General features: G+C 39.4%; 2 protein-coding genes across 4 annotated transcripts; one reads left to right on the top strand and one right to left on the bottom strand.

Moving 5' to 3' along the window:
• Window positions 1–951: 951 nt before the first annotated feature.
• On the top strand, window positions 952–30,516 carry CFAP97 (cilia and flagella associated protein 97). 3 transcript variants are annotated; one of them, XM_071432208.1, is made up of 6 exons: window positions 952–1,092; window positions 9,627–10,499; window positions 10,588–10,659; window positions 19,552–19,814; window positions 27,773–27,923; window positions 28,611–30,516. In XM_071432208.1, exons 2-6 carry the CDS (start codon window positions 9,647–9,649, stop codon window positions 28,736–28,738), a joined length of 1,467 nt encoding a protein of 488 aa, XP_071288309.1. In that variant the 5' UTR covers window positions 952–1,092; window positions 9,627–9,646; the 3' UTR covers window positions 28,739–30,516. The 3 variants fall into 3 exon arrangements, with proteins under 3 accessions (XP_071288309.1, XP_071288310.1, XP_071288311.1); XM_071432209.1 differs by lacking the exon at window positions 952–1,092 and adding an exon at window positions 1,150–1,322; XM_071432210.1 differs by lacking the exon at window positions 952–1,092 and adding an exon at window positions 2,568–2,659.
• A 2,101-nt stretch (window positions 30,517–32,617) lies between these two features.
• SLC25A4 (solute carrier family 25 member 4) lies at window positions 32,618–35,178 on the bottom strand. The gene is made up of 4 exons (XM_071432211.1): window positions 34,974–35,178; window positions 34,242–34,728; window positions 33,809–33,949; window positions 32,618–33,462 (listed from the first exon to the last, which is right to left on the bottom strand). Exons 1-4 carry the CDS (start codon window positions 35,082–35,084, stop codon window positions 33,305–33,307), a joined length of 897 nt encoding a protein of 298 aa, XP_071288312.1. The 5' UTR covers window positions 35,085–35,178; the 3' UTR covers window positions 32,618–33,304.
• Between the last annotated feature and the right edge of the window lie 26,159 nt (window positions 35,179–61,337).

Below are 61,337 nucleotides of genomic sequence, written 5' to 3'. Positions count from 1 at the left end.
GGGGACCCACTGCATCTCAGTCTGGAGACCATGACTTAACGAGGAGCACCATCACCTTGGGGGCCTATTGCTTCCACTCAGCATACCATTGTCTCAACCCAGAGCCCCACTGCCTCAGCTTGAGGCACAATCACCTGAAGCACACAGATCCATCACCCCAGCCTGAAGCAACTTTGCTGCAACCTGGGGACCATCACCCCAACTTGGGGCACAGTCACCTCATCTTGGGGCCTCATGGCCTTAGTAAGAGTCCCAGCTCTCTGCCCCATTCTCAGAGAGCAAATAAGGGCAGGAGGGGACTGACGTCTGTATCAGAGATATCTGATACAGACATCCTGGCCAGCAGGACTAGGAAAGGAATTCTTCCCCTGTGCTTGGCACTGGTAAGGCCACTACCAGTTCTGGACATCTCAATTCAGATAGGACATGAACCACTGGAGCGAGTTCAGAGAAGGGAAATGAAGCTGTGAAAGGTCTGGAGCACTGGTCTTAGGAGGAAGAGCTGAGGGAGCTGGGGTTGTTTAGCCTGGAAAAGAGGAGGTTCTGGAGAGACCTTATGTCTCTCTAGAACTACCTGAAAGGAGGCTGTACCCAGGTGGGGAGCGGCCTCTTCTCCCAGGCAGCCAGTGACAGGATTGAAGGACACAGTCTTAAACTGCGCCAGGGGACGCTTAGGTTGGACATGAGGAGGAATTTCTTCACACAAAGGGTGATCAGACACTGGAATAGGCTGCTCAGGGAGGTGGTGGACCCACGGTCCCTGGAGGTGTTTCAGGAAAGACTGGACGTGTCACTTAGAGCCGTGGTCTGATTGACACGGTGGTGTTCGGGCAGAGGTTGGAGGCTCACAGGTCTCTTCCAACCTCCTGGTTTCTGTCATTCTGTGGAGAGCCCGCGCCTGAGGGGGGCCCCTCCCCCGGGAGGTCCCGGCGCCCGGCTCCCTTCCCGCCCCGCTGAGGCGCCGCCTCGCCCCGCCCGGCGGCGCGCGGGCCCGGCCGGCGCTGCGCAGGAGCGGGGCGGCTGCGAGGGAGCGGCCTCGGCTCTGCGCAGCTCCCGCCTCCGGCTCTCTCCTCGCTCTCTCTTCCCGTGCCTGTGAGTATCTGCCCGGCTGCCTGCGCGGTTACCACAACAAAGCCGGGAGAAAGGGGCCAAGAAGGACACGGCAGCGGCCGCTGCTGCTGCTTCCTCCCGGGGGTGCCGGCCGGGTGGTGGGGCCTGCGGTGCCTCCTCGCCACGGAAGGTGCCGGGAGGGCGGTTGGGGGCCGTTGGGCACGACGGGCATGTTCCTTCCCCGTCTGCGGTAATTTTTTTCCCCAAACAAGGTGGGAGACATGTTTTATTCGTGTGTACATGTGCATTATTTTTAACCATTATATAATTAAAAAAAAAAAATTTGTTTTAATTAGCTGTCTTGCTGCTCGCGCCCCTGCCCGAGCGAGGCGCACGTAGGTGTCCCCCGAGCGCGTCGTGCGCGCTGCCTGTGCGGGGCTGGGGCTGGCGTTGAGCTGCCGGAGTTTGGCCGTGCCGCCCTCAGACGTGCGCTCCGCCCCAGCAGTGCCGTGCCTGCCCGCTGTGCTCCTCGGGGAGATCGGAAAAGAGGTGGGAGACTCCGTTCTGAGACACCGGGTGCCCTCGTTGTCGCCTCAGTTGTCGGCTTTGGGAGAGAGTTACGGTGTCTGTGCGCTACCCTTCAAGTTACCGGACTTTGAGAGACGCGTTGCGGTGATGCCCAGATAGAGTTCAGAGGGGTGTTTCGGTTGGGCTTAATTGGTGGGAATTAAGTCATTTGGAATGATCATTGCAAACAGCTTGCCTCGAGCGTGTTAATCATCGCCAGAGTCACGTTTCCACATTTTCCTCAGAACTCACGTGTAACTCCCCCTGCCCAGCGCAGGGCTGTGTTCTGCAGTAATGGCTCCCAAAGTGGGGCTGGCGTTTGGAAAAATAACTAGCCACCAAATCTCTTGGCCCCTCTGGATTAGGTTGGAAATCACAAATCAGGTAGTTCTGAAACCTGGGCTCCTGCAGCAGAGCAGAGTACTGAATTAATCTGAAAGAGATTCAGTGAGATGCTACAACAAAATGCAGTATGTGTTGTCTTTGTCAAACATTGGACATTTCTGGAGTTTTCACGGCATTTTAAAATGTAGTTCAGCAAGGCATATGACACAACTTAATTTAAAGTCATATAATCTTTATGCCTGGTGGAAGTTTTTCCTTTCCAAACAGTTTTTTGAAAACTGGTTTAATTATAGGATGCAAATACCTGCACTTTTATATTCTTACTATATAATAGAAATAAAAAAAAAATCTAATGTTTGCATTTGGACGTGTACATATTTTTAAGTTGCGTGGTTAAAATTTCTATGCAGCATTCATAAAAACACCAGGACAAAAATGTGGGATGGAATGAATGTAATAGAAATAGCAGTGCTAAATTTCTTTTGTATCCCTGCTTTTGTCTGTAGTGAGGTGCTCAATATAGTGAATAGAATGCATTGTACACATTTTTGCTTCTTTGAAAAACTAGTTAATCTCTCTTTTTTTGGATAGAAAGTGATTGCTGGAATTGTCCATTGAGAGAGAGCAAAGTTCCACAAAGTTAAATTCTTCAGTGGAGTTAATTGAAGACTAAAATGAAGTTGTTGCTAAAAAACAAGTAAGCCTAAGAATGGGTTTGCGAAATAATTGGCATTTAAAAATATAGATGTCAGAGCTTTGGACTCTGCTTCTGGAATGCTTCAAGCTCTTCCAACACTTCTTCCTGCTTTGTTTGTTTTTTTCTGTAGTGCATATGTTCTTCTGATTTTGTAAACCTAGATAATACTCTAATGGTTTAGGATAGCAACCAGAGAAAAGGACAAGTAATTTGGGGACATTCTATTACTTTTTTTGGAACTTAAAGCTGTTATAACCTACTGGGATTTTTGTTCTGATTTTGTGCTTGCCTGTTTTTAGAAGGGCATTCAGAAGGTCCTGTGTTTGTTCATAAGACTTACATGGGCTCAGAGGGCTATCAGGACTGCTAAGCCCACTGAGACTTGAAATGCAATTGGCTAATTGGGAGGCTCAACCCAGGAACACCTAAAAGTGCAAGTTTTGTAGGATGGGTAGCATGTGGTCATCTGTGGCATAGGTGACAGGATCATCTACAAGCTTTTTAACATCTGTCCTTTAAGATGACTCAATATTACACCTGAAGCTTAGATGTAAGAATCTGAAAGCAAGATGAATCCTAGGTGAGCCTAGATACTCCCTAAATTCATGGGAGATAGTCAGACTGTTACCTTACTGCTTCCACAGAGCTGTTTCTTAAAGCTGTTTCATTCTTTGCTTCCTGATGTTATGTTTGACCAAGACATGGTCTAAAACATGATCTGTGTTCCTTGGCTGAGTTATTTTCCATCCAACAATATCAACTGATGTTTAAGCCACAATTCAGTAATGAGTATTTGTGATTCTTGAAGTGTTTCATTGTAATAATAAACACTGGAATTCCAGGAAACCCATATTATGTTGAATTTAATAGAGCCTTCTGTTTCAGCATCTTACTTGCTTTTCCATGCTTGATATTTTCTCATCTGAAGAAAGGAGCAAGTCACAAAAATATAATGCAAGAGATTATCTCAAGAGGCTTTTATCCTCATTTGCCTCTTACATGCATTCTGAGGAAACAGAAGTATATTTAGACTCTTCCTAAGTGATATTTTTTGAAGCTGCTCTTTCTATACTGATTTAGTGACTGAATTTCTATATTTTCTCCTGCTCATCTGTACCAGGCGGTGCTTGTTCCTCTTATATAGAAATATATTCACTGAAAATTAAAATTTGCATCTTATTTTCAGTGGTTGTGGAGAATGTAATTGTTACATCCGTAAAACTGTATGTGTGTGTGTTTTAAACTGTGATAATAAGCACATCTTGTGATGGAGGGCTTTAGAAAGGAAATTCTTCCAGACACCGAGGTCTATTTGATGTGTGTTGAAGCACATCTATGCAAACAGTTAAAGGAAATGCTAATTACACACCTATTTGTCTAGTCAGGTCACTAAGCACACTAAATTTATAATATTAGAAGCATGAAAAACACTTGTAGTTTAATGGGCATTTCTGTTGTGGGAGACAGTTCACATGTTGTGCCACTTGGTAGAGATGGCCTGATATTCAGAAATATGCAGTGATTTATCTGCTGTGATTTACCTCCATCAGTAGTTTGTGGTGTACTTGATTCCTTTATGGTCCTGCCATCTGTTTCAGGACTGGCAAATGTAACTCCAGCCTTTACGTGGCAGATATGCTGAAGCTTTGCTTTAATAAGAGCAGTTGTTTTCCTTTTTCTTGCATGCAGTTTTAAACTGCTGTGCCAGACTCTTCCCCTTCAGTTGTGCATAGCCTGGTTGAGTACATGTTGCCCCCAAATTTAAATCTTGGTATCAGACAGAAATACTCTTCATAGATATGTACCAGTGTAGAAGGAGTGGGAAAACAAAGCTGGACTTTTACTTTGCTCTTCACCATTGATACCTGGCAGTAGAGTCTGTCCTTTTCTGGGCTTTTTGTATCAATTATCTATATTATCTATATTATGGGTCACTTTTGGGAAAGATCAATACCAATGACCAGTTTTCCCCTAGCAGCTTGCTGCCTTCTAGTCTTTGGGTAGCTGGAGTTGGGACTCTTCCAGGTAGTGAGAAACTGTATGGCAGCAGCCCCATGAGACTTCAGTGTGGGTGGTGTCACTTGAGCTTGTAGAAGTGGAAGACCTTCCAGAAGCTATTGCTACTTTTATCAACCAACATATGATTTGTTTTTATTTTTGATTGTAATTGTAAGCTACTTCTTTTCTGCCTGGGTTTAGAGGGTTTGCAGGTAATATTCTTGGGATTCTCTGCAAGGAGTGAGTAGCCATGGTCTGTTTAGACAGACCTGATGGCCATTATCACTCCCATCATTTAACTTCAGTGTTCTCTGACCCAGCCATTCTGCTCAAGAGTTCACAAGGTGACCTTTGCTGAAGAGCCTGAAGTACAAATATTTAATGTGTTTCTATGAGTGAAGTCCTGGAGCTACAGATACACACCTCTCTGCACTATTGCAGCTTCCCCATAGGGGAATGGCTTATTTTTGGCTCAAGAGGAAATATTTTTTATTTTCTTCCCCCCCGTCCCCATTTCTCCCTGTTCTCTCTCCTCCTAGCCTTGTACATTAACTTGAAAGGCTTTGCCCAGCAGCTATCTGGGGCTCCTTGGTGGTCATGTGCTTATGTGCTTTCATTTGCTCTAACCATGGTGGCAATTGACTGTGGAAGATTCAGTGGTTTAACCGAAACTTCAAGGTTTAACTAAGTTTAAAATACCTCAAATCTTTCACTGGGTACTTAATGCACTTTTTAAGTGTTAGTTTCTGACATTAAAAAATGTTTTCAAAAGGCAGGATATGTTGGTACACAAACCCACATCTAAGTCTGTATCCTCAATTCATGACTTTTCATGTACCATGCCACCTTTGTAGAAGAGACTTCAAATTGCAGTCATGCCTAATGGCCTGCTCTTAGGCATTGCCTACAAAAATATTTCAGGTGGTACTGTAGTTGGCAGGTTTGCAGCTGGAGGGGAAAACCACTCAATATGCTTAGTGTGATTAGGGTCTTGATCTGCTTTTTGAGATGGAGGAGGATGTCAAAATGCTGCTTGTTCTTTGGGTAGTGCAGCAGCAGGCAGTGGTTGACCTGTTCAGAAGCTGCACGGTCTTTGTTCTCTCTGGGGAGAATGTGGATCTGGTCTCAGTAGGTAGTCAGACTCTCAGTGTGTCAGCCCTCTGGTGAGAAAGTGTGGGTCTCTAAAGCCCTGAAAGTCAGACTGCACATTCACCTTGGCTGCTTAGCCACTGCTTTCTGATCTTAAAAGCTTGAAGGGATTAAAAAGTGGTATAAGCTAGTTCTTCCTAAACTAGGAAGAGCTGCAGTCAGGAAGAGACAAAGACAAAAGGGTGCGCTTGGCTGTGGTAATGAGTGATTGTTACTGTTGCAAGAGAAATGGGTGAGAGGTAGAGAATTACATGGGGAGAAGAAATATTACAGTAAAACAAGATCTGGCAAATAATTAATGGCCAGCCTGCTCTTTGGAGTTGATCATGCTTGTGTTAGAGGGCTTCATGGCAGAAAGCCACAAAAAGCATGTGCTTTTTTTGTAAATAAAAACAGTGGTCACTAAAATTAGCAGTTAATGGTAAGTGTTTGACTGTAATGGCTTTTTTGGGATTCCAGAGTATCACTTGTTGACTCTGTGTTTTAAAAACAGGCAACATAGCAGAACTCTGTATTTCTTACTGAAGTAAAATTACACTGTGTTGTATATAAATGTGAAATTGTAAACAGAACCAATTTATTGATTTAGGCATGCTTTATCAGCAAAGTTACCTCTTCTGTATTGCATCACCTTGGCAAATTCCAGGTCTGTTGCAGACACTCTCAATACAGGAGTGGAATAGGATCTAAGAATATCATCTCTTTGTTTATTTCATCTTATTTGTTTTTATTTTAAATTAAACAATAAATTAATTAAAGAATTGATTAATCTTAAGTTTGTGAATGATTGACAGTGAGAGACATGGCGTGTTGCTTTCCCATTAAAGTGAAGGCTAAAGTTGTTAGGGACTTGTCCAGAGGAGTGGAATATGCATTTGTCAGTGGAATGATTGCTGCTCCTTGGGCAGGGCCAGACTGCTAAATGATCTCTCCTGCACTGGTGGTTGCTGTCTGCAAAGCAGTTATGTCTCAGTCTTCCTAGGAAACAGCCCACTGGCAGGTGGGCTGTTCCTGAATCATGTAGAGTGGGAAGATGTGTGCTCCCTGGCTGGCATTAATGGAAAGGAATGTACAAGCTGGTTGTTATCTTTTATCACCTTTTGCCAGCTCTACACTGCCCTTTTATCATGAGTTAGATCCCATCCTCTCGTCAGAGACTGTGTTCAGAAGAGTCATCTGAGAAGTGGTGTGACTAGGCATTATAGCTGATGAGATACTGTTAGTTCAGTCTCCTTTGCAGGCATAGCATTACATGAACTAAAAATACATGGATGTGGTTGCACCTCAACAAAATGTTGTATTTTAGTCTATACTAAAGTTTTCAGCTATATTAAGTTATCCTAGTTTGTCTGCACCCACCTGCAAACCTTTTTGCCTTAGCCCCTTATGCTCTTACGCATACAACAGTACTAACATTATTTCAAATCTGTGTTTGAGACACGTGAAGTACACCACATGCCTGCTTTTACCAATCAGTCATAATATTTCTAGTTATGAGCTGGAGAGATGCTAGTTCCTTAAGTAATAAAAGCCTTTCATAATGGAAAAGAAACTATTTTATTTTTAAACTCTGCTTCCTAATTTTCTTCATAGAATTGGCTTTGTTCAAGTTGTACTTGCTAAATAAATATTCATGGTCTATACTTAACAGGTTTTGTTCCTTTCTGGTTTAGATTACATGAGGTAGAAAATTAAATTTAAATAATATGTTACTCTTCTGATTGTTTTTTATTTTTCTACTGAGCATGTTTTTATATATTAAAATGTATTATCCTTTTAGGAAGCTGCTTGAGAAAAACTGTCAGGAATTCACACGATAGTTGTGCGTTGTAGGCTATACAAGCTGCCTGAAGCCAGGTGTCACAAGAAGTGACACAAAGGGTGGAACCAATAGCCTGCATACAGGATGGGTAAAAGCCAGGAGGAGGCAGAAACCATGGTGCTGTGGGAAAACCATGATGTAGTTGCTGTCAGGAAACGTGGTGGGGTGATTGTCATGGCTGGAGTGGTGCAATGGATGCTTGTAAGCTCCTCAGAAGGGACATGCAAGGAAGGAGAGGTGGTGGGGTGACCCTCTGCATTAGGGGGTATGCCAGCTGTGTAGAGCTCAAGGATAGTGATGAGTGCCTGTGGGTGAGAGCCAGGGACATGGCCAATAAGGCAGTCGGTCCTGAGGGGTGTCTCTAATGGAGCACCCTGCCAGGATGAAGAGGCAGATCAAGTATTCTGTAAGCAGCTGGATGGTGTTTCATGGTGGCTAGTGCCTGTTCTTGTGTGAGACTTTAACTTGCTGGATATCTGCATTCCCAGAAGAGTTTTTACTCTGTTTTTTTGCTCTTTGAAGAGCTAGGTGCTTTAGAGAGTTATCTTTGTGGTCCTGAAAATTGATCTCTGCTTCTGTTGCCTAATAGTGTTTTCAGCTTTATACAACATCTAACTATAATAAGTCTCTTTTCAGTTCTTTGGCTTTGTGATTCTTAAAACCATAGGAGATTCCAGGCTTTTTGGTTTTATGTTGTGATTTGAAGAGCATATTTTCAATTCCTCTAAACCAGTATTATTTGAGAAGTGGCAAAATAGCTGAGTGACCTTTAAAAACTCTGTATTTTGAAGTCGTTTTAGCTAGAACCTTTCCTGGAAATTCCTTTTTTTCCACCTTTGTTTGCCATGGCAACAAACTAAATGTGGTTTAAGGGAGACCATCCATCCTGTAAAATATTCTGGTTCTCTGGCCTTAAGTGGTTGCTTCCACTGTCTTCATGTTTGATTTTCTTGGGTCTAAAGAATGTTACATATTTATTGATTGTAGCTTACTAAATTATTTCAACAGTGAAATCTGTTGTAAAGAGTAGGAGAAAAGTGCCTCTGGCTAGATGGGACTGGTAGTCTTTGATACTGGCTGATTTTGTTTGGTTGTGGGGTGTTGAGATTTTTTTATTTTAACTATATGTATACTATTAATGAGTGGAAAAAACTTTTGTGTCCTCCTGCCACATGCATGAGATCACACACCATAAAATTCTGTAAGAAGTAGGACATAATAAGAGCAGATTTGTAGAACATAATGGTTAACACTGAGGCCCTGATGTCTGCAATATTATGTATTTGGATTAGCCATGATCTGGTCCCATGGACTGAATGGTAACTTCTGTTTTAAATGCACTGGTTTCCTGCCTGGATCACACTTTTTAAAGTCTAGGTTCATTTGAAGGAATTAAGTTTCTCTACTGTACTGTGGAGTGTGAGTTACAGAAAAGCAAGCTCCTTGTCCAAACTAAAACATGAACACCCACAATCTGTCAATTTAACCTTGGAGCCATGGATCTTTCAATGTAAATTGAAATTTCTCCTAATTTTAAGTACTGAAGTCTGCAGTGTGTATGGCTGTGTCAGCCAAGATGGTGACATACTAACAAGGTTTACAATATAAAATTCCAATTAATGATAGCTCATTAAGTGGCTCTAGCTTCAAATGGCTCTACCTTAAAGGGAAAAAATAAGACATGTTAATTGCTTGTTTGTTAAGATTTTTTAGCCACTAAGGGTGTTTGACTAATTTGCTTAGAAGTAATAGTTTGGAAATTGTGATGGGTTGGCTAAAGTAAAGCTGTCTGGTCTAACATATGAGCTGTGTGCAATAAGGTGGCACTAAACGTTTTTACTGAGCTCACTATGAAATTGTCTCTAGCAACTTCATGTAATTAATTGCAGAATTATAGATTATTAGAGCTAAAAGAGTGAAGAGCAAAACTATTATACTAAAAGTGTATTTGGATCTGTTTTTGCACAAATAATTGGAAATGTTTTCTGATTCTTGCAGGTGACACTTCATATTTCGTTATGGACCGTTTTGAAGACATATCAGATGGTGAAGTGGATCATGCCTTCTTTGACAGCGACTTTGAGGAAGAGAAAAAGAAAGCTGAAGAAAATGGTGAACATATAGAGAAAGGAAGTACAAAGGCAGCTCTTGCAGACACTGATTTGGTTTCTAATTCAAAGGATGAAAAGTGTTGTGAGGAGGAAAGCGAAGAAAAGCAGATAGATTTACAAAGGGATCAGTCCCTAGAAAATAGCAAAAGTCCTAGTGAAGATGCTCCCTCTCTGACAGTTTCTCCAGTTGCAGAGAATGCAGGTACATCTGGAGCAACACCTGCAGCAAATAGAGGAGCAGAGGAGATTGTTCCTGCTGGAATTCCTAAAATAGTTAAAGAAGGTGAAGAAGATTACTATACAGATGAAGAAGACAGTAGTGATGATGGCAAAAAACAGGTTAGACCAAAGTCAGCTAAGCAACCAAACATAAAAAAGGCTAGCAAAAAATATAGTATCAGCTCCTCCTCTTCTTCCTCCTCCTCCTCGTCCTCGTCATCATCATCCTCAAGCTCAGATACAGATGGTTCTGACACAGATTCTGATAGCTGTTTATCAGATTTATCTCATTCTTCCCCAAAAAGGAATGCTTGTAGAAATGCTCTTCTGTCTCCAAAACAAAAATTCAAGTCAGCAATGAAATTAGCAGAAGGAAAACCAAAGCTTGGTGATGACCTGGAGGAGTCTGAAGACACAGTGACTGACGTAACACCTCTGTCAACTCCAGACATCAGTCCTATCCAGTCCTTTGAATTTGTAGCGTCAAATGATAAGAAACTAAAAGTAAAGAGACAGGAAAATGTGAACCAAGAATTATATGGTAATTTGGAGAATTTAAGTACAACACTAAATGTGGAAAACCTATGGGGCTGGGAAATTCAATCGTATATCTGTATTTTTTTCATTAGATTCCGAGTTTGATCGCAGATATAGTCGAAAAGTATTGCATGATGCCATGGACCTGAATCAGCTTCTGAAAGGTGATTTTTAAATTTTCTTTTTACAAAATACAGCATCTGCCACTTGTTGAGAACAGCTGGGTTCTAATACACAGAGAGAGTGGGATTTTCATACACCATGTGTATTTTTAAAACTGGTTGCTGTTTAAGTGGTGTTGATCTAATTCTTGGAATTCTTCTCTGTGTAATAGTACTGATTCTGCAGTAGAGAAAAGAACCATGCATTGGTTTGCTTATACCTAGACGTAAGATACACAGACAGGATGAATCTAAAAAAGGCCTAATATATTAATAAATTGGGCAATAAAACTGCACATGGATCTTAAGGTGTACTGGACTATGGCACAATTTAATATCTAAAGCATCAACCTTTCTGTTGAAAGGCTGGATTGTCGACCTCCAAGGCTGAAAGACAATCAAAATATCATTGCATTATAAATGGTATTCATATACTTCAACTTCTAGTACCTTTTTGATAATTAAACAGGAGTATTTGAAGTTCTTTTCTGAGCTAGGTGTCTGACTTCTAAAATACCATAGGTTGAGTAAAGGTGTTTTAAAAAGAAAAATAGCAGATAATCTTTACTAAAACTCGAGTGGTTGCTTCTGGCTAATAGACTTTAAAAATCTTAATAATGAAGCCTAAGAAAATTTGCAATCTCTTCCCTGCACTCATTGCACACCTTCATTATATGGGGTAAGAATGCCCTGGATGATCTCAGGCGCATATTTTAAGGTCTACATGGTGCTTTTGCATTTGTTTTCATGCCCCAGAGTTTTCAGTACTAAAATCTGTGGAATAAAAAAGGCTTGAATCAAGAAATCTGCTGATCTCAAGTGAGGAAAGCCTTTTGCAGTTTAGGTCTGGTACATTCCAAGCCAGGTTTGCTGTGTTGAAGTAAGCCTGACACGACTGAAACTGCATGTGTGGTGTTCCTTCACTTTGCACCTTGCCAGACTGAGCTTCTAGTGAAGAAGGATTTAGAATGTATTGTACACGTAGTTTATCTTGCCTATAAGTTAGAACTGAGGATTTTACTTGTATGGAAATTCTTCTGATGTTAAGAAAAGCAACACTAGCAATCAAGAAAGGTAGAGCTTTTTCTCATCCCTGACAGTCCTTGTGCTTCAGTCATTCTTTCATACTAGAAACAATTCCAACCAGTTGTCAAAACGTGATGTCAGAAGAATTGTTGCTAGGCAATTGAAATTATGATGTCCTATGTCCTTATTTGTTTCCCATTAGCAAAAAGCTATTTAATAACCAGTGATTACCAATGGATTCATCTCATCCCTAAAACAAATGGGTATTATTGCCCAGAGTAGGTATTCTCAGAGATGAATCTCTGCTAGGGAGAGGAACAGAGTTTTCAGTTTTTTATCAAAACTGAAAACCAGTTCTAAATAACAATAATAAAGATAGAGTAATGAGGAGTAGAATTCATATGGTCTAGCAGCTAATGTTCCTGATTAATGTGTATATTACTCCCAAGTGCCTCTCTAAATTGGCAAACACAACATAGCTTAATTAGTTTGGGCATTTTGAAGTTTAAATGGAGCAGAATTATTAATGGTGGAAAGTAACTAGTCTGGGAAAATAGGAGCTAATCTTATTCTGAGTTATTGCTTGCAGATTTTTTTGTACACGTTAGGGGAAAAAAAAGTGCACATAATTTTCTCCCGCCCACCAGTCTCCATTAAATGTTCATCAGAACTGCATAGGCATAAATGTTGTTTCAAGTGAGAACACTGCAAGCCCAGACCTGAGTGCATGAAAAAAAATTAAATAATCATTATTTGGTTTTAAAGCATAATATTCTTCCAGTACTTTATACTGATGTAGCATTTTATTTAATTTTTTTTTCAAATATTCTTGTAATATAGCTGGACCCAAGCATTTACAGCAGTTATACAAGTTTAATTTCCCAAGGTCCCCAGACACTTGCAAAAATTTCCATGTGAACTGTTACTATGTTGTTTCTATGGGGCACACAGTAATTAATTTGTATGATTATTCATATCACCAGTGCATACATTTGGGAGGACTGGAATCTCTTGTATTAAAAAAAGAATTGCAAGAACAAAAAATTAGTTTCTTTGAACAAATTTCATTTTGCAAGAAAGAAATTTGTTCAAAGAACAAGTTTTGAACTAGCACAAGAGTCTTGTTATTAGAGGTAGCAAGGCAGTTTGTGTATCTTAAAGCAGAATTAATTTGAAGTGTTTAGAAACTGTTGCAGTTAAGTTTAAAAGTAGTTGAAAAAGTTTTTGCTTTATATGGCCTTTACCTACTTCTTTTTGTATTGAAAACTATTCATTTGTAAGCATTTAAAAAATTGTATTAGACAAATATTTATCATGTCTTTACAACTCCTAAAGCTATGCTTGTTCTTGATAAAAGCCAAATTTTCTATTACGCATTTCTTAATAAGGTAAAATCTCATAACACAGTTCTAGTTGGAAATCTCATAGTTCCCCTGCTCTATATTGCATTTTGATTGGTTTTAGATGGGTAGTGCTGATAGCAGATGTGATTATAAATTTTCAGGTAGAAATACAGTTTTTCTGTTGTTTCATGATGTTATATAGATCTTTGTATGCAATTGTTTTGTGATTCCGTGATGTTTCCATTTTGCTATAAACCTTACAGATATTTCAGAAAAGTAATAACTGAAAGCAATAATCTAAACCTATACTAATAAAAAATGTCAGAGCTATTTCCTCTGCTGTACTCTTGAGTAATCTGAACACAAAAAGGGAATTAAGTATGACAATGCAAAGAAATAGATTGTGAAAGATTGTTTTTGAAGGCAATTTCATAAATCACCATGTTAGAAAGCTGGGAATAAAATAAATTGGAAAATTTTCTGATGCTATTTTGCCTGATCCTATGTCTTGATTATTATGCAGATAAAGAGATGAGTTAAGTATGAGTGTGAACCAAGCACTCATCTATCTCAACCCATTATGCTAAAGATTTGCTCTGTCTCTAGACAGATCTCATGATTTCTGTAGTCCAGAACAGAGTAGTCTGCTAAAATTGCTCTGTATCTCTTTATCTAAATTTGTTTGGTATCGATACAGTGGGATAGCACGAGGTATATACAGTGCTAAAGAATTTAGTACTTTGTGTTTTCTTCTCTGTAAAATGGGGTTGATACCTGCTTATTTTACAGAAGTGTCTGTGAGAATTAGTCTGTAAATCCATGGTATTAGCTATTATTAACTTGAGGAGGTGGTGTGGTGGGGTAAGTAGGGCAATTGGCCACAGACTGAAGTTCTATCCTTGAAGCTCTCACTGACCTCTGTGCTGATAAATCTTTTTGCCTCTTCTATGCCTTAGATTTTTAAAATAGAGGTTCCTCTGTGAAAAGCTCTATAATATAAATATCATGATTATAAAAGTAAAAAGCTCTGTGTTTCTGAATAAAATCTATTGTAGAAAATTAAATAGCAGCTTCAACTCAACATGAAGCAATTACTTCAGCTTTTTTCTTTCATGTAATTTGTCACTCAGGAAATAGAACAAGTTTTGGTAACTGAAACTTTGTTCTCTTCAGGAATATCTTATCTGTGTGCTCATTCATGCTGAACTAGTGTATTTGTAGAAAAGCTGCTAAGCAGTATCTAAATTTAAAGGAGACTCTGCAACATACACATACCCAAACTGAAGAGTTGAACTAAGCATATATAGCTGTTCTACGGAATTCTCTTTAGTGTGTATGTTCAGAGTTTGAACTAATTTTCTATATGTGTGTGTATTCATATGCTTGGTTTTCACAGGCCTAGAAACTCATTTTGAGATAGAAGAGCAATTGCTAGCTTGTTCATATATTTAGAGTTTGAAAAGAGATTGAAAATCTGTGAGGTTATGGAGAGATACAGGCTTCCCCAACATTCATGAGAAACTTTGTAATTATGGGGGCAAAAAGTCCAACACCTCTATGATATCTTTCTCATGATATCAAGAAATAAATAGCAGCCCTATTTAAGCATGTTTAAATAGGGAAATTTGTACCTGAAAAGGACATTGTCCATTTCTTAAAAAAAAATCCCACCAAATTTTTAATTCTCCAAAATCCCTTTTAAAGAGCTCTGTGGCCTGCAATAATGGATGTTATAGGAAGTATTTGTTTAGAGATACCACAGGGAAATAGTTTCACTCTTAAACTCTTAGATATTGATGAAGAACTGTGATTTACTTAATCCTTTTGCACATGTGGTAGTGTAGCAATATAAAATAAAATATCAGACAAGTGTAAGCATTGAAGCAGTTTATATTGGGATTGCAAAAGATACACTGAAACATACATGATTTTCATTTTAGCCTTAATACTGTTAGGATGGCTGTATCATCCTGTCCTAATGCATTTGACTTGCTAATTATATTTTATATAAGGTTTGGCCTTTTTCATTCTGCAAGGTTATTTCAGTGCTTAGAAGTTGAAAGCAATAAACGGCTTGTTTATGGCTTAAAAAAGAGTCAGGTATCTCTCCATGGAAACCAGCTTTCATAGAAATCCTGTGAATACCAGGAAATTTTCTTTTCCTGCTTACCAGCAAATGAGAAGTAGGCTCTACACTGTGCAAGTCATTATGCAAATGTTGCTGCTTATTTATCATCTACCCCAAATTATATTTGAGGTCTGCCTGACAATGAAAGTAACTAGTGGTTTAGTTAAATTACTAACTACCCACTGATAGAATACGTATATGAGAGGTAAATCATATTTCATTGTTCCAGGACATACAAACTCTTTAGAAGCTTAAATCATAACCTTAAAACTCTAGTGTTATCTCATGTTGTCAGTGGCCACTGGAAAAATAGTCAGGTATACTGACTATTCAAACACTTAGGCTTTGTGATTAAAGAGTAGTGTGGGTGAATGATGAATAAATCATTGAAATAACTATGAAACTCAAACACCTGAGTTATATAACATGAACTGTGCTCTTAATATTTAATAGCATTTGAAATCTTACCTTTTTTTTTTTTGCTTATTGATAGTGAATTGTCTCTGGTTTTGTGGGCATGTGCTGACCTCACTTAGACACCTACTGTCTTTGCCATGAAAGCAATGTTGCCAATGGGTGGTAGTATGCATTCAGTGCATATTGAACGTACGTTCCTGCTGTGGGTTATCTAATTTCCTGTCATAGCAAGTGTGTGGAGAATAGGAATATGATGCTGTATAAATTGCAGAGGCAGGTTGGACAGATTCTCAGTCTGGTGATTGGAAGCAGTGGTAACTATTACTGCTAATTTGAAATTCAGGGGTCAGAAGTGTCTTTCTGAACCATAGAAAGAATCACCCCTGCTTCAGGGAGACCAACAGAAGTTTTTCCCTGCTGCTTTCTATATTGCTTCTGTAACTTATTTGAACATCATTTAAGGAGTGGTGATTTCTTCTGCCTGTTTTGTTAGGAATATGTATGCTGTAGTACTAGTGGTGCTCTTTCACAAAAATGACACAGTATGCATTGTGTTGTCTTGTTTTTCTACTAAACTTTAGACTCTCCTGTGACACAGTTCCTTTGCAGATCAGTGTTGCATTTGTGTGGCTTAAAAAAGACAATTTATGGGTAGGGTCCAGTAAGTTATGGTTTGCTTTGCTGTGGTGTTTGCTGATTAAATTCTTCCTGAGCATAGATCTTAACTAAGTAAAACATAACTCCAGTTAATTTACAGTTTGAAGAACAGCAAACCAGGTACTTTTACTGTGTTACCTGATCCAATGCTTTGGTGTATTGCAGCAGTTTTGCAGCAAAAAGCTAGTTGTGAAGTTTCAAATGCATTCTTGGGTCATATAGAAGGATAATAACAAAAAGATCATTTAAGGAACTGGAGGTTTTAGAATGGTATTTTCATTCCATCCCCTTGAAAAAACACTTGCTGCTGCATGTGTTGCATTGGGTCTGAACTTCTGATGCAAAATTAATGAGTCTTCTGTAATTTAGCCATCTGTCAATAGATCATTTACTGGGTTTTGGCAGCTGTCTGCTAAGGCTTCACTGAGTAACTTCACAACAGAACCTTTGGGGTGTTCTTAATTCTTTCTCTGTATTAATATATTTCTCTTGAGTTGTGATAAATTCAATATTATGACTGTTAGCAAGCTCTCAACCTCAAAAGTTGCCAGAAAGCTGTTGGCAGTAGTAAAGTCAGTTTTTACATTAAGAATAAATAAATAATAATGAGGCTAAGAATGAACAACATATGGAAGAAAGTGGGATGGAGTCTCTTCCTGCTGACACAGGTAGGAAAGGCTATCTTTGTGGTGAGGTGATAAAAGATGTGGATGAAGCACTCTAGAAGTGATATATATTCAAAGGAAAAAGGCTAAGAAAAGGAAGAAGGAAGAAGAGATGAATGAAAAAAGGAAAAGTCTGTGTGTTGAGGGGGGATGTGGCTGAAGAAGCTGGAAGATGAGAGTAAAGTTAGTAACATTTTGTCCTTGTGTATATAAGTAGTATCCAGTAGAGCACTGCATGGATATGTACATAGATATGTATTCACTCTAGTTGCCTGATGGCTTCTGATAAAATAGGAGGTGTTTAATGCTACAGAAGTTACATACCACTATCCCCAGGAGATCTGAGTGACAAAGTAAAGCAGTGCTTCTTGAGCCCTGTGTGTAGCAATTGCTTCAGGGTTCCTTGAATCATTGTTTCTAGTAGCATTTACTGACCAGCTTTGGAGTAAAAGGGAAAGGCCTTTGTTCCATGTCATTGCTCTGGTTTTATTTTTTCATCACACCTGACAGCAGTTTACCAGAAAAGTGAACAAGTCAGAAAATAGGTAGTAAGTAATTACCTTGAAGCATTTTTAATCTCTCTATAGTTCATAGTTACATCAAAAGGATATAAAGTCTCTGCCAAAGTATAACCTGCTATCTAATAGTGAATTAAAAGTCACTGACCAGTGAAGGCATGAAACATGTATTTGTACCTGAAAAAGTCTTTATCCAGAATGCAATTGCTTTAAATTGATTTTGACTAGTTGGCACCTTCCACAGAGGCAAAATAATTGTTGGAAATTTGTACTGACAGTCATTCAGAAATTTAAATGTCTCCTGTAATAGACTTCATCATCAATAGCATTGATACCACAAGACTAGGTCAAAACTTGAGTTTAACAACTGTTCTTTGTCTCAACTGGATTTCCACTTTTGCATATGACATGCAGTCCTCTTTAACCCATGAGGTGCTACGGATATAAGGCAAAAGCTCCATAACAATACAATTATCAATTATTGTGACATTGTGACATGATACCTCCTTCAGATAGTTGTTCAATTTACTGTCATCTGGCTATGTTCTGCAGTGCTGATTTTGCCTGTTCCAATAAAGGCATTCTGTAATATTTTCTACTGAGATGTATGCTACAGCTTGATGTGAATTGTGCAGCTCTAGTTATTTTCTTCACATTTCTCTTTGTCCCTTGTAGGCTTATCCAGATGAGTCTCATTCCAGGTTTGTCTCCTCCAATGGTGTTGTTGGCTCTACTAGTTTTACCTTGAGAATAACTTACTAAACTGTAGAGATGTTTCTCAAGACATTTATATTGTATTAACGTGTTGGTTGGCACACTTGATCTGCGCTAGTTTACTTTGGTTTTGAGGTGATTTGCATCTTCTCTTGACAAACAAAAGCAGAATTTGCTACGGTGGGCAACCTCACAGAACTGCCTAGGGACAGTTCTTGTCTACATTGGCTAGTATGCTGACTTCACTAATTTCTAGATGAATGTTGAAATTCATTAAATGTTTGGGGTTTACATTTTGAATACGGTTCTTAAATTTCTCAAAGAAAGTAGCAATATTTACTTGCATCAATTCTGAAATAAAATCAGTTGAGATATTGCAAGAAAGATTTCATTTCATTTTGAAGTAAGAAAATGCTCTTCATTCTTTGAGTTTTCTTCACTGTTAGGCTGCCTCAGACATCTCTTGCGAACACTAGGCTAATGCAGAAGTGTTTGCTGAGGAAATATTACTGCCTGCCTAGGTTTGGTTTTTTTCCTTTCTGCTTTGAATGCTTTTCTTGCCTGTGTGGGACTTCTAGGGGTAAAAATGAGGGATGTCTTCTGAAGGCACTGTGATATTTGAGGAGTGTGGGGAATGGCACAAGTAAGGCTTTTTTTGTCTGTGTCTCAGCTCCAAGAATCTGTCTAATCTAACCAGGTATTGCTATTCCTGTACCACAGCTAATGCAGTGGTGTGATGGGGTAACACCATGACAGCAAAACTCACACACAGCAGTTGCCAGAAGACTGCTGCAGAGCTTTAGAAAGCAAAGGCTTAGAAATAGGTCAACAGCAAAGCTCCAGTGGAACTGTAATAAATGTAGCTGGCTCTGGCTGAGAGTGAACTTTTCCAGTTATCTTGCAATTGTGCTCATCAAGTTGCTGTGTATTTTTAAGTGTGCATTCTTTGTCTTGATACCTTATTATCATTATTTGATTGTTGTTTGCTTACTGTTTTAAATTTCCATGTCCCAGTAATTTTTCTTTTGTTATATTTCTTTTGTTTGTATATATATAAATGAGTGCTCACTCATTTCTCTCCATCCATTCAATTTACTTTCATCATTCCCTTTGCATTTCCTCCACCAACACAATGTAGAATTGATTTAGGAGTTAAGTTTCAACAAAATCACAGGAAATGCACTTTGTGCCTCTGTGTCAGGCTTCCCCAGTGTAAGTTTTCTGTCTGAAACATTGTATCTATTCTGCCTCTTAATTGAGATGGATACCTTAGATAAACTTGGGAGCAAAGTTTAAATTTTTTTTATGGCAAACATCTAAATACTAATTTATATTTTAATTCTTGGTTCTAGTTTATGTTTACTCCTGTGTTCCTGAAGCTGTGTTTTCTAATCTCCTTGTTTATTTCACCTTTTGCTATTTTAAAGCTTTCTTACAGTTGGATAAAAAAGAACAAAAACTAACCATCGATCAGCCATCTAAAGGAATAAGGAAAAATTACTCTTTCACAAATGAAGAAGTAAGACAGATTGATCGGGAAAACCAGAGGTTGCTAAAGGAGCTGTCCAGACAGTCTGCAAGGCCAAGGAGGAGCAGCACGCTGAAGAAGGTGTCTGTAACACCGCCTAGATTGTACCACAGTGCCCTCAACAGGCAAAAAGAGCAGCAGAGGATTGAAAGAGAAAACCTGGTAAGTTTTCTGTGTGGATGTGGATCAGTAAATTGAGAAGGACTATCTCTTGTCAGATGAGCTGTTGCTAAATACTTAGAAGATTGATGAGGCAACACATGGACATTTACTGCAATAAGTCTTCAATAAATTTCCATTACTGTGGTGTTGGAATAATTGGTCTTATGGGTGAGTTTCTTGGATTTTTGGGAGAGAGGTGGGAGTAATGATGGGGTTTTATCAGGTGGAAATAGATTTCAGTTTATATGCATTTGCTCTACTTTGGTATCATTTAATTTAAGAGGAATGACTGTTATTGTTAACACACTCAAAACACTGGACAGCAGTCTGACTGTTCATTCTGCTTCATTCTGACTACTAGTTTCTCAAAAACAGGCTTGCATAAAATAAAACAATATGATAGCATCAAACTCATTATATTTGAAACACAGAGGTTACAAAATCAATGTCAGTTCTGGTTTTTGACTCATAGCTATCTCTGTCTTTGAACATTTGTTACACTCTGATTGCCACAATGCAATGGCAATTACAATTGCTTCTTTACTGGAAAACAAAAATTCAGACACATTTGTAGTGATATTGCCAGAGTTCTCAAATAATAGAAGTAAAACTGTTTTGAATAAGATACTTTTAGTAATTGAATTGTAATACATACATGTAATAGCATTTTATTATGTCTTATGTATTTATCAGTGTGTTTGAAAAAACCATACAATTATAGCTTAAATAATTGGAAAATGTGTACTGGAAGTAATTTATTACTTTTTAGCTTCTGTGTAAGTATAGGTTGCAATTTCCTTTTCTGTACACAGAGAGATACAGATTCAATACAGATTCAACATGGAGAAACTCTGATTACTGTATTTGGGAAAATCTGTTAGGCTTTCATTCTTCCAGCTTTCAGACATCTGGATTGTTCAAACTATGAAAATTAGGAAACTTTCTTCCCAGCTCCACTAGACTGCAGTTCACATTATACTTTAAAGTCTGAAAGAATTTAGCACAAGATTTTGTTAGAGATGTGTGATACTTGTCATTGGCTGGGAAAGAAATGTGTTTAGGTCAGTAGGAGGGTGTTGATGGTGTTTATTTCAAATGTTGAAAACAGGTCTTGCTCTACCACATGAGCCTTGTTAATATAGCTCCTTAGGTGTTGGGGAGGAAGTGCTGTGCCACAGTGCCTCAGGATATAACAGTTATATGCTGTACAGCATAACAATTGATGATTACAGTAAATGAATGTATAGGATATTTTAAAATACACTTCTTTTTACTCAAAGCCACAACCCCTTTCTCTTATGATATATTGCAGTGTTGGTTCAAGACTGTCATGACTTTGCAACTTTTGAATCAAAAATGCAGTACACATAAACACATAGTCATTTCACATATTGCTGCTTTAGTACACATTAGAGATGAATGGTGGTTGCATGAAGTCTAAGAAATAGTATTCTTCATTTACTTATTCATTTATAGTTTAGTTGTTGTTGTCAGCAATGTGAGTGGACATGTTTGATATGAGAATTAATGTTAGGACATTGTGTTAGTTTAGACTATAAGAGCATTTGATTTATTCTTTTCCCCAAACTCAGGGTGATATATTCTGTTCTTCTTTTTGGATCAGTGTAGCTCTTCCATTTTGTTTAGCTTTGCTATCATTTTTTTCAAAATTGTTTAATGTTTTTATTATGTTTTAAGTGTATGTACCCCTAGAGCATCAGAGTTTTAACATACTGACTTTTGTAGCACTACTTTTGAGATTAGAGGTGTGACATACTTTTCTCTGAGACTGTAAGTGAAAGAGCAGCCCTACCATGCTCATTGATGTTGGTTTTTTCTCTTTATATTGATAAAAGTATGTGCTTTATGAATCTGTTTTCTTCTGGTCAGCAGCTTTCCTCACCTTCATAAATTTAGAGGTGGAATTGGTGGAATTCTATGGAACTTTTCTATCAATCTTTCTTCTCTTACTTCTTGGGAATCTTTTTTTTTATACAAGACCTGAGGGTACTGCATAGAGGATATGGTGTTTGATACACCTTTGTAAAATGTTTGTTGGAGAAGGATGCAGAGTTTTGTAAATAATTCAATAATAGAAATCTGCAACAGTAGTCTCTGCAGGGGATTAAAGAATTTTGATGCAGAGATTATTTTTTGCTAGTGTTGGTTCAGCTTTTATAATTTTTTGTCATGAGGTTAACAACTTGGCTATGGAAAATGTTCATTTGTTCCACCAGAACATTGTTGGAGTAATGCCTGTACTTACAGTTATCAGAAAGATTGATTTCTCTTGCAGGCATTTAGTATCAGAAATGATGCAGGAAAGTAAGTAAAATTTTAGGAAATTAGAGAGGAATCTGAGTGCTTTTGTGCTTCCTAGCTTTGTGAAGGGGTGCCAAGAGGTACAGGAAATACATCTTGTTCTCACTGACTGTGTTAGAAAGAGCAATGACAGATTAGCAAGATGCATTGCTCTGATGAAAAGTAGTTTTAAAGTACTGATTAGCAATTTATGGGAAAAGCACAATTAGCCAAACAGATGACTGCTAAAATTAATGCCAGAATTTTGTAATTGCTGCTTTTGACTGTGCTTTCATAAATGGAACCTACTTTTAGTTGCTTTTCAGAGCTAGCAAGATCAGAGTGTGTCTCTTGCCAATAGAGGATGCTGTTGATTCAGAAAACATTCTACTCTTGTGTTTGAAAATAATTTCAGTCCCTCTTCAAGTGGAAAGGAACTTAAGTGTGACTGATGTGTTGCTTTGTTCCCATGTCTGCATATATGTGTGCCTATTTGTATTGATACAGTAATCATTTTCACCACTGTAAATAAGATGCTGAACTTAATAGACTATATGCCATTGAAACTTTTAATGGTTTATTGCTGGTTTTTTATTGGTTTATTATTAATGTAATGCTTGGCATATACAGGGAAGTGTTTGGGGTCCTTGAAGTACTGATTTGCAGTAATCACATAATTCTTCAGTCACTTCATCAAAACTTAGAAGACATTCATATCTCTGTTTTCTGATGGGTTTTTCATCATTTTTATTAATTCTGACTAGGATTTAGCTGTTAGATGATCTCAGTGAGCTAAGCTGCCATGTTCAGTCAAGTTCCTAGGGAAAAGTGACCTTTTGAGGTCACATTGGAATTTCGCTGGAAGATCTCAGCAGCTCTGGTAGGGGCATTCTCAAACCTTAGCTCAGGAGAGATAAAGGTGTTCCTTTTTTGTGGATATTTGGTCTTTCCACACATTCCTTCACATTCTTCCTATACCTCATGCTGTTATGGCTCACTGCACGTAAGACTCCATGTTCCTCATTCCCTCATATCTTACTCCCGCAAAATGCACCCTCAGTCCTAATAGATCCAGCTCTGATTCTAGTTCCAGTATAATGACCCTTCCACACAAATTTAAACAAAAAACACTTATTGTGTTTCTCTGCAAGGGCTTTCTCTTTTCACTTACTTGGTTTCCTGAGTCCTCTGTGCTGCAGATTTATTATTGCCCTGGCCACCACTTGTTGCAGTCAGTGGCCTCTACCAGCACAAGGATTCTTCAGGGAGACTTTCCCTTCTCGTGCAGTCAGAGCTGGCTTTGTCCTGCTGGAAATTCTGAATCTCCTTTAGAAATGCGTTTATTGTGCTGCCAGAAATGAATGTGTATTTATTTGTCTCCATTTGATTTAAGGGCACAGATGTGCTGTCATAGTTGGGTGGGGAGTAAAGGGCAAGGGAGGGACAGTGCTCTTGGCCATCCCCCTACCTGGCTGACACCGTGTACAAAGAATATTCCTTTGATCCTGTGCTGCACTGTGCCTGCCCTGCCAACTGTGTTGTGCTGCAACAAGGGAAATAATTTCTCAGCATGGAAAGTAGTAGGAGTAGGGCCACTGGTTCATCAGGGTTGCAGGTGAGCACTTTCCTCCCCAGAAGTATTCCATACTGCTTTTTCTCTGCCTTCCCTTTTTCCTGTCCCCAAGGACTATCCCCAGAGTTAGAGAGCATCACCAGGCCTTGGACACTGCACACTTAGATGGTTGTGTTCAGTCTCACTGATCTCAGTCAGGAGGAGAAAGCTGTGCAAAATGCAGTCGTGAAAGACAGTGTAGTCTCATGTGTGGTATTAGGAGCTCAGAAATAATCATGTTGTATTGATGACTCCTCAGAAACTCAAGTACACAGAATCTTATATGATATTTTCACTTACGCAGTTCAAAGGTGGTGTATGCCAAACCAAAAGACAAAATGTTCCTGAGATGAAAAAATGCAATGCCAAAAGGTTTCCATGGCCTTGTCATAACAGGAAGCTGTCAGGCTGTGGGATTGGCACACAGATGTGCATGGCTAAAATATCCTAGAGTACACTACAAATATAGTATAATTCTGTGATGATAGTATTTAGGCTATAGGCTCTTTGTGGTCAGATTTTTATGGTCTTCAGATTCCTGACCCAGACTAGCACTGCTATGGTAATTATAACAAAGACTGACTAATTGGCATGTTCGAGGAAAATTTTGAACACTTTGCAAAGTGCTTAATTTTGTGGGATTTTCTTTTCTGTACTCTTAACCTACTTTCCTTGTGGTGTTGCCAGCCACACATAAATTTGATAGCTGTTCTGTTAAAAAGACTTTTCTGTAAATTGAGCACCTTTAAGAGTTGTCTGACTGTTAAGAGTTTGTCAGGTTAGAGCTAGTTAATGCAACTGGCAATTAAAGAAGATTACAAACACTTTTATTGATAAGAAGGAAAAGCTGTCCTTGAATGCAGTTATCTGTTTCCCTCTAGACTCTGCAAAGGGACAGTGTGATCACTAACATCAGTGACATTAGAGGAGGTATAATATAAATAAATTTGAACAGCTGTCAAGGCACACTGGTCAGCTGATTAGGATTCACAGGAGGTGAAACTGAAGCCTTCATACTTTTAAAAAGCAAAGTAAACCAAGGAAAAGTAAAATTTTTAACCTTCTCTCTGAACTCAGTTTGAGTGTTACATTTTCAGTGGGTTTTTTCCTTCCTTTTTCAAAATAGCTGCAGAAGAGTCTGTACTACTTATGCTTGGGTTTTTTTTCTTTTCTGACAGAGCTTTAGAATTACCTTCAGTGCTCTCCTGATGTGTCCAAAATTGAATTAGCAGATTTCTTTTTAGCTCACTATATAGCAGCAGTTTTTTGATTGTGTTGGGTTTCTTTGTTCTCAAATTGTTGGCATTTCTGACATTTCCATCATTAACAATATGTATTTTAGTATCTTTATAGATGCTAATCTATGTCCAGATGCCTAGATTTATAAAGGATTATCCTGTTCCTAGAAGGTAGTCATGCCAGGAACACCTTCTATGACTTGACTTTTTAAAATATTCTACTTTTACTGTAAACTCAGTATTAAAGTAAAAGAAGATGGGGGAAATATAAGCCAGGGAAGTCTTTTGACAAGATGAGAGCTCATCAATGATATAATCATACAATGATACTATATATGTTTTGAGTTTGAATCAAGAGCTCTGAGCACCTACCATGTAATTTAGAGCAACTAACAACATTCCTGCTGTTAGTGTCTGTTCCTCTTTTTTTTTTTTAATTCCTTAAAATTTAGTTGGGAACATATATTTGGTTCTAAACACCTGAGTTATGTTCTGTAATCTGATTCTTTGATTGTTGAGATCAGTGATGAAATTTCTATTTACTTCAGTGATGCAGGATTAAGGCTCCGGAGATTTGGTACTTCAGGAGAACAAGGAAAGCATCAGCTTTCTTCAGTTTGTTTCTCAAAAGGAGAACAAAAAGAATTAGTAGATTTGTATATATGGCTGAAAAACAACATTTGCTCAAGGTACTCCTCTGATAAGGACCTCAGTATTGTAGGGTTGGTAGTAAAGCCATAAGAATCAGACTAGGTCCGGGTTACAGATTCAGTAGGTCAGGGCTGCCGTTTCACTGTGCCCATGCGTTCATTTCTGCCTGCAGCAGGCTGTTTTCCAAATGGCAAAATTCACAACTGAAAATAGCATGGACGTTAACCTGCCCTTGGTACAGCACAAGGCAAGGGAACCACAGGAGCTCTTATTCTCTAGAAAAGCTTTCCTTCAGACACTGCTGCACCACAGAATCTTAGCTGCTTTTTCTGTGGCTTGGTTTTTTTTTCTTCATTAATGGTGACTCAATACTTTTCAAAATACAGGCATAAAAGCAAAAGCAGACGATTTTATTTCAATTAGAATTAAGTAGGCATATAGATATATGTCTATATAAAAGCCAGTGTATTCAGAATCAAGCTTGAAATTACTGCAGAATGCAAATTCTATGAGGCTGTTACAATTGAGTGCAGACTTGAAACATGCTCGTCTCTCACAGGAAAGTCACTTCTACAGTTTACCTGATCCATTTGTGATGGAACTGAATATATTGAGAGCTTCCATTTTTAATACTGAAGGTAAAATAAGTGATCTCTGCAAATCTAAACATATATAGTTGTATGAGGAGATGTGGATGAAGTTGTGAGAAAAATGTTGGCTATAACTTTTAGAGACAAGTCTACCATTTCATGTTCTGTAACTGGCTTTAGTGAGGAGCTATTTCTAGCTGAAGTCCTTCCTTTGACTTTTGCTTACTTAGGTATTCCTGCTAACCATGAACTGGCTGGCACTTGATGCAAGCACTTGTGACATGTTACATCTGAGCCAAAGTCACTTGTCCTTTCTCTCTTGTGCACTCTGTGCAGGTTTCCTGTGCCCATGCATAAACTACCAAGAGTTTGTAGATTCCTATTATAGTTATACAATGACAACTGGCATCCTCTGAATACTATACTATTTCCTAAGTCACTTCTTGTAAATTTTTTTCTTATTAAAAAGAAAAAAAATCAGTACATGACTAAGTGTGCAGTTTAATGGTGATAGTTTCTTGACCATACAAGTATATATCTAGACAATGCATCTCATAAAGAGAATTATCTTTAGTACTTTGGAGACTTTGTGCAAGCACAGTTTGCATTCTCTTGTTGATAGGATGCGTGTCACAACCTGGACCAGCAACTGAAGGTTGTGTCATTGCCTAATGTTTGCCAGCCATCAAATGAATTGAAATTAGTTAAAAGAGAAAATAAATAGATCTATGTGAGGCAACTACTAAAAGTGCAATATATTAAAAATGTGAAGTTGTTAATTGGAAGTTGCATGTAGCTGGGTATTTCCCAATTTGTCCTCTTATCAGGTTATTTTTTTAGATTATTGAAATGTCTTAAGCCATAAGTTCTGTTTCAAGTAGAAATAATTATGCAGAATAGGAAATTGTGTCTTTAAAATACTGTGTAAGTAGTTACTCCAATACATCACTTGCCACATGATTTCAAGTGCAATTTCAACAAGAGGAAATGATGTCTGTATCAACGATTTCAAATAGAATCTCTTAAAATTAGTTTATGGATAAAATGAAGTCCTGTAGATGTCTGTGCTTTGCTTTTGAAATTAGTTTCACAGAACTGGGGTCAGTAATCCTGTCTGGGCTTCCTATAGAGCAATATAAAATGGTCTGTTTGCAAAGCAAAGATTTTTAAAAAAACCCCAAACTTCTCATTCTTCTAGAAATTTAGATGGGAGGAGTAACCAAAAGCAGGATTAGAATAGTGGAGCCCATTTCTTCACTACCTTTGGTGATAGTCACCAAATAAACATATTGTTTCATATCACCATAGAACACAGAGAATTGTGATGTACTCAGAGTAGGACTGATGATGTGCAAATGATAGTTACAATTTGTGTCATAACACTAAGAAAAGAACTGAACAGCAGAGTAGCCTATGCTGGTCACCAGTGGAGGAAATCCTGTTGTGTACTGCTAAAAATTTTGGGGCTTTTTGCAGTTCAAAAAAGAAGTCAATTTGTGACTGTTTGTTTTACAGCACCTTGTTCATTTTTTCTCTTTCTTGATGACATTTTTCTTCAATATTAAGGCTTTCCTGAAAAGACTGGAAGCAGTGAAACCAACAGCTGGTATGAAGCGTTCTGAACAACTGAGGGACTATCACCGCCAGATGAGCTACCTGAGTTCTTCACCTTCTCTAAGAAGGGCTAGATCTCCTTTCAGCCAGCTTAGTCCTCCAAGTAAGTACTTTGAAGTTGCAGATTGTTCCATTTCTTTGCAGTATCTTTTTATAATTCAGAATTGTGAAGCACTTATTTGTTAAGAATAGAAAATATGGTCTTTTTCATCTTTAGATTGATTGTTTATCAAATGAAAGTCATCAAAATTATTTTTCTAGTCACCAAAAGCGATTACTATATGCATTGCTTTGTTGCCATCCTAAATTTCTAATAAATGATCTTGTCAATACTCTTTTCCAAGAAGAAAGAAATCCTTGTAGTAAAGTATTTCTCATTTTGCCAGTACCCTTTATCTAAATAAGAAGGAGGGAAAAAGAAACCCAAACAAAAACCCCAAAATAACATCAATGAATGTTCAAATTCTCATTCCGAAAATTTAGATCTACTGATAGGGGCCTTGTTTTTCTCAGAAATTCAATGTGTAAGGTGGGAAGTAGACAACATATCTCAGTAGAACCATATGTTTCAGGTTTAAGAACCAAAGGCTTGAATTTTTTTCCTGATCATTTGTAAACAGCTCATCATCAACTCTTTTGCGGTTGTATTCAATTTACTGTGATTTGGTTTGGTTTATTTGGTTTATTCTGAGAGCTAGGGTAATGAGTGTTGCAGTATACTAACATAGCATGAAGTTTTCTGTTGTGTTGAGCATAAGCATTCTCCCTTTGTGTGTTTGTGTGTTAACAGGAGGAACTTCAAGATCATCCACTGTACAAAGTGCACTGAGCCAGAGGAACGAAAAACCCACGTCCGATTCAGCCAGTGGGGCATTACAGAGACCTAAGTCTACTAATGTTTGTGCTGCCTGGTTATAAGTGTGTTCTTTGCCTTGTATACTGAGATGATACTCAAACTTCTATTTTTAGTGCTTTTGTAAATTCTATGTGCAAAAATATTTTCTGCATTGTTCAGTGATTAAAATGCATTGCATTTAGAGTAATTGCTTATAAAATGGTCTTAAAATTGTATAAAACGCTTCTGTCAGTGTTTTCCATGACAGGAAGAAGTTATGAAAGAGAAGGAGGTATTTCAATGGACACATTAAATAGAAATATAACTGTTAGACTCAGCTCATAAGTGGAATTTGTATCCATAACATGGAAGGACAGAACTGCTGCACTAGAAGTGCAAAATGTAAATAAAAATTTTAAAATATGAATAATACTTTAAAATAATGCATTACACTTCTAAGCATATGCTTAATTCCTGGATTGTCCTTGGTTTACATCCTGGCTTTATGTAACAGCCTTCTGAATTTTGTGGGTCATGTTCTTGTGCATGAGAGAAGCTTTAACAGCAGTGTGAAGAGGTGAAAAGCAGATTATGTATTCCTCCACAGTGAGCTAGAATACTGAGGTGCAGAAGACAATGTTTTGCCACCGTTAAATGTTCAGCACCTGGTGTGTTTGGTATGCAAGGCTGCGTCTCTTCCAGATCAAAAGGATTTTGGAAGTTGTACTGGACTTTGGAAGATGTACTGGGATCTTTATGTAGGAAAGAAACATCTGATGTTATCTGAACAACAGTAAGGACTGAAGTAAAAAGCAGTTTCAGATTTAGTCTAAACAAGTTCTGGTTACTTCTCAAACTAGAGAATACTGTTAAGTAAGGGAAATAGTTCATGGCCCTGCTTTGCAGATGTGTGTTCTTCTCAGTGCAGAGATGTAAACTTGAGCTGCAGGAAACATCTTGAACATTGATTTTAATGACTTCTAACCAGGATTTAGGGGGGAAAAAGACAATAGAAAACAAAGTGTTGTTACTTTTCTTGACCTGTTTTAAATGTCATGTTCTTATCTAATATTTGTAGTAATGTCAGATAAGCTCCAATAGCAACATCCATTTACGAGAGGAGTAAAATTTGATGGTAGTGGTAATCACATTAGTAGGTGGTGTGGTTTATTTCTATACATAAAGGCAGACTTCCAGTGAGCTTGTTTTGTACGACTGTAGCCTTATGAAGAGTACAAATTTTGATGCCACTATCTGTGGATATTGCTGAAACTTTGCTTGCTTCCCCAGCTTCTTCCCAGGAAGGAAATTGCTGTATTATGGATAACGAAAAAAAGCTGTATTTGGTAATGCTGGGTCTTTGACATGAAAAGTGCATTGTTCTTTGCTAGTGCTTGCATGAGGGCTTAGGCTTTCAGGTATTCTGCATTGTAACACACTTTTTACTCGGTTCTTGTGATAGTTTGGCAGAGCTTCTTCACTTGATGACCCGCAGATCAAATTTAGCTGTTTGACAATACTTGGAACTTTTAACTTTAAGCAGCATTGTGGCAAACAGATTTGTATTGCAATTACTATTCATGGTTAAGAACTGTTAACAATTTCTTTGTATAGTGCTGCTGTATTTATTTCTATTATTGTGCTAATGAAAATTATTCTCTATTTAAAGATTTTTGTCCTTCAATGTGAATATCAGAGAAACAGTTTAAATACTTCTGAATGTTCATATTACAATTTTTTTCTGTGAAGAAACTCACACAATGGATTACTTTTAATTGTTTCATCTTATTTAACTTTGGTATGAAAGTGTCAATTTTGTACGTCATTTGTAAATCATAAGAAATAAAATATTTAACATGAATTGTCATTGCAGTGGCTTCTTGTTGATGTTATAATTGGTATTAAGGTGCAAAGAAGGCTGAATAGCTTGGTAAGTAGAAAAAACATAGAAAAATGCAGGTTTTCTATTGTTCAAGTGTTAGATGTAAGGGAATAATGGTCTTGTCATTGGCTTTAGTGTGCCTGTGAGCAGCTCTTGCAAAGGTACAAAAGAAGTATTATCAATTTACTGTGACAATGGGAGTTCAAGTAGAAATTGCAGACTATTTGCAAAGTCTCCTAATTTCCAACCTCTCAGAGCTGATGGCTGCATTTTAGGTTACAATTTCAGCAACTCTTATGCTGAGTGCCACTGACTCAGGGCAGAGCTGCTTTCAGAAGAATGATTAATTCCTTCACAGTTTTGAATTCTGACCACAGGTATCTTTATGGAGAATACTGCCTGCAATCTCCCACACTGTGCATTGGCTTTTAAGCAGAAATGAGCCATTTACTTGTGTTTCCCATGTGCTTTATTTCATGGACTTTCTTCTTAGCCCAGTGGCATTTTCCTGCATTGATACTCCTTACTGTCTTTTTAAATAGTCCTTAGTGTCTCTATTTTATTTTGCCTTTTTCTCTGGAATGTAACTTCTTTAATTTACTTATTTGAAGTTTCTTTGCTTCCTCCTAATTATCGTGTTCAGGTATACATTTCCCCCAAGTTTTTGTACATCTGCTTAGTACAGTGTCTCTTTGTAGCCAACTGAGATCTTCCCTAGTACATCCAAATGCCACTTGCAGCCTTATCAATGAGCTAAATGAGAACTGGATAGCTGGATTGTGTTAGCAAGCTTCTTATAAGGAGAAGCTAAGTGCAGAGGAAAAAGAAGAAGGCAAACAGAAACTGGCAGAGTTTTTAAGGAAAACTAATGTGCTTTGAAAAACAGCAGAAATATCTTCATAAACTTATGGTTTGATAGATTGCAACCCTGGTTATTTACTATGGGAAAGAAAAGAGACGAGGTATCTACAAAAGCAAGTATTTAAAGAGAGCAACCATGAAAAAGAGAGGTGAAACTATCAGGCCAGGTTTTGTCCTGGGATAAAAAATTTCTGTATTTGGTTAATTTAAAAACAGTCTGCCATTTTTTGGACCAGTATTTCCCAAATGCTTCATTTTTTCAAGTGGATATTGCTTCCAGACTGGTACATGTCTTCAGGGAGAACAGAGCTGCTGCTCTGAATCTATGGCAGACAACCAGAGCCTCTCATGCCAAGTGACAGTGAGCTAGGACTTACGTGCATCTGAAAAATGTTTCAAAGATAGGAAAAGGATGACTGGAAGCCATACATATGAAGGAGAAAAAGATGAAGGTGAGATAAAAGTTTATTTGATTATTACTTGCTTAGTCTTACCCCGCTGCCCAGAGAAATTGTGGACACCCAACTGATGGAAGTGTCCAAGGCCAGGAACAGCCTAGCAGACAGTGTCCCTGCCCATGGCAAGGGTGTTGGGTCTAGATGGACTCTAAGGTCTCTTCCAACACAAACTATGCTCTGATTCTGTGGTTTTTGTCCTAGGTGGATAGATAGCAAACGCTTGTCTATATGTAGTCTAACTAAACAACTGCAATGGCCACACCTCACTTTCCCTCCTTTGCCCAATCAGCCTGTTCTTCCATGCATTCACAACCCTGCAGCATCTAAAGTTTAAAAAGTGCATTAAGCATGTTCTGATCTCACTGGTAATTAATAGTGCAATGTGTTCATAATGGTTCAATGTGTAGTTATTTTAATAACTCTTGAGTATTCAATTCTAAAGTAATTTTTCAAGTAAATTATGCAGTCATGACTTTGCTATTCAATGAGATGCTTCAAAGTGAAGGGTAATATAAACAAATTATACAAGCAGCTAAAACTAGGTGGAAGCTTATCTCTATGATCTCTGGCTGCAGTACCCTTAAACTGAAGCCACTTGGTTTTGCAGTTGTAGAATGATCAATAACCTCAATAACTTCACCTACTTAAAGTTCTGTTGAAAAAACTTTCAAGAGACAGCCACTAACAGTGTCCTGATTAGCACATCACTTTGGAGAACATGCTTGTAATGTGTTCAGTGTACTGAAAACAACAGGAAAAAATTCATTAATATATTAATTTATTTCATTTCAGTTTTAGTTCAATTGAACATCAGAGCAGACAACTTTTTCCTTTGTGACAATACAGGGAATTTCTGGAACATTATATTTCCATATTTTACAAAGTATGTCTGAAAAATCAGATTACGGTTTCAAGCATATGACTGTATAGTTTGTCAGGGAAGAGGCTACAGTTCTTAACCCAGTTCTTAGCCTAGTGCTTTAATATAGTTTATGATTTCAGACATACTTTTCACTTAATAATATATTAAAAAATAGAGTTTTAGAAGAAAACATGATTTTAAGTCATGTCATCACAGTGTTGGGTAGCTAGAGACATTAATTAGTATAATAAATATTTATAACAATCTATTAAGAATTCACAATATTGGATTTTAGACTAGGTATAGATCACTTATATTTTGTCTTTAGACAAAATCTATTACCTGCAATTTGAAGTATAATATATACACAGGTTCTGATACAAATGGTGGAGGAATTCTCATAGAAAATGTAACTGTGATGTTGTGAACAATTTTTAAATTAATGTGTCCTTATCTCTGCCACATACATTACTCAAATTTTATTCTGTTTCCCTAGGAAATATTTTGTTGTCCATTACATCACAAGTTTGTATTTTTAAAAAAGTTGATTAAGAACAATTGAACTACTGCATTACAATGTTATGCCTTAGACATACTTCTTGATTTCATCATAAAGTACTAATACAAAAGCTCCGCCCATGCCTCTCAACACATTCGACCAGGCACCCTTGAAGAATGCTTTGGATCCTTCGTCTTTAGCTATCTTCCTCCAGCAATCAATTGTGCCCTTATACATAATATCAGCTGTGGAAACAAACATAAAGGTTACAAGGCTTGAAGTTATACAGCAAGAATGTTTCAACTGTTGTATCTCTAAAACAACAGGGAATAAGCAAAGTACAGCGAGGATTTAAACTTTAGTAATCAATTAAGGAAAATTAATTCTCCATAGGAAATCAAGTAATTTCTCAGTCCTTGAGATCAACATGATAGAAATAACCATCAATGTGTTCCCTGTAGATTTTTTAAAGACTCCAATGAGAAGGTTATTAATTTTCTATATAAGGCAAAAAAATACCCAGTATCTCTTATCTTATCCTGATGAAGATAAACTTTCTGCAGCCAGAACCAGAGGAGCACTTATTCTTACCTCCCTTTCGGCCAGACTGCATCATCATCCTACGTCGCACAGTATCAAAAGGATAAGAAACCAGCCCTGCCACTGCAGTGACACTCTGGGCAATCATCCAGCTCACTATGATGTGCACATTCTTTGGATCAGGCAACATACCTGTCATCAAGAACAAATGAACAGAATCAGTACAGAGGGAAAGGGCTGTGGCAAACATGGCTGTGGAAGGAACAATCACCCACCAACCCCAGAGTCAATCCAAACCCAAGGCATTTCAGAGCAGCAAGTAAAGGGAGGCAGGAATGCATGTCAGAAACACCTGTGCGCATTTCTAGCACTGCATTCAACTGGTGCTGAGCCAAGCCCTGCTTGTCCTTGTATTGCCAAGTGCCCTAGAATGCCTTTACTGAAAGGATCTTCCCTTGCAGCCACTCCTCCATGCACTTCTTACCCTTGGCCGTATCGTATACCCCAAAATAGGCTGCTCTGTAGATGATGATGCCCTGGACAGACACGCTAAATCCTTGGTACAAGCCCTTCAAGCCATCAGACTTAAAGATCTTGACAATGCAGTCGCCCAGGCCAGAGAACTCCCTCTCGGTGGCCCCTTTGCCCACATCAGCCGCCAGCCGGGTCCTGGCAAAATCCAGCGGGTAGACGAAGCAGAGGGAGGTAGCTCCCGCGGCACCCCCGGACGCAAGGTTTCCCGCGAAGTAGCGCCAGAACTGCTTGTGCTTGTCCACTCCGCCCAGGAAGATCTGCTTGTACTTGTCCTTGAAGGCGAAGTTAAGGGCCTGGGTGGGGAAGTACCGGATGACATTGGCCAAGTTGCCTCTCCAGAAGGAGGCGATGCCCTGCTCCTTGGGGATGCGGACTATGCAGTCCACGATGCCCTTGTACTGCTTATCGGCCGTGATCTGTTTGCTGGCATGCTGGACCTGCGGGGAGGAAGGAGGAGGACGGCACGGTGAGAGACAGGCACCGCAGGGTGACCCCGCACGCTGAAGGGCACGGACGGGGCCGGCCCTGCCCCCGGCACCGCCAGGCGGTGCTGAATGTCCCGGGCAGCTCCCGCGTAACCGGAGCCGGCCGAGCTCCTTCCCATATTTAGTCACGCCGGGCAGCGCCCGCCGAGCCGGCACCACCTGTGGCGCGGCACTGCCGCCCCCCGTCGCCCCCTCACCTGCAGCAGCAACTTCACTCTCTCGATGGGGGCGACAGCCGTCTTGGAGACGGCGGCGGCGATCCCGCCAGCCAGAAAGTCCTTGACGAAGCTGAGCGCTTGGTCACCCATGCCGCGAGCCGGTCCGACAGCCCCGCCCGGAGAGAGGCAACGAGCGGACACTTCCCCACCCCGCCGGACAAATGTCCCCGCGGCCCGCGCCGCCCCGCTTATAGCCCGCGGCCTCTCGCGATAGGAGGAGGCGCCCCCCCGGGCGGCGGCCATTGGCTGCGGCCCGCCGGGCCCGCCCCGCCATGCTCCCCAGAGCGGCGGCCGCGAGGGACGCGGGGCCCGGGACGTTTAAAGGGCAAATTAAAGTTATCTGGTGCCTGCTGGGGAACGCGGTGTCAGAGCATGTGCCCGCTGTATTTATAGCTCCTGGGAGGCACCGGAGGAGAGATGGGGAGCTGGCAGGAGCGCTTCAGGTCGTGTTAACCGGTCCGTGCAGGCGAGAGGCAGCGCTGAGGGCTGAAAGCATGCCTGGAGCGGTCTGGGAGTGCTTTAAGCCTTGCCCTCATGCGCCTGGATTCCCTCAGAGAGGGGTGCCATGGCTGTCGTGCCCAACAGCAAAGCTCCCCGGGGATGCACTGCCAGCCTGGAAGGCGGTGCTGTGTTCACAGGCGTCAGTGAGCAGGACTGGACTGTGCCTCTCTTGAGTCAAGGCCAGAGAGCCGCTTCGTGCAGTACGCGCTCTGTGGAACTTGCAGGCAGCGAGGTCTTTAAATACCCCAGCATGCTCTGGGCCTCGGCTTTCCCGAGGAGGAGACAGCATGCCTTTGTGCATTACACCCGCTTTTTACCCCTGCAAGGTCAGACCCTCGCAAGACCCACGGGCAATCCCCTTTTCTGAGAGAGAGAGAGAGGGAGGGAAGGGAGGAGACTGGGAAGCACATGCCCGGGCAGGCTGAAGTTGCTTGACTGGCACCAAGTGTGAAAGAAGAGTAAAGGCTGTAGTGGAGCTCTGCCTTTATGCAGCATCTGGTTCTTAGAAAAATGTTTGGGTCTCAACTGAAGATGAAATGATTCCCCCATTAGTTTCTCATCCTTATCTGTTTCTCATCTTTCTGGCTGACTCCCATAGGAAAAGAGGAGCTTACGATTAATTGTTGAGTGATTTAGTTGTGTGGAATTGTGATGTAAAAGGCAATGCAGGAAGGTATAGATTCCCTCAGAGAGGGGCGTACCATACCAAGGAGTTTGCCCTACAGAGCTAATCAAACAGAAAAATGTTATACCAAGGAACTCCTAAGGGTCTCTTTTGATTTGGTAATATAGTATCAGTAATGAAGATAGAATTCATCTCTATGTAGATGCTAAAATCTTGGCTGTTCCACAAGAATACATTCTTTACAGGGCAGTGCATCTCTTCTCATCAGTGTGTTTGTTAGCATGAGTCAATAGGATGGTACATTTGATCCCCTGTCTCTCTGCCCTCTGGTGCTCTTAGGTCTGCTGAGGTCTCTTCTCACGAGCCTCAAGTGTGAGAAGTGGATGCCAGCTGGGATTTCCAGAAGCACCCTTTGTACCTTGGCCTCCTGAGAAAATGGAGCCTTTCCCCAGATTCTAAGAAAGGGGAAGAGAGCTCCCCTGCCCCCAAAAGAGATATTCTCCCAAGCAAGGACCAAAAGCAGGTGCATAGGGGAAGCATAGAGGATCCCTAGAATTAGGCTAAGTGAAAGGGAGTTTTATTTAATATATGTGGCTGCCTGCTACCTTTGACCTTTCCTTTTTTTCCCTCATACTTCACTCACCAGGTCTGGTGTCTCCTCTTCTCACAGGAAAGCAAACACCCCTTTAATATTTCGAGGCTTCTGCTGCTGGTTGCGCACAGAGCCCTGAGACAGTGATGCCCACAGCTGCTGCCTGACTACCCAGACTGATAAGGTCTCCTCAGGATGTGCACTCAGGTGTCAACCCTGCTGACTGGGGTATGGTGAGTGGGAGATGGGAGAGTGGTGGTGGGATGCTGCTGGGGAGGAAAGGCAGTGGGGGGTCTGAAGTAAGCCTGGAGTGGGGGTGTAGCCTGAAAGGATTGTTTGCCAGCCCCTTCCCCACCATCTTTGATTTAGATTGGCAGGGGATTGTAATTATTTTTTAGGTAATTTTTTTTTTTTTTTAGTAAGTATTTTTTAGCAGGGCTGGACCAGGACATGTGTTGGCTACTTTGAGAGTTATTCTTAATTTGTTTGATTTTTGCTCCAAACGTCTGATTTAGATCTTTCCTGTGTATGATGATGAGGGGCAGTTTGCTACTTAGTGTAGAAGTTCAAACATATCCTGTAAGGAATTTACTGCTAACTCTACCTTGGGCATAAGCATTTCCAGAACTAGCTGGAAATGTAATTTAAAAAAGCTAAAGAACCTTTGGTTTTCATACAGTTAGTTGGTGTTTGTTATTCAATATTCTGATACTTTCCTAGAGAAGTGGTTAAAACAGTTCTGAAAATACAATCTTTCTGAATTATTGAAAGCAATCTTTCAAGCTTCATCTTCCTTAGATCTTTTTCAGCTTTGGATGGATTATTTTTTTTCTAGGCTGAGTTTGTGGGTGCTCTGCACTGCTGACATAGCATAAAGACTGCATTTTGTTCTTAACAATTCTGAGCTAAAAATAACCTAGATCTACATTTCTGAGAGAGATTAGTAACTGACTGCATTGTGCTTTGGTGTGTGAATAGCCAGCTTGAAACACTACAGGAGATCAACTTTTCCAAAGTAGTGCATACCCTTGTTTACTTACAAATGCAAGACACTGGAAACCTTAGCACTGAGGCTAGGCCAGACACAAAATAAAAAAAGCTTTTCATCAAAAGTCAGCAGTCCGAGCGTGATGGCAGACACAAGGGGGAGCACAAGGAGTCACTCAGAACATCCTGACCCCCAGCCTAGACAGAGGTGAATAGACAGTGTATTGGGAAGATGCCAAGAAGAAATATGTTGGTTTTTTTCAGGAACGATTTGTGGAGCTGTGGTAAGTTCTCATTTTTAAGATTGCTGCATATTTGAAGTCAGAAAGAGAAGAATAAGAGAGCCAGAACAGAGCTAATTGAGGATAAGAGTTGAGAAATAATGAGGTTAGTGATAACAAAGATGATCAAGAAGGATGAAGTAGTGTGAGCTTTGAGTTTGTTTTGGCAGGTATTAGTGAGGGTTGTTTTAGCTGCATGTTGGTGTTACTTGTCTTAGGGGCTTATATTGTGCTGGAGAGAGGGAAGATTGCACAGTAAGTGTAAGCAGCACATTGAGAAGTGTTAGTGCTGGAAATAGCAGTAAGAGTCAACATAAGGTGTGTTTGTTTATTAGAGCATGTCTGTAGTGTGAGGATGAGGAGTTGGAGGAGGCTCAACATTTCGGAAGGAAACTGAGAAACTGGATAAAAATTAATATGAAATAGACCAGGAGTTCTGTTGTAATGGGACAAGCATGGGACATAGAAGTAGGAGGGAAAAAATACCCAGTCTGTGACACAAGGAATAAACTTGTAGGAAGTGAGCATATTAATACTTACTTTGGCAAGGATTTGTGCAGAAGATATTCAGGAAGAGAGCACTTGAAAAGTGTTTAATTTAGCTTGGAAAAGTAGGAAGAAAATTTATAAGGATGGCACAGCTGGAAGGGGAGACAATTAAATGGTTGTGGATGAAGTAAACCTGATCACAGATCAGGCAGGAATTTGAAGCTGGGCAGACTGAGTTATGTGTTTGGCAATCATACTTCATAATTCACAAGACAGGAGTGAAGAGTAAGAAACAGAGCAAATCTATAATCAATTTATGCTAGAAAAGAAAGATAAAGAAGGAGAAAGTGGGCTGAGATTGGATGGGATATTCTCAATCTGATGAGATGAAAATAATGGAAAGAGCAAGTGAGAGGATATGAGGAAGGACATAGCAGGCAAGGGAAAAGATCAGAGAGGAAGGATGGGATAACAGAGGTCAAGGGAAAAGCAATTCTTGCTGCAGACCATGTCAAAAGAATGACTCTTTCAGGGAACAGAACACAGAGTGAGAGGTGCAGGGGCAATGAGTGGGCCAAGGTAAGGAGACATACGGGTGACTGCTACAGAGTGCCACCAAGGACATCAGCATGAACCTTGGAAGCTTCCTGAGGATGAGTATAAGAAATTGGGAAGAAGGGAAGAAAGTCAGTTGAAATCATAGAAGGCTGATCAGGAGAGCTGGCTGACTGGCTGGCAGCTCTTCAGAAGGGAAAAGAGCTGAGATATTGCTCAAAAGCAGACAAAATGTGATGGGGATGGTGAGGGTGGCTTCACTGTGAGAGTAAGGGGTGGGATGGGATGGAGAGAATGGAGGTCTCTGTAAGAGATTGGATCTGCAGAGAGTGAGGCAGCCAGAATGTGGGGACACTGGGATTTAATAGGTGTGTGGGAAGTATTAAACATGGATCTCCCAGCTGCAGCAAGTGAGGAGAAGAAAGGGGAGTGGAGCAGGCAGAAGGATAGAACAGGAATACAAGAAGGGCAAATTGAACAATGGTAAAGTCTTAAGAGTGGGATAGAGAGGTGTAGGTGTGGAAAATAGCACCAAGGAGGCAGAGTAAGGGGTAGGCTCATTACCTCAGGTAGATTGTTTAAGAAACAAGAAGCAGCAGCAGAAGGAATAAAAAGGGAGAGAGGAAACCAGGCTAGATGAGGAGGGAAAACTAGAGGAGTACAAAAGTAAGTTGCAGCAAGAGAGCACATGAGAGATGTGGAGAAATAGCCCACAAGCAAGGTTAACCAAGATGGACAGAGTCTCCCTAGTCTGCAGTGACTGGTTTCCTCTTGTGCATGTGTGTGGCCAGGCTTGTTACACTTGACATTCCCTGCTGACTGAACTAATAATGGAAGTGTGTGTGTTAACTGAATGTCTTCTACCACATCAAAAATTGCCCTGGAGAAGGCAACTTACCTAAGGTTACCTAAGGTTAATATGTTTTTTCAATTTTCAGTGCTTCATTGGCTTCACTAGAGGCCACTGTGAGGTACTGGAGAAAGCAAGGATCACTGGAAAGAGTGAGGTGTGAGGAAGCAGGGAGAAGGGAAACAAATCAATCACCAATACTGCAGGATTTGGTTCCTCATCAGAGATTTGTTTATTTCACACGGGTTTCAGATCCTTAAAGCAACAGAACTAAACCAGAAACTATCCAGTACTCAAACCAGACAAGCTCTAATTTCTGCTACTCCAGTTGTTTGAAGAATTGCAATCACAGTCTTTACTCTGAATTAATTTCACTTCTCTATAGGACTGTACAGAGAAAAGACAAAGAAAAGTGAAGGACTTTCTCAAGGTCATTTTGTCAGTGTGTGCTAGAACAAGGCATGAATAGAGTTTTCCAAGTTTTGCCAGATCTCTTTTGCACATGTCATTATATTAAAAGTCAGGATTGTATTTGTTCCAATAATACCATTAAAACTTATTCAAAACAAGCATAAAGCAAAATTTGAAAGCCTCCTTTGCAGCTGAAAACAATCTTGTACTTTTCCTTTTGGTGTAGATCTCTGCAGAAAATAATTTCTTTAGTAATTTCCAAACATGTTTCATTACATAATGGAATGTATATCCCTTCTTGGATTCAGTGATTTTCAGGTTTTGTGCTTCCAGGAAAAAAATACATGCTGAAAGGATCTCTGATGTTTGTATATTCATTATTCTTTTTAAATTATAGTTTAAGCTAATTTTGCATGGAAGAAATGAGATCTGGAGAATGTTGTGTTCTGTGCAAAAACTGACCTTCGGGGCAAGGTTTGCATTTCAAGAAAAGTGTATACTTGCAGGGTCTTAATTTTTATGTTTGATGGATACTTGAAACTTCATTTTCCTACTTGCTAGCTTGAAATATTCTATTTGCTATCTTTTTTTTTTTTTTGAGATAGAAGTTGTGCTAAGAGGTAATTAGCATTGTGCTTTTCTACACGTTCCAGTTCATTGCCAGGGATATGCTTGTCATGGTGTTCATCAGATCTCTTGGAAGGTGTGACAGCTGCCAACAGTATCAGCAATGCCTGGGCAGGTGTGTGATGACAGCAAAGCCAAGCTATGGCTGAAGCCCTCTGTATTTTCCATAAGACACAATTTTCTCTTGCTGCTAGTGAGTAACACATCTTAGCAGTAACATTTCAAATGTGTTTTATGTCCTGATCAGGAAATCAAGTTATTCACCAAGTTCTCCTGGTTACCTGGTGGGGTTTTTTAAAATGTTTGTTTCCACACTGGAGAAATGCTGGGTGGTGTGAATGCAGAATTCAGATGCACCTGCTTAAGTCCCATGACCTAGAAATAGATCTGGTTTGTTTTCTGATCTTGGCAAAACAAAGCCATTAAAAAGTGAAAGTATATAGACTTTTCTGACCTGAAGTTTACAACATGCCCTTCTTCAGAAAAATCTTCTGGGTTGGAAGAATGTCTAGTGTGACACCCAGCTCTCTTTGTGTAGCACAACATTCTTCACATCATTCGTGCAATCCCCTGTGTGATGACTCTTGTGTTCAGCTTTCCATAGCTCTAGTGACTCTTGCATAGTTTTCATTGCCTGCCTCTTCTTAGAGTTGTAGGGACTTGGTCTTTCTTCTTAGGTCCACATAAACCAGTAATTGGCATTTTCAATCATTCATACAACATTGGTGCAACTCAGAGTATATGAGGAAATCCCATGTAGCATTTTGAATAGAGTTTTATTTTCTATTTTGTTCAAGCTTATTCTTCTAAATATTGTCTTAGTATAAATTTTAATGGGATAATGAAAGTCTTTGCTCTATTCAATTCAAGTTGGTCTTTGCTCTTTTAAATACATCTTTTTATCATCCTTCATGTTACAGTTTTTTTGGAGTATCTAAAATTATTTAAGTTGATCTTATGTTATGTTTGTTTGTTAATCTTCTGTTTTCCAAGTTGTTTCTCTGTGTGATTTTACTGTTCTAGGTATTTTTAAAAGCATTGTTTCAGGCAGGCAGATTTGAATTGTTAAATTATTTAAGTGATTTATTTGTTTTCCATCTGCTATTTCTGACAATACATCTGGTTATAATACAATAATTTTCTTTTTAATAAAAGTGTCAATATTGTTAGCCTTGCTCAGTTGTTGCTTCTTTTTTTTCAGATATTTCGTGGAGTTTCTCATGCTGTGATTTTACTCTAGATTAGTCTTTCTTCTGTGAAATAGTTCATAATAGTTCATAATTTTCTTGCTGACAGTAATTTTATTTTTGTATGTTGTAGGAAAAACTGAAATGATTTCTGACAATAGTATGTATTTAATGGAATCACAGCTTTTCACATGATCTAATAACCGCACTGCAATAGCAAAACAAGGTAATAATTTTATAATATAGAAACAACTTCATGCATTAAATGTAATTTTTACACATACTTGCAATAGCTATTAGCACAATAATTTTAATAGAATTTCAAGCTTATTTTCAAGTAAGTGAGAAATAAATTGTATTACTTCGTGAATGAATCATCAACTTTTTCTCACCCTGCCCTGGCTGAATAGACCACAATTACATTGCTGTTATAATTCAAATTGTCTTGATTACAATGCCAGAAATGTATTTTCAATAAATTGGAATATTAATCTTTCTATATTTTGCAAGAAAATGGCAAATTAAGGTCAGTTCCATGCCACACATTATTAAAATGCATGAAGAAAAGGTGTGCTGAAAAGCCAGAATCCCAGCAAGTGGGATGCTGATATTGAAGACGACAACTGCCCTGCTAAAGAGTGAGAAAATTGAGTGAGAAAGTCTTTAGATGCCAGAGTTTAAGGGTTTTGTGGCATAAAAACTCATGTCCCTTCATGGGATATTTCAATGCTTCAGAACTCACTGTGGAAAAAATCTGCTTTGAGTCCCAGGTCCAAAAATTCCTTTGAATTTGAATTTTTCCACTTGAGCTGATATACAGGATATGAAAGGGAACAAATTATGGGACAAAAGCAGAAGTCAGGAAACAATTAGATTATGTGGTATATTACCTCAGCTTAATTAAAAAAACCAATCTGTATTTCATTCATTCCTGGAGAATGCCAGTTTCTGATTCACTGGGAATTCAGTTTAATACTTTCTTATAAATCTTAAGAAATAAATGAAGATACTGTATTAACATGCATTCTTAAATGTTGCTGTATTATTTCAAATTGGTATATATGTATGTACAGTTATAGATCGGTATGAATGAATATATGCTGTGAAATTGGCTTGCAGTTCAACACTGTAAAAGGAATTGTCCTATCGCTCCATTTAATTTCTTTTCCTTTGTAGTAATATACAGTAACGCAAGAAGTTGAGATTGAGCTATTTTCTATTTTCCAGACAGCTATAATGGGATAGAAGACAGGGGGTGTTCTGAGTATATATAGTGAAGAAAACTGAGAAGTTAGGAACAATGGTGCAGGCATGAAACAGTCTTGAAATAGCCAGGGATAAATTATCTGGACCTTATCAGTTACTTCCAGGATCATAGGGATGAGGGGTCACCCAGAAGCTGTGTGACTCTGCTGCTTGTTTGTGCTTTGTCTTTCAGATGTTACAGTCTTGTAGGTTGGCGCCTTTTGTTTCTGCATAGAACTAGATCCGTGACTCGGGTCAGAAGAAACAGTTGAAATAAAATAGATCTTTATGCAATTTAAAATATCTATCTGGCTTTCATACATTTTCATCAGTGCCATGCTTCATTTTTTGAGGTGCTCTTGAAGTTGCAGGCTTTCTTGTTCACTGCTAATAAGCCACAGGCAGAAAGAGGTAACACTAAACGAGTGAAAAATTGTGAGACAGCAGTGTTGCAGGAACCCAGCAGCTTATTCTATACTTTTGTACCTCCTGTTCTGCCCCTCACCTCTGCAAAATAAGATTAAAAAACCCAAACCACTAAAAGCAGAGCATTTCTCTTCCCCTTATTCCTCCACTTCTGAAACGTCCTCAGTTTGAGAGAAGAAGAGAGCCCATTGGTGTAGTTTTGGGAAAGCTATCCTAAAGCCGTGCACTTTCTCCTACTGGGCACAGCTCAGCAGGGGAGGCTGTTCTCAGTTTTGAGCAGCAGTGATGTGGATGGGAGGAGGTTGATTACAGCAAGGGATGAGAAGCATGCATTTACATAGTCTCCTTTTCCCTGCCACCTCTCCACTCTCCAGCAAGCATGGGTTTATTTTAGCATTGGCATTCTGAAGCAGGATTAATTTTCCCCTGAATAGGTCAGGCTGGAGCAGAGCCAGGAAACATGGCCTTTCATAGCTGGGGTGACTCAGGAAGGCAGAGATATCTACTAAGTAGACAGGGCCTATAACTGCTGGGCCAATGCCCAGTGCAGGAGAAGTATCCTGGAATAACCTTTCTGATAAACAGCAGAAAAGTCCGTATGGAGGCTTTTTCCAGGCGCTGATGCCAGGCTGAACCGGGCTGTAGTGCTGCCCTCTGCTGTTTGCAATCGAGGAGAAAAGTAAGTCAGTGATGAAAGCCCGGAAATCCGAAACAATGTATAACTAGGAAAGCAGTAGCAGGTGAACAAGCGCTCGCGTTGCAGGCAGTGCTTCAGCCGGCTGAAATGTGCCCTTGTATCTTCACTGGCACTTCCGTTCAGAGTAACAGAACATGGCTAATAGTTTTCTAACCAGTTTTATTTCTGGTAGGGCCCTTGTGGCCGTGCAAAGCAACTTGTGACAGAAATCATGCTTTTTGACATGCTTGTTTGTGTTTCAGAGTGCAGGGGAGATGCAGAGTAAGAAACTTCTATCAGTAATTCTGATATTAAAAACTTTGCTATACTTATTATTATGTAGAATTATTAAATTCCCTACTTACACATATTTGATACAAAGTTGTGTAGAAAGCTACAGCCATCTTGTCTAAATACATGACACCTGGAGGTGTCTAGGAGGTTTTTACCATAGCTAATCCATCAGGCAGCATGGAAGCAAAATGGAAGTAATCAAATATGTCATCAGAACTAGAAGAAATTGCCATTAAGGTGTATTTCCTGGCCCTGATGCAATACACTCCTTGGAGCCTATGTAGCCCTGAGCACTTGCACATCTGCAGATGTCCCAGCAGCTGTAAAGGCTGTGTTTAGGGTTCTGCTCTGGAGCATAACAGCTGGGATGATTACATGGCCCTAATGAAGTAAATGAGCTTGTGGTGTATGATTCCAGAAACTCACTACTTTGCTTCACAAAGGAGGTGTTAATGTTAAGCTTTGATCCCATCTTAATGCTTATATCTTTAAATGTGATATGCATGTTTCACTTCTTGATACTTATTTTAAAACACCTTCAATTTCTTTGTCACAAATATCCCATCCCAACTGTGTGGGATTTTGACTTAGCTATCAATGTGCCTTGCTCCCTTTCAAAGGAAAGAAACTTCTCATTTTACAACTAATAAAAAAATCTATAAAATTGAAAAAATGCAGAACTGATCAGAACGTTGTGACTCAGCTAGTGTTGTACAGTGATAAATAAAAGCAACTCTAGTCATTTATCCTGTCATCAACTCAATAAATTGTTATATGATGTGCAGAGGCTTGTGGTGACTTGTTTATGCAGGCAGTTAATGAATAATAAAATAAATAAAAGCTTCTTTCAAAATAGGTGAGTTAATTAATGATTTTTAGAGGTGTGATTTCACTTTGGGAAGTGGCTGTAACAGTAGAGCTGTGAGGCTGTTTATTGGCGTTCCCTGCCTTCAGCAGTGAATACTTTTAATTCTGTTAGAGCAACCATTTTCTAACATTCAAGCCTGCAACCTCAAACTGAACTTTGTAAAGATGAGTAAAGATGAGGACTTTACTGCTTGTGTTGTAAACCCTATCCAGGCCATAACTCTGGGCCTGTCTGGGGGAAGACAGAGAACCAGTATAACCAGGATGTTTAACCTTCTACTTGGTTTACTCTTCATTTTTGCAATCATTTGGCTTCATTTCCCAGGCTCCCAATAGCAGAAGAGCAAGACTGTACCATTGTTTGCCTGGGATGCTGATTTGTGCAAGCAATATTCAGAGCTCAGCCAAGTTGGCAGGAGGACCTTGTTGAGTAGAAGTGATCATGTTGCTTTCTACGGAGCCCAGGTGTTTGGTTGGTTGGTATTTGATTCCATCACATTAGCATTTACAGCAAGAAACAATTCTAATGGAAGATAAAAAACAGATCAGTTTTACTTGTTGTCTCAGAACTTGAGGATATGGTTTGAAAAAAATGGGAACAGGTAAAATCTGATTGTGTCTTTTCTTTCATAGATTTCACAAGGAAATGGGAGATGGGACAATCAGTCCACCATCTGGTGTGACTGCAATTGAAGCAAAGTTGGCAAATTTGGTTCAGCCTGATTTTATTTCACTCTTGTCCATATTTATTTCATTTAATTTGTGACCACTTTGTGGGTGTAAACTGCTGAAATTGCAGAAGTCAAAGACGTCTGTGAAATTTGAAACACAGAAAAATTACCTGTGATAGAAGAGAGGGATCCACAATTTGATGCTACTATATGAGCACTTTCTGAGATGTGTCAAGAAATCAAGCATTAAACATGTGTGTGTCCTTCATTTTATAGTTAGTGAGTTGACATGTAGATAAAGGCTCTGTGAATATCTGCACTGGAACAGGTGAATTCCAGCCTGCACCAGTCCTGCAGTGAAAGATTTGCTGAGAATTTGTGGGCTCCATTGCTTGGAAAGTGGCAGCATCACTAAGTTCATTTCAGGATGGGACAATTGCAGAGACTTGCAAAGACCATCATCCTTCTTTTATTAGGTAGCTTTTATAGTTCCCAGATATTTGGATACCAGAGTGGATTGATCTCTTTTTTTGTTTGTTTTTTGTTGCTTTCAGTAGCTGCGCAGAGCCTCTTCCAGCAGAGTAGTGCTCTCAGTCCCTTACAGAGGCAGACTAACCACAAGCAGTGACAAATGGAGAAATCCTCAGTCTTTACTCAGGTTTGGTTTTTTTTTTTTGCTTTGGTTTTTTTTTTTTGTTGTTTTTTTTTTTTTTTTGTTTTTTTTTTTAATGCTTCTCACCTGGACTTGTGTGTTTCTCAGTGCTTTGTTCTGGAGGAATACTGGTCACAGAGGACCAGTTCAGAAATATTTTTTTCATTTTATATATGCCAGCAAAGTGTCCTAAATAATTCACTACTGTGCTCAGTTGGTTGTTTGAGATCTCTGATATGTTGTTTATATAATGCAGTATTTTTGTAAACTCCATTAAGTCCTATGCTGTTCCTGAACAGTGTAGGCTGAACTTGTATGCCAGGAGGGGGAAGGGAGAAAATTTTCACTTACCATGTAGGGTGGGTAACTTTCTTGAAATGGAATTGGACCCTTTCTCCAAGTGGAAGGTGGACTCTGGTTAAAGTAGTTAAATCTTTTCACTAACCTAGGCCTCATTTGTTTTCAATGTGTATGAATGTATGCTTTCTTAGTATTGTTTTGTCTTTTTTAGATTTTTCTCAGGAATAACTGACAAAGAGAAAGGTGAATCATGAGCAGGAATTTCAGAAAGCACTTGAATACTGGTGAGAACAATTTTCTTTATCCAAAACCATCTCTCTGTGGGAACACAGAATTTTAACTTCCTAGGAGTGTTTCCTTCAGCACCCTTTTTCATAGTGCCTACAGCTGAATGCATTCAGGGCATTTATGTTTCTGTATAAGGGAAACTATGTTAAGTAACTGGATTATTTAAGGGGTAGGGAAATAATGTTTTTTTCCAGTCAATTTTTCGTTTTCAAGCTACAAATGGACAATCCTCTGCTACCTTGCCATCCTCAGTGTGCCCAACATACTGGTGACCTGAAGACTAAAAGTTTGAAAATCTTTTCATTATTCTTAGTTCAGTCATGCTGGAGATTCTTGTCCTTTGTTCAGGATGGTGCCATAGCTGTAACTTCAAATATCCTGTATCTTTAAGGGGAATATTGCATTACCATGTTTTATTTGTGCTTCATTCTGAGTTCAGAGAGCAGTTTCTGCCATCTGTCTCTAAGAGGGAGCTCTCAACACTGCAGGAATGAGTTTGACAGCTCCTCATTGTGCTTTGATTGCAGTCTGTCTGAATGTGTGGAGGCATCAGCTTCATGGTGGTTATTAGTCACCAGTGATATTGCTTCAGCACAAATTTTCTTCTTTTTCAGCTGACTTTCCTGTCAGTTGCATTTTTTTCAGATATGGAAGGTGTTATTGCTGTCAGTGTTTTCACAGCAACAGATAGCTTTACGTCAGGATCCTCTTAATCCTTTCAGCTGGAAGTCCAGCTGCACCCATCTTCTGGTTTTTGTAGCCAAGGTATGCCTGCAGATGGCTCACACTGAGTGTCTGAGATTCTTTAGGCATGTCACCCATTTCACTAGTGGATACTTCTGGGTGTTGTCCTGAGCAGAGGGGAGTCACTTTGAGTTGAAAGAAACAGATGATGATTGGAAGAGATGCACTTCCTGCTACCACAGATATAACTGAAGTCTCTTCAAGACTGAGGGATGTGAAGCTGTCCTGTCAAACAGCTTAGAAACTGGTGTTCACAGAGAGCTTTCTTCTGGGTTCACCTCTGGAAATAGATTTCTTTTTTTTTTTTGTATTGCTTATTCCAGGCTGGGAACAGGAGGCTCTGCTGCACCTCCTACAGTCCACTTTCAACAAGGAAATAACAGCTGTCTTGATTGTCATCAGTAGCTATAATTCTTCATTTCTTCCTTCTACCTCACTTTTCCTTTGGGTATATTTGAAGACCTGCTAGTCTTGGAGGTGCCTTTTCAGTACCTTGGTGCATTATCAGTGGAGCAGAAGAGTGGCATTGGACTGTCTGTTCTGAAATGTCTGTCTGGTATCTGCTACGATAAGATGCTTGGATGGATGTGATGGGTTAGCCCTGACCAGCATCTAAATATTCACACAGCCACTCAGTCATTCCCAGGCAGGACAGGGGAGAGAACAGGAAGAGCAAAAGTTATAAAACACTTGGGTTCAAGCAAGGATTTTATTAAGTGAAAGAAAAAATGCAAAGGGATGCAAAACTGTTCATTCACGACATTCCACAGGCTGTCTCTGAGCAACAGCTACAATGGCTGTACCTTGGGAGAAAGGCCCACACCCAATTTTTAACACTGAGCATGACATGGTATGGAATAATCCTTTGGCCCATTTGAGTCAGCTGTTCTGGCACTGTTCCCTCCCATCTTCTTGAGAGAACAAGATATAATAGCTTTAAATTGAAAAAGGACAGGTTTACATTAGATATTGGGAAGAAATTCATTACTATGAGGGTGGTGAGGCACTGGCAGAGGTTGTCCAGAGAAGTTGTGGATTCCCCCATCCCTGGGACTGTTCAAGGCCAAGTTGGAGGGGCTTTAAGCAATCTAGTATTGAGGCAGGTGTCCCTGCTCATTCCAGGGAGGTTGGAACTGGAGGATCTTTAAGCCTTTTCCAACCTGAACTATTCTATGATTCTTGTACCTGCCCTCCCCAGCCTATTCACTGGAGGAGGTCAGCGTGAGAAAGAGAGAAAGCCTCGATGCTGCGCTGTGCAGGCACTGTTTAGCAATAGCCAAAAGACTGGTGTGTTATCAACAACACTGTTTTACTCACAAATCCAAAACAAATATGGGCTTTCATTAAGTTAACTCAATTCCAGCCAGACATGGTAGAACTCAGCTTCTTTACACTAATTCATTGTAGATCAGGAGAGTTTCATGGATGGCATAAGGATCCTGATGACTCAATGACAGCGCAACTCTTTCTCCCTTCCTATCATATGTTCCCCATCTCCTCTCACGTCTGCACTAGCAATCGTGCAGTCTTACAAAAACTGAGCTTTCAGCACGTCCTCAATAGTGAGTCAAAGCTGTTTCGTAGGCAGGGAGCTGGGAAAAGTGACAGAAGTGACCTTTCTGAATAGATGTGTCAGTTTGTGACATAGCTGCGTGGTTGTTATACAGTGGTTGTACTTCTTCATTCTGATATCCCCCCTAACTATTCTCCTCCACCTCTAAATGCCTGCTCTCACTATGAGGTCTGTAGCTCCTACTTCAGCTTCAGAGCATTTAGCTAGAGAAAACTCTATATGCAAAAAAGGATCCAATGACTTGGTTCTCTGAAGCTATGATGCATGGATCTCTCATTAGCAGTTAACTAGAAAAAGAAACATAGTGTTTAATGTATGGTATAGAACTAGAGATAAAATTCTCTCATATGCATTATGTATACCAGTGAGAGACAGAGGAGATTCATGTTTAACTTCATGTGGTTTTTCTTAGGGGATCTCTACACAGATCATTCGAATAGATATGGAGTATTACCACGTTTTTTAACTTTTTTTTTTTCTTTAAATCTGGAATATGTGCAACGTATGTGGGAGGGTTTCCATATAAAGTCCCTCTGCTGAAAAAGCAGAGTGGTATTTTTGGAATGTCCTAGCCACTAGATGGCAGGGTGCCCTTTGGATAAAGGAAGCACTGGGCTCTGTTGGACACTAATTTGCTCTCAGTGTCCAAACCTCTTATTGAGATTATCAAGAGTTTTGCTGGAGTGAGGAGTGCCTACAGCTCTGGAGAGATCTCCAGTTATGTTATGGCCCTTTGACAGTACTAACGTGCATTTTTAAATTTTCCCCAGTAAAATAGAGACTTAATTGAATTCCACCAAGCTTGACACAAGAAAATAATAAAGAAAAACTGTGACTTAACCACAATTAAACCATATGTTAGTGAATATGTTGGAGAAGTCTCTGCCTCTTGTGCACGTGCTGTTTTTACTGTGCCAAGTTCTGAAGTACCCAGTCCTTGAAGTGAATTCAAAGCCCAAGTTGTGACCTTGGAATCTGGCTTTAAATAGTTCAGACTGACAGTTTGCTGCAGGTGGAGGATCCAGTTAGCATTTAGAAAAGTTAAGGGCTTTAATTTTCACTCTTTCACACCAATTTCATCTTGGATTAGATCTTCATCTAATAAATTCAACTGAATGAAACTTGTGTAATGGTGCTAAGAAACCATAGGCATATTTATGTTTAAAGTAGAATTATTACAGTATTCAGAACATTAACATGAGGAATTTGTGCACATTTACTCTCCCAAATAGAAATCTGTATCTGGGGAAGTTGTGTGTAACACCCCTCTACTCTGAACCTTGCTAAATTGAAATGACCACACTAAGACAGGTCCACGTCACCAAGTCTGTGAGCTAATGAGGGGAGAAGGTAAAAGATTCACCAAACTGGGTGCTTTGTCATGGTTTTTGTGGCATTACACTTCTTTACGAACACATCTAGAAAACTTGTAGGGAAATTTTCAAAATTTTGAATTTTTATCTTTTTAGTAGATAAATAGCTAATTTTTAAATTAGTGGACTTATTTAATAAATATAATGACAAGTTAACATTGACTTTATCAGGATATATGACCCTTTTAACAAAGTTCCTCAAAACTAAGTGGACTATTTAACAAAAATGACAGCATTTTCAAGTTTATATTTTGTTTTTTCTTTATTTTTCTGGAATACTTTTTTATACTTTATTTTTTTTAAAAGCGAAAAATATTTTAAATTAGTTAAATTATAAAAGGAGTGTGGTTGACAAAATGAAAAGTATAAGTTCAAGGAAACAAATATTTTGTGAAAAGCTGTTTCAGACAGGACACTTCAACTTGTGCAAAAGATATTTTCAAGTGGTGTATGGTGTGACTTATTGTGTAGTTTTTTAATCACAATTTCATAAGTTGCTTGCATGTAGTACTTGCCACTGGCTAAGCTTTGTTACAAATGACACTTCTTAATCCTGTTGAATCATGACTTGGATCCTTTAGCTATAATGAAATACAGTAATTTTTTTTTGCCAAGTTTTGCCCACATTTAGTTTGGGAACAATCTACATCTGTTTTCACAGGAAAAAAAAGTATTCCTGTTACACAAGAGTGTCTCTCTTTTGAGGCTGCCTGCATTGCACATACACTAGTCCTGCACTACTGGGGTTTCACTTAGCCTTTTTATCAGTCTTGTCTGCATGCAGGGGCCGATTCAGAGCAGGGTGACCTGACTGGTGGACTTCTAATCACGTCTGGAGTTGAACATGTGTTTTTCCAGGGTATCAGACATGAGGTATCTCTTGTGCTCCAGTAGGAGATGCTATATTTTTAGCATCCTTGTGGGCATGCAGGAGCAGCTGCAGTGTGCAGATTCCAGCTGTGAGGAGAGCAGGCTGTGCTGGCAAAGCTGCAGCTGGTACACTGCTTCTTGCTGAGAGGTGCCTGGTGGAATTGCCCAGGCAGCCTCAGTTAAAATGAATGGAGTAGCAACTGCTTTATTCCATGTAATGTAAGATTTCTGGCTTGCTGTAGCAAAAATGCCTCCAAGTCATTTTTAAAGCCTTTTTTGAGAGAAAACATCCTGTGTGGGTAAAAAGCTCTTCTTCTTTTAAATATAAGGGCTTTTTTGTTTGTTTGGTTTGGTTTGGTTTTTAAATAATAAAAACTCTCTTTTGCCACCTGCACTGTCTGAATGGCTTCCTTTTGCTGTGTCTACATTTCACTTCAGAAATCTGCTGTAACATCTCCAACTGTTTGAACTTCAGAGCTGGCAACTTTTGTACCCCCCAGGTACCAAACACTGCAGTTCTTGGATCTGGAATCTCCTTCTGAAAGAAGCCTGTTTCAGTGAGAAATAATCCTTTATTTTGTCTGGTAGCCTGTTACTCAGCCTGGATTTTTCACCCATGCTTTATAGTCCTGAATGGTGTCCCTTCTTTATGACACCATCTCTGAGCTTAGCACCCAAAGAAAGATAACTCTGATAATGCTTGATCAGATGTTCTGGCAAAATCTCCATGAGGCCTCTCAAGGTATTTTTCCACTTTTTACCTGCTGTTGAAGCAATGGTAAGGAGATGCAAGGGCCTTGTACTTCCCATAACTGATAAGAAATGCTTGCAGCAGCAGCAGATCCTTACAATGCTGTTATGGGTGTCTGTTTTACTATGGAAAGGTATTTAGTAGTCTAGCACAATTACTTTTTTCCCTTTCAAATTTCTCCCACTTCCTGTTGTTTCTACTACCAACTCAGCAGCAAGGAAGATGCTGCTTGGCACATTTAGCATCAATAGGTGGTGACAGCTTGCAGCCTTTTAACCACTGCTTAGCTTAAGCCTCCTCTAAGTGTGAGTTTTACAGGAACACAAAAAACATATGGTATCATTGAAATAGCTTTGCCTGAGGGGAAGACACATGGAGCTGGGATCTGGGGGATTCCTTTGGTAAGGGTAGAAAGGTGTTGTATTAAGGGGTGGTTTAAGAGGCATGGCATGAGTGTTCATGACACCTGGTTTTATTTCCTACCATTGTGTGACACTGGACAATGCATCCCTTGGCCCTGCTATGGTAGGCAGATGTCAGTAACTATAAAATCCATCAGTTTGTGAAGGGCACAGGTGTTGGGGATGACAGAACTCCTCCAGGCATGCTGAGCAATCTGGTTAGTGCATATAAGGAGTAGAAGAATCCAAGATACAGGAGGGCAAGACACACAACACACTGGCCAATACTACAAAATACTTGTGCCACATGCTGCATTGCTAGCTCTTAATAATAGCCAATTTGGCATGCTATGGACTTGCTTACAGTTTCTTACAATGTATATGGGGATTATAACAGGGGGACTATTTTCTCTCTGCTTCTTGGTTTTTACATTAGCAACACGAGAGCCTTTTCCTTGAGGTGTTACTGACAGGGTGGATAAGAGAGTTGCAGTGATAGTGAGACTCTAGGGATCTTGGCTTGCCAGTGATCCAGAGCCTGAAGCATTGTGGTCTGTGTTAACCCCCTTGCCAAACTCTGTCCCCTCCCATCAGCACCCTGGTGCTGTTGTGTGCTTACTGACCTCTTTGGCTTTTATAGGGAAACAAAAGGGAGACAGGCACTCCTAGTGCTACCTTTCCTTTTCACACTGCCCTCATGGAACAAATTTTTGTTGCTTTGATTGTATTTAAATAACAGGAGACTTTCGGGCCAAATTTTGGAAGACATTTAACTAACTCACTCAAGTTAGGAGATCAGGCTCTGAATAGCCTGTGACATGATCCAACAACCCTGGCAGATTGTTACCTACTGGCTGGGTCTGAATGGGAGGATAAAACGTGGCTGTAGGAGCACCATGTTGTCTGGAGCAGTAGGTTAAGCCCTGTTTTGCTGCTGAAGTGTGCATCATCCTGGCTGATGCTTTGATGGAGACATTGTGATTAAATGGCAGAACATTTGTGTTGTACTGCTGCTTGCCTAAGTGGCTGAAGGATCTGGCTTTTGAATTAAACATGCTCTGAAACAGCATTCCAGTATGTAAATATAAATGCCAAGAATGGAGAGGCCTGCTTAATGTTAAATGTTGGAGATTAGTTGGAAAAATGTCCTGCAAAAAAGATACGGTTGCAATATCAGGAACTAATAATGACTTGGAGTTGAATTGCAGTAGCTGGTTATTAGAAGCATTACAAACCAGAGAGGCAACAGTATATAAGCAAAGAATTAATAACAAACTGAGTAATTTTCCTTTCCCTGCCTCTAAATCTTGCATGTCAGTTTTCCCAGCCACTCTTTTACACTGAGATTGCAGTGGTTCAGCTTTCCAAGCCTGGTTTTTATGTATTAGGTGTCTCGCCTTCAAGAAAGTTGCCTGATAGGTGAAGACTAGTGAATTACATTTGGTGTTTTCCTTGAGATCTATGAGAGGATTGAAGTGCCAAATAGAAATCTAACACCACAGATATGGACACACCAATACTTTCAGTGTTTATGTCATGAGAGGTGGGAAAAGGAAGGGTTTCTGGAGGGAAGTGGAACTGGTGGATCCAATACAATATAATTCCAGGTTTTTTTAAGTCCATTGTTAAAATCTTTTCATAAATGTTTAAGTACTTGCCCAAATCGTTGTTGCTGATTCCTTAAAAATTGCCAGATGAGAGAGATTGCTTCTGGTTCCTTTGTGACACTGACTTGTTAGTGTTGCTTTCACAGGTGAAATACCAGGTGATCCCTTAGAAAATGCACAAGAGGTGCTGACAGAGGCCATGTTTTTTATAAGCAAATGCAGCATGTAGTTAATTCCTGCTCTGCCTGCCAGCAGGAACCATGGTCCCTCTGCATGTGCTTGCACATGGTACCTGTAGGGTTGTGCACCCCACAATTGCTGTGGTTTCTCTGTTATGCCCTTGTATCTCTGCTATGCCCTTGTTCCTGGGACAGATCTGAGGTCACACTGCTGGAATAAACCCTTAGCTTATCTTTCTGGGTATATCATGCCCTGTTTGAAAATTCCTCCCACTTACTTCTTTTTACAATCAGATCAGTATAAATGCTTCATTCTTGCTTCACATACCCATCAGAATTTTAGACTGCTTATCCCTCTGACATGGTCTGCAATCTTATTTGCCTTGCCATCTCTGCTCCTGTAGCATGCTAGTCTTGACTCCTATTAAGTTCTTCACCTCTGCTTTCTGTGCTTCTTCCCAATTGCTTTCTTGTAGAGGACATGTTTTTGCATCTTCTCTTTTCCAATAATGACCTTTTAAAAACATGCTGTTGCATAGGTACCCAGTAGTAGTGTCTTTATAGATGATAAAAAGACACTTCAGTAACTGACTGAAACAGTTGCTGAATTTGCCAATCTACCTTAACTTACTCTGCCTCCTGGATGTAAGATATGAGAGGTAAGAACTTCTATTTGGGGATATTGCCGATATTAAACATAGGATAAAATGGAAATAACAATTTCTTAGTTTGCATGTGCAAATGTAGGTATTGGTACAATAAACCACATGTGACTTTTTGCAGGTGTTCCCTTTGCCAGGGTTCTGGGCTTCTTGCCAAAGCATTTTCTCTCAACTTCGCTGTTAACCAGTCCCTTGTGTTTTGCATCAGCTTCTGTCTAAATAGGCTTAACCCTCCAGTTAACAGATATCTTTTTCTCAAGCCCTGCCTATTGCACCTGCTTTTGAAAATGTGCCCCGGAGAACCCAGTGATTCATCTGTTGTGTGCTGTTGTTGTTTGATTAAATCATTGCTTAGTTTCAGGTGGCTGCATTTGAGTGCTGGAACACTTGATTCTCCTGTTTACTGCTTTTGTACATCATGGAAGTGTTTGTAAAGCTTGAGGGGAAGTTCAGAATGAGAGGTATAATATCAGTGTTTGGGATAACAAATGGTATAGGCCATACACTCTCTTCATTCAATGCTTTTTCAGTTTCCACACCAGTGAACACGATGGATGTAATGTAGTCACAGCATGTTTCCAGAAATCCCGAGATCAGTAATGTAAAATAGGTCTTTGGAATTTTAATAATGGAGAAAATGTCAGTATGCAAAGTTGGTGCAGCCTTGTTCCTCCCTTCCCCCAGCTTCACTAACTTAGGCCAGCCTATGTATTTTCTGACCTGCAGACACAATATATGGCAGGGAGAGAAAACCCTCGAGGACCGTACATTGATTCCTCTCCTATATCAGTAGGATTGACCACCCTAAAAAGTAAATATATACAGACATGCTTCAGACCACACCTTCAGGATCAGCTTCTGTCTCCTGGGTGCATTTGGGAAGCTTGGGGACCTTCCAGACTGAAATTACTTCTGGCATCTTGTAAGAAGGAATGCAGCACCCAGAAATCACTGAGTTCTTTCCAGGCTGCTGTTTTCCCCAGCCACTTTCAGGGATGGGTTGTGTGTCAGTAGCAATGCTTCAGTTATAACTATTTGAAGGCTGATGAAGAGCAAAGTGTTGAAGAGAACATGATTCTGACCCACCCTCCTTATAGAAATTATTTATTTAATTAGCTTTTTTAATGATTGTGGTATTTTCCTCATAAAATCTATTGTGCAGTGTCAAGTGCATGACTGGGGTTTCAGAGATCAGCTGTCCTGCTTGGGTATTACAGATCACAGTTATAGGCTAATGCTGGGAATGAGAAATTATTTACAGGAAAGAGGAAGTTAACTTCTCCATGTGAGTATAAATTTATCCATATTGGCAGTTTACAGTGCATTAACTTTCTTGAGCATTAAACATAGATAAACCTTTTATTTTGTGGTCTCCTAATCTGGCTGGATATGGAGAGCAGTTTTTTCTTCTTATGAAAGCAGTCTGATCAGAAGCCCTTGTTGTGATTGCTTCAGGGGCTTGGTTCACTACAGGTTAGAGACCTGCCTCTCTAGTTCAGGCTACGAGCTAGTAATGAATTATCATTATTATTTCCTTAAGTGAAATTAAATGAGCAGCTACTCAGAGCTATGCTGAACCTCTATAGGTTAATAAGAACTATTCTCAGTAACATATCATGGTCATATTGGGTCCAACACCAAGAAAATTCTTACTCATTTACCTGTTAAGGCGCTTTGTTATTTGGGGTTTTTTCATTTGGTTACCAGAAGTGAAGATTTTTCTCTCATTTTGCATCAAGAATCTCTTTTGCTCACAAAAAAAGAAATTTAAAAATTGCAATTTCTGTGGTTTTTTCATAGACTTATATTGGAACTTATATAAGAGGACATATCTTTTTCTATAGAGAGGAAAAACTAGTATAAGCCAGAGCCTGGAGATAACTGAATCTAATGACTGATTCAAAGATTGTTTCTTGTCTGCTTCTATGCTTTACAAAAATTGTTGTTGTGAGGCAAATGACATTGTGAGAGAAGTAGGGCCTCCCTTTGGAATTATGTAGTCTTACTCTAAGAGAGGACAAATTGGGTAATAAACATTAAGACAAACTTCAAATCTTATGAGCCTATGTTCCTCTCCTTATTCCCATTTTTTAGATCACAGCAATTCTTTGTCTTTAAATCCAGAACTCTGTTCAAAGAGCTTCATTTTGTTTTTTGAACAATTTGTGGCTTTGTTGCTTCCCTTCCTTTTTGAAGGCACTAATGATGAATATGAAAAGGCATTTTCTTGAAATGTTGCAGTAAGTTCTATTCTTTTTCTTCAGTGGATCTCATGTATTACTTTATGTAGAACCTTTTTAGCTTTCTTTGTGACTATGGTTACACACAGAGAAGTGTCCATAGAGAGAAGTAATACAGTGACTAAACAATCTATCTGCTCTAGTTTCAGGGCTAGAAGTTGGCCAATTTACCTAACTTTTTGGTTTTCAACATAGATTCCTACTGTTTATGCCTTATATACAACCTAAACTCCTTTCTGTTATGACACTCCTTGATGCAAGTGATGGAGGGAAGGATTAGGAGATAGCAACAATCTGAGATTTTGTTTAACTGATCATGTAAGCAAATAGATTTTGCCCATTGATCACATGTGCAAATAGCTAGTCTTCAAATGGCCTGTGCAATGGTGTAACCCTGAAATAGCTATGGATTCTTGGAAAATTGTTCTCACTGACATTCCCTGACCAGGTTAGGTTTTATGTTCTTTGACAGGTAAAAAATGCTGCAGGTGTGCATTATTTCTGTGTGGGTTTATATGTGTTGACTGAACTAAAGCTTCTCTAATTGCACGTGTCTAAATAATAAGTGAGGCTGCAGATAGTGAAGTTGAAAGCTAGTAAAATAAGATACTGTCAGCTGAGGGCAAATCCAAAAGCAGTTGTATCTGCCCTCCTCAGCAGACTTCCTCAGAAATAAAGCAGAGTAAAGTATTCTACAGAATGAGCTGTTCTCCATGTGCCAATCCTCTGAATCAGAAATCCCCAAGAGGAGTTAAGGACAAATTACACTCTCACAGGAAGATTTCTTGAGTTACATAAAATGGGAAAGCATGATGATGAAACTAAAACAACGAATAAGTACTTTATTTTGTATACATTTCAATTGCCTTGTCAAAAAAAAATATATCCCTCCAAAAGTCAGCTGAGTTTATCAGCTTTGCAAAATGATGAATGAGTGCCTTGTTCTTTATTATTGCTTAAGTCATTCCTGTTTATGCCAGTATTTCGAGGATTATGTTTTGATTGTTCTGAAGAGGTGAAAACACTTTCTTGCTGATGAATAAACACTGCCACTTTTAAATATTTGTATGTAAAATGTCTTTAAAGCCATTATGAAATGCTTTCCAAAAGCACTAAGAAGCTGTTTCCCAAAAAGACAGTTTTTCTCTACATTTTCTTTCATGCTAAACAGTCCAAATGAAAAGCTTTTCAGAGTTAACTAGTTAAAGCAATACCAGTGTTTTAGTGTAATGAATAACTTCTTATAGAAGACAATTGCACACAGTTCAATATGCTAGTATTTCTATTTCTGTGCCCCACCAATGCCGGGATTCTAGGGTAGAATTTCTTTCTTTGAGAAAGCTGAAGCGATCAAAACCCTGATTAACCTCTGATATTCACGTGGTGCTCTTGATCTTGAGGGCCCAAGCAGTAACAAAGAGTTAATGGCAGCCATATGCTCAGGATATTGTGGGTACTGTTGACCCAAATGTGAACTCCGCAAGCAAGTGCTGCTAACTCCTGTTTGTTTCAGGTTTGGTGTGGAGATTACTGATGAAGAGTTTGAGCTGCTACTTGACAGAATCCCCCTTGATGAAGATGGAAATGTCAAATACCCCCAGTTCATGCTCAGGTTTGATTCTTGGTATGCAGCGTATGCATTTTATTTCTCATTTGTGAGTAGAATTATTTTTAATCAAAAAGGCTCACATAACATTTCCAGACTGAATCTCATTTCTTAACTGTGCTCCTTTATGACATATTTCTTGCACAGAATGTGCTGTTTCCATTTAAAATTAGCTGATGTCGTGGATGTATGCTATTTGTAATTTAGTTGCTCTTTACGTGCTATTTACATATTTTAGAAGAAAAACTTCAAAGTTATATAACAAACCTTTGTGTTTTCTGAAGGGTGGGAAATATGTCAGACTTCTAAATAAAAGCTAGTTATTTCCAGAAAATGGTAATAAGTGTACTCAGTATATCTTTGAGAACTTGAAGCATTTATAGGTCCTATATGTAGTCTGAAATACTTCTGAGATGCTGGTATAGAAGCTCTATGCCCCCTCCACGGCCTAGCTGTGGATTAGTTTAATTAAAATAAAAAGTACCGGACCAGATAAAGATATTCTGTTGTTACCCAAAAATTAAAACTCTATCCCCAAAGCTGTCATGCCAATAACAGGACAGAAGCCAGTATAATTTCTGGGGTGTATGAAAGACTTGTGGAATCTGGAGCTGGAGAAAGCCATTCTCCCCATGAAATCCAGAGAAGAAATTCCAGCACTTTCTCATACATTTGTATGTGCACATAGGGGTGAGACTGCTCAGTTATCTGTCTTGAGTTATTTAGCAGATAAGGGTATATCTAGTTTGCACACACACATGAGTAGTTAGAAGTCTGAGTTCACTGTATAGGAACCACGTGGGGTACCTCCCTGAATTTCAGGTGGCAAACCAGCTAAGTACTGCAGGCCTGATGAGATTGCATCTTCCTTCCCATTCCATTCAATCATCTTCACTCTTTCTTTTCCTCTGTCCTTGTCTTCCTACTTCAGGAAGCTTTGGGGCTGAATTCATCTGTCCACACATTTGCACATGAGGCAGTTGGATATGACTTTGGATTAATGAGCTATAAGTGACCTTCTGAATCTGCCTTCTCCAAGTCTCCAAACATGTTCCAAATAACCCTTGAATGTGTTTGGGCAGGCTCTTGTTCCTCACTTACTTTTATGCCAACACCTCCACTCCATTTCTTTACTTTAGTATAGCCCTCTGACTGGGTAGCGGTTATCGTGGGTTCAGTAGTGCATTATTTTCTGGGGCATGTCTTAACTCTAGGAGTATTCTCTGATTGTCCTATGGTAAGGGTGTAAAGAGGAGGGACAGAGGATAAAGGCCATCTGGCAAAGCTCATGAACCTTTGAGAAATCGAAAGAATAAAAAATAAAACACACAGAGATGCACAACACTGGACCCTACCTCCTTCCTCTTGCTGTGCACTCAGCTGTGCTCTATCTTAATTGCAGGAAAAAGAGATTAATCTGTTAGATCAGAAACTGAGAATAAGAGAGGAGGGGGTTTTAGGAACTAAAGTTGTGGCCTGGCTTTTGTCACAATAGAAAGAATAGAACCTGATCATTCAGTGGTGAAATGCTTTCTTGATAACACCTTGTTTTTGACTGAAGTCAACCTTCAGAATTCACCAAATCTTGCAATTTCAAAGACCATTATCAAGCTTACACCTGTTGTGTAGAAGTAGTTAATGTTTATACAGGAATCTTTTGACCTTCAGTGGCATAATTCTGTACTTGAATGTGATCCAAACAAATAATTATATAGCACTATATATATCAACTAATTTTTCCCAGGTTAAGTGAGACAGTGTCCATAGACTTCATAGCATAGCTTAGGTAGCAGGCCTTCATTTGTCTTATCAT

This window comes from Agelaius tricolor, unplaced genomic scaffold (genome assembly GCF_023055355.1).
Source record: "Agelaius tricolor isolate 1412-34295 unplaced genomic scaffold, bAgeTri1.0.p SCAF_8, whole genome shotgun sequence".
Lineage (NCBI taxonomy): Eukaryota > Metazoa > Chordata > Aves > Passeriformes > Icteridae > Agelaius > Agelaius tricolor.
This window is presented reverse-complemented; position numbering and strand designations above follow the sequence as displayed.

Excerpts from the sequence above, each read along its gene's own strand:
- CFAP97 (XM_071432208.1), top strand. The coding sequence starts at position 9,647 with ATGGACCGTTTTGAAGACATATCAGATGGTGAAGTGGATCATGCCTTC. Across the intron at positions 10,660-19,551 it reads CCTGAATCAGCTTCTGAAAG|CTTTCTTACAGTTGGATAAA; the intron begins GTGATTTTTAAA and ends GCTATTTTAAAG. Across the intron at positions 19,815-27,772 it reads GGATTGAAAGAGAAAACCTG|GCTTTCCTGAAAAGACTGGA; the intron begins GTAAGTTTTCTG and ends TTCAATATTAAG.
- SLC25A4 (XM_071432211.1), bottom strand. The coding sequence starts at position 35,084 with ATGGGTGACCAAGCGCTCAGCTTCGTCAAGGACTTTCTGGCTGGCGGG. Across the intron at positions 34,729-34,973 it reads GAGTGAAGTTGCTGCTGCAG|GTCCAGCATGCCAGCAAACA; the intron begins GTGAGGGGGCGA and ends TCCTCCCCGCAG. Across the intron at positions 33,950-34,241 it reads GGTATACGATACGGCCAAGG|GTATGTTGCCTGATCCAAAG; the intron begins GTAAGAAGTGCA and ends TCTTGATGACAG.